The sequence below is a fragment of the Anabrus simplex genome, chromosome 5 (assembly GCF_040414725.1).
Source record: "Anabrus simplex isolate iqAnaSimp1 chromosome 5, ASM4041472v1, whole genome shotgun sequence".
Taxonomy (NCBI): Eukaryota; Metazoa; Arthropoda; class Insecta; order Orthoptera; family Tettigoniidae; genus Anabrus; species Anabrus simplex.
Genome location: NC_090269.1, coordinates 125055083 through 125127171, shown reverse-complemented (window position 1 = coordinate 125127171; position 72089 = coordinate 125055083).

Sequence of the window (72089 nt, the reverse complement as noted above, 5' to 3'; positions counted from 1 at the left end):
ACCACAAAATATATTAAAAACATTGTACATTAAGCCCTATCCCATAAATGTAATTATAAGTGTTAGAACTAGAAGAAAATAGTAGTATGAAATTACGATTTTTATTTTTTATTTTACTCTTTCATGTAAAGGTTAAATTAGATTAGATGTGAACTTCTGTTCCTTTCTCATTGTAAATATAATATTAGAATAGTTTTGGTATTAGGTTATTAGACTAGTTTAGATACGAAATTATGTTTTTATCTACTTGTTTCTTGTAAGGATTAGATATGTAATATTATTTATTTCTCAACGTAAATATAATATTAGAATAGTTTAGATAGTAAGTTATTAGACTGACTGAAACATTAAAAAGAAACACGTGTGAACATCTGCCACTGTAATGGGTATTAGATATCCTGTAGTGCGAAGTAAATAAATAAATAAATAAATAAATACGCGTTTAAATTCTGCAAGGGTGATATTGAACTAGTGACGCGGTAATTATCACACTTTTCAGCACCTGCTTCCTTGAAAGTCAGTTTAACAACATTCTATGTAAACTCGGATGGTAGTTCTCCTACACACTAAATGGAATAGCCCCGCCATGCTGATTTCTCCTAAGGCAGTCAGCAGTTCTGAGGGTGCATCATAAATTCCAGGTACCTTGTTCCTATTTACGTGTCTCTAAGCTCTGTCGAATTCTGACCTCAAAATTGCGTCTCCCATTTCATTAGCATCAACAGCCACTTCTTGTTTCAGAACATTGTTACCAAATTCTTCCCCCTGGTAAAGTTATTGGATATGTAACTGCCATCTTCCTTCAATGTCTTCCCTACAAGTGATCTTCTATCTGTTACCTTATTATCCACAAACGTAGCTTTCATTTCTCCAAACGATTCATTGATTATCCTGTATGTAACATCTTCAATACAACCGTACAACCTTCAACATCCTTGCACTTCTCTTTCGGCCATTCTTCCTTAGCGGTCTTGTCCTTTCTCTCTACATCATTCTGTAGATCAGAGGAGGTCAGAGGGATATCAAACCACGGAAGATTTAAAAGTAGGTGCTCAAAATACCTGTACGAAACGAGATCGTAGTGCGACAGTCCTCTTCTTATTCCTCTTCTTCGCCTTCTTCCTCTTCGCTTTATTCTCCTTCTCCTCAGGGTCATCCTTCTTCTTCCTCTTTTATTCTTCTCATTCTTATTCAATGGTGTAAGAGAGTACTCAGCTGTGGTTTCCTGCAGAGTTATCCTTATCCCAATCCCCATTTTGTAATGTTTTCACCCACAGTAAACACACGAAAACTGTAACATTCGTCAATCTTATATATTTCTGGAAGTGAACAAATTAATTGTAAATACTAGTAGGTTTATTATTATTATTATTATTATTATTATTATTATTATTATTATTATTATTATTATTATTATTATTATTATTATTATATGTTGCATGTTAATTTCTTCGTAGGAAGCAAAACGTTAATTTACATTGTGTATTATAATATATATTTTTATGTGCAGTAGGATAGCATAGTACCATAGTAATTTGTTTCAGTCTCTTTTCTCATTTATTCAGTAATTTACATAATTTGTGTGTTATTTATGTATTTCACTGATTAAGTGTAAGACAGGGATACGTGTCCCTAACTTTGCCAGTTAAAATAAACCATATCTATCTATCTATCTATCTATCTATCTATCTATCTATCTATCTATCTATCTATCTATCTAACTATCTGATCGTCTGTATTCTTTTCTGCCTCCCTATTCTTTGCATTCTCGTATTTTTGTCGTTCTTCTGTCAGATACAATACCTTCTTACCTTCCTTCTTAACCTTTCTTCAGCAGCACTACAGGTCTCGTTCTTCACGACAGTCCACTCTTCATCTAACGTGTTTCCGTTACCCTTTCCATTAGTCCTTGTGTAAAATATTCATTGAAACAATCATTTACACTCGTTGCTATCAACTTATCTAGATCCAACCTTCTTGAATTCCTTCCATTCTTCAATTTCTTCACATTCAGTTGACTTTTCACTACCACTAATTTGTGGTCAGAGTCCACGTCTTTTCCTGGGATGGCCTTTCAACCCAACACCTGGTTTCCGATCTCTGCCTAATCACAATGCAGTCTATTTGATACCTTCCAGTGTCTCCAGGTCTCGTCCACACATAGTCATCGTAATTTATGATCGGTGCAGAATTCAACCAACCCAATTCTTCTTACATTTATTTATTCCTCTGCCCCAGTACGAATTCTCTTACCGTATTACCTTCTCTTCCTTGGACTACCACTGAATTCCAGTCTCCAATCACAATTAGATTCTCGTCTCCTTTTACATATCCTATTTCTTCATATATTCTTTGTATTTCTTCTTCACCGACCGAGTTGGCCGTGCAGTTAGGGTCACGCAGCTGTGAGACTGTATTCGGGAGATAGTGAGTTCGAACTCCACTGTCTGCAGCCCTGAAGATGGTTTTTCGTTGTTTCCTGTTTTTACACCAGTCAAATGTTGCAGCTGTACCTTAATAAGACCATGGCGCTTCCTTCCCATTCCTAGCCCTTTCCTACCCCCTACGTCGCAGTATGACCTGTCTTTGTCGGTGCAACGTAAAGCAAGTTGTGAAAAGAAGTCTTTATCATCTGCTGAAATAGTAGGCATATAGACCTGCACTATTGTGATTTGGTGCCTATTTCGCTAACAATTCGTTAATCATGGTGGTCGTAGTAGCTCACCCACTACCCTATTTTCTTATTCATCATTAAACAAACGCGTGCATTACCCCTGTTTGATTTTGTGTCAATAATATTGTAGTCACCTGACTAAAAATTCTCGTCTTCCTGCCAACGTATTTCACTTCAGTCTATTCATTTCCATTTTCAGATTTACTAATCTACCATAACGATTGAAACTTCTACCATTCCACGCTTCGACTCGCAGAATGTCAGTATTCATCTTTCTGATGATTGCCCCATCTCGTGTTGTGCCCACCCAGAGATCTTAATGGGAGACTATTTTACCTACAAAACAGTTTTCCCTGAGGAAGTCATGAAATGTACATCATTCATTCATATGGAGAGAGCTGCATGTCCTCGGGAGTTAGTTACGGCTGTAGTTTCCAGTAGCCTTCAGCCATGCAAAGCCATGTTGAATATTATTATAAGACCACATCAGTCAATCATTCAGACTGCCGCCCTTGCAACTTTCAAAAGTGGGTAACATGGAGACTTATGAACGGCTGAAAGCAAAAGGAAACTGCAGCCAAATCTAACTTCCGAGGACATGCAGCTCTCTCTGCATGAATGAATGATATACTGCTCATGACTTCCACCCGGGTAAAATATTTTGGAGGTAAAATAATCTCCTATTCGTTAACCTGGTCCCTCGTCAGATACCCATCCAAGATGTTTTCACCCACGTCTCGTGCTCCATTGAGAAGCACAAGCCTCCCCACCGCGGCAAGGTCACATGGTTCACAGCGGAGACAGAGTGATTTAGGAAATTCATAATATTTCGACACCATTAACATCTCAAGTCGGGATATAAAATCCGTCAGCTTATAAGTTATTTAAAGATTTGCATCACTATATGCTTAATGGGCTTAGTTCTGAGGCAGAATTTTCTATAATAATAATAATAATAATAATAATAATAAATTTATTCAATAAGTTTTTAAGTCCATGTTACATCCAATGATTCTACGCATTTGTATACACACTTCTTGCACACCATTTACGGTACCAGGACCGCCTCCATCTGGTCCATCATTGTTTGCAAGTCCTCCGTCCACAACTCGTTATCCAAGTTGCCTCGTCTGAAGTCGATTAGCACACTCTCACATGTTCTTTTTAGTACAATGGTCTGTAGGTAGGCCTGTAGCTGTTTGCTCACTTCCAATTTGTCCATGTGCTTCTTGAACAAGTTGGTAACTAGCCCGTCCCATGTTATTACCACAGAGACCATCGTCACCTTGGCCCCATTGTACATAAGTGAGAGTTCGTTGGCTAGCATCTCGTACTTTCTTCCTTTAGTGGTTTCGGTCTGTTTCAGGATATTTTTGTTTGTGATTCCAACTTCAATTAATAGGATTTCATTCTTTACAAGGTCATGTATCATCAGATCCGGTTTATTGTGTTCAATGCGAAGCTCAGTCTGTATGATGACGTCTGACTTTATTCTAATTCGCTGATTGGATATGACATTTTCAACTTTATAGTTCTTTATTTTCTTAGAATTATTCAGCCCATACTTTTTGGTGAACATGAAATGCAAGCATCTGACAACATCATTGTGGCGTTTCTTGTAGTCCAAATTAAGCATTCGTCCACATTGTGTTGCCAGGTGATCTAGTGTCTTATTGCCCTGGTTGCAGTGTGGGCACCTCTGGAATATACTCCCATGACTAAAGAAGATGTTTCTGTCTTGTATCTTACAGAACATTCCTTCTTCCTGTGGAGATATATTCCCCCTCATTAGCCATAACGATGACTGTTTTACGTCAACAAATTTCTCCTGTTGTTCACGGAACAATGTGGAATGCATTGACTTAGCCATGATTCGATCCATTCGCATCTGTTTTTGTTTCTGTTTAACTACTTTTACCGTGACATCGTTTCCTTCCTCAATTAGGTACTTCCGTTTCAAATGTTCTTCAATCAGTCCAAGATGGGTTGCATTTCTTCTTTCACTTTCTGCGATAAACTTCGTTCTTGTGTTTGTTGTCAAATATTTACATAGTTCTAGTAAAATCAATTCGGCCTTCTCAGAAATATTTTGTAGTCCTCTTCCTAACTCATGTCTTTTCAGGTACAGTCGTTCCATATTACCTGCTGTTCTGACGATATTATGCTCTCTCAAGATTCCTCTCACCTTCAGATCAATGTTGTTAAATTCTTCGTGCTCGTACGGGATCAGGCCAATATAATAGTTAATAGTTGATAACGCGTACTCATTTATTGCTGCAAACAGGTTTCTCGCGTTCAACTTTGTTTGGCATACATTTGTTACCCGTGATTCGATCTTGTTGGCTATGATAACTTTATTCTCGGGTTTAATTACATTTCTCGAGTCTTCTAATATTCCTAGGTATTTGTATCCTTCCACGTCATTTACCTTCTCTCCAAAGATATGGTTCGAATTGATATTGTTCGCTGACTTTTGCTGATTGATTGTAAAACCCATGTTGTTGAGACATTGATTCGTCCACTGGCTCAGCTCGTTCAATGTCTGCACATCTTTGGCGAACAATTTAATGTCATCGATGAAAATGAGGTGGTTGCACTCAATTCTTCCATGTTCATCTGCTTGGATCTTCTCGCAGTTCTTATTTAGAATTCTGCTTAATGATTCCATAGCAATTACGAACAACTTGGGTGATAGAGCATCTCCTTGTAATATTCCTCTATTTATTTTCACGTCACCGACCACTTTATTTCCACATATTAATGTTGTTCTCTGTTTGTCAAGTGTTCTATTGACAAATTTAATGATGTTTTCTGGCATATGTATCTTCCGTAGGCATTCAATTAGGTATTCATGTGACAACGAATCATATGCTTTCTGAATGTCCACCCAAGCAGTACACAATTTATAATAATAATAATAATAATAATAATAATAATAATAATAATAATAATAATAATAATAATAATAATAATAATAATAATTACTGGTCATGACTTCCACCCGGGTAAAATATTTTGGAGGTAAAATAATCTCCTATTCGTTAACCTGGTCACCCACGTCTCGTGCTCCATTGAGAAACACAAGCCTCCCCACCGCGGCATGGTCACATGGTTCACAGCGGAGACAGAGTGATTTAGGAAATTCATAATATTTATTATTATTATTATTATTATTATTATTATTATTATTATTATTATTATTATTATTATTATTATTATTATTGTTACGGGGATACCCATGGAGCAGAAGGAGGGTAAAGAAGATGCCGGGGTGAATGGGTCTATCTACAATATCAAAATGAATTATGATTTTAAAACTTGAACTGAAGGTTATATTTTTTTCAGAAAACAACAACTTAACAACATTCACTTGCTGAACATAAAAACATATCAGTTACAATGCCAATATTCAAACAAGATTAGGAAAAATCCAAGATTCAGAACCTTAACAATTTTGGGGTTCAAGCACCTAGTTTTACTATTTTAAAAATGGAAATGGAAATGTTATTACTTAGTTAAGGGCAGAAAACCCCTAATTCAAGTGCATCAGCTCCCTAAATCACAATCTCAAGCCTCCCAGAGGCATTCATTAATCTTACAAAAACTTTGAAAAAGAGCGAACAGGCTCTTAGTATCGTCTAGCCTCTTCATGGCAATATCGGAAAATTACAGTCACTGGCCCCTCAAGGCACAACTTACAACTTGAAAGATAATGTAATACAGGGGTATCTAGTACTCAACTTACAGGGGCCTTTGTGGAAAAAGATTAGGTTAGATAACTGGCCCAAACACGAAATGAAGGCGCACACTGCGTTCCAAGATAATGAACACCTAAAATACTAAAGGGCTCTAGGCCGTTGAAACAGGGGCTATTCCCGAACTACTGAGGTGACTCGTATAGAAATTACTTTAACACATTACAGAAGGAAAAGCAGTTACAAAACGTAGTCACCTTAAACCAAGATGAAGGGGAGCTCGAGAGGGTACATCACTCTCTATCCCTGATTTACAGTTAAAGATTTTATGAAATTTTAACATTAGCCGGAAGAAAGTTACATTTTAGAAAGGTAGGTTACATAGTTAAAGATTTGGACCTTTCCCACGGATTAAACTGCGGAGGTAGCTACTACAAGAAAGATTTAATTTATGTGGCCATTACCTTGTACATGTTCTAGCTGCCGACGAAGTAGGCCGCCTGCCTCCTGCTTTGACATATGCACTCAGAAAGATGACGATCAATTGGCCAAGAAACGAGAAAAGCCACAGTTTATAAACCCTCAGGGAAGGTCCGAGATCATTCAAGACTATAAACTAGCCATACCCTCTCAATTTTAATGGTTAATTTCAAAAGTAACAATCAGAATTGAACAAGAAGCGTATGATAGGTTGAAAATTAATTACAGAAAGTAGTGATTCGCTAGATTCAAGACTGGCGGAAATAAAAAGGAAATATTGCCAACCCAGAAATAAATGAACATCAATCAGTTGCAAAAACCTAGAAATACAACACTTCCTTAAATTATAAGTTCTTTCACTTTGCACCAGGCTGCATGATCATAGTTTTTTGGTAGTGTCACCTGTGGAGAAATGTCCAAACTTCTTGATGTATAGCAAGCAAAACTAGGAGAAATTCAGTCAGTTTCATAATAACAAATTTACTCAATATTTTAGTGGTGACATCTTCTGATTAAAGTTCTAAGTTGGTGTAGTTTCAATTTCACTGTTTTACCAATAGAGGAGTTCATTTAGGCGCAAATTTTGAATGCGCGGCGTTGAGGTGTATTATTATTTTCTTCGTTATGTCCATTCAAAAAGTGGGTTTGAACTCTTTCGTTATCCTGATGGTTTTTTGCCTTCTTTTCCTCCCAAAATCTCTTCATGAAAGCACTGTGTCGCACCTCGCGTTTTGTGGACCACTTCCGACCAGTTTTCCTTTTAGTTTTCTCGACGAATTTCTGCTTGGCTACCTTTGTACTAAAGGCTCCATGATCTTCTATGATGTTGCCCGATATTCATTTCTTGAAGGTCCGCCTTAGTTTCTTCTAGCCAGTTTATTTTGACCTTCCTTGAGCTGATTACCGTAAGTAACTTTTTGTTGAGTCTGTCACTGTCCACTCTATAGATATTGCCATAGAATTTTGGGCGTCTTTTGCGTACGGTATTACTGAATCTCTCAGTTAATGAGTGAGCTTTCGATGTTCTCTTAATCCACGTTCCACTTTCTCTCGTGGTACCATAATTTTTCCGGAGAATTTTCCTTTCTTGCTTTTCAGTTTCTATCATTTTAGAGTGACCTCAAAGGGATATGGTTTCTGAGGCGTATAAATGACAAAACAACTGTCTGGTAGTGTCGTAATTTTGCATTACGTGATATGACTTTTGTTATAGTACTGTAAATAAACGTTAGTATGCACGCCTTATGGAGTTAGATGGCTCTTTCTATTAGTATTAGTATTAGTATTAGTATTAGTATTAGTATTAGTATTAGTATTAGTATTAGTATTAAGAAAGATGAAGTAAAATACTGAGCACAGAAGGTAATCGTCGTATTTAAAAATTAAAAATGAATAATTAAACTGAATCTTGGATAGTGAAGAGCTAGTGGTATATCCCGATAAGGAAGCTGTCTTACTCGACCATGGCATGTAGAGTATTGACCAAATGGCGCCGAAGACGAAGAGAATTGCCGCATACCGAAGTCTGGCGATGTATCTCTGTCGCCTGTCGCTACAACGGGGCTGAGCTAAGCAATAAGGGGACTGGCAGACGAATGTTAGCTTCTAATGAAACGGCATGCCTTTCTATTAATCAGCACGGCTGTGGTTTAATGTGATGGCTATGAACATCATGTCGTGTACTGAAGGCAGACCAATACAAGAGCCGACAATTTTCTGAGATTCAAAAAAAAAAGAACTTTATTCGTGTCAAATATATTATTATTATTATTATTATTATTATTATTATTATTATTATTATTATTATTATTATTATTATTAATGTATAGAGACCGCGACCCCATAAACAGTGTCGGATAAGTGGTAGAAGGAAAAGTATTTTAAATACATTCTGTCTTCAATTCTTGAATAACAGCCCGATAATTGGTTTTCATATCGCACAGGCAAAGGAATGGACAATGTCGGATTCAGTTAAATTAACTACCTGTTTCTCGTCTGTTACAACATCATAGGAAAACATTTATGTAGGATTTAATGAAAAATGTTGTTTATCGGCGGTCCTGAGAATTATTTTCCATGGCTTTTAAGTCTCCTGCACTAAGGCGAACGCCGGTACAGTTTGTAGTATGGGCTACGGCCGCGAAACCCTTCACCTTTTCGGGACATTTCCTACACCACTAGAATCAAATATCCCTGACCTAAGAGACGGCGTTACCGTCTAGAAGGTCCTTCATCCCTTCAGGGATGGAATGAAAACTTTTGTGGTGGTGGTAGTAGTAGTAGTAATAGTAGTAGTAGGAGTGTTTAAAGGTTATGTGAACGAATCATATCCACAAAATTTCTTTGTAATTATTGTCCTAAATGGAGAAAAATAGTGGCTTTTACACAAATCGACAGTAAAATTTTCGGTAAATTAATAAATATCATTTTACTAGGGAAATATAGATACGTAACTACGGCGATTACTTCGCTATAGACACGAGATTCTTCTGTGGCATTTCGCTTCATCGTGCTGTCTTTTGTTTCTTTCTAGAGGTCCAGGGCTAGCACCGACAAATGGAAGTGCTGTATCTGTGAATTCTCAATATATTTGTCCACCATGACTAGCGTGGGCAGTTCAAACAGGAAAATGGAGGTGAAAAGTGTACCGTGAATAACACAAAAAATATTTTTGTTGAAATAAAAATAGCACGATCCTTGGACCAATAATTATATTAATTAATGAGTTCTGGGCACAAGTCATCAACTCGCTCCACCAAGTAACATGAAGCAAAGCAAAGCAGTTAAAAGGAAGTTAAATGAGCAAATAATGAACACACAAAAGTGTTACGTGGACAAAAGACGTACTGAAGCGCATTGATGTAGTAGTCGTAATGTAGCGAAGTATGTATGTACATAATTTCTCTAGTAATCATCGTATTTATTAATTTACCACTAATTTTAATCTTTATTTTCTTAAAAGCAATTATTATCTTTTACGATAAAAATTATAATAAAATTTCATGGATACGATTCGTTCACGTAACTGTGTTTAAATTCAAGATAAGGACAATAATGATCTTAGTTACCCATTTTCCCATTAGTGTTAACAAGAAGAGCGGTTTACAGAAAAATATTAACATAAATAGAACAATATTGTTTTCACGTCTTCTTCTTCTCCTTCTTTTCTTCGTATTTACCTGAATTCATGTGTGGTAAGCCCAGTTTTACGGTCGGATGTATTTACTGACGCGAAACCTAGATGTGTTCAACATTGTGTGATTCTGGGGGGAGCGAGTGAATTGGTTCATTCCGCATTTTGACCAGGGGTATGATACAAGCTATCTACTTCAACGCCGCGTGGTTTTAAGGTGATAATTCAAATGTGAGACTCACTGGCATTCGGTTCTCATCAATGCAGGTCAAACTCATGTGGCTAAGCTACTGCTCTGAAATAAGACCGTTAATTAGCAATAAACATAAGAACAAGAAGAATATCATATTGAGTCCGCAGTTGAAACGCAAGTCTCTTGAGCCGACAGCACTCGCACATCTTTTGCATAAATTTTAACGGGTAAGTCTCAATGGACTTACAATACATCAATGGTCCTAACAGTGACATCTACATCTCCATCCTCTTCATGTTAGTGTATAGCCCACCTGTTGGCCATGATCGTTAAGTTACATGGTCTGACACCTTGCTGGCTTGCGTCCCATTGTTGGAAGAAATTTTTACCATGAGAAAAACTGAACTTTGAACAGACCCTTCGGGTGTTATTCGACAGGAGTAGGTCGTGTGCCGACACCGAGTTTGATCCACGCCCTGTCTCATTACCACCATCACCATCAACATCATCAGCGTTGTCATCTCACATATGAACACGCAGGTCGCCCATGGGTGTAAAATAGACATTTCTCCACCAGGTGAGCCGAATATGTCCTCGGACACTACCGGCACTAAAAGCCACAAGCTAAATACATGCATTAATTAAATGTTAGCTTATACAGTAGGTTGGGTTTCCTCTTCGTACCTTAGGAAGTCATATCACCCATTCAAATTCTCCCAAATTCGTCTTCAGCATGTACGCCGACTTGCATGTTTACTGATAGTAACCTGCCATCTCTTTGGTCATCCGCCATTGATTTCCAGGTGGTGAATGGTTTTGACTGTGGTAGATTATACCACTCTGGAAACACATCTACGCCAGCGAAACCGACCTTTCCGTACTTCATGACATATTAGATTGATGTCGTATGATGTTATTTGCGACAGATTCGAGTAGAGAGATAACGGGATAAGACTACAACTTAATATTCATATTTTAATGGTAGAGAGGCGGCTTCTAGCAAACATTATAGCCGCCAAGTATTGAGTGTCCAGCAGTGCAACCACGCAGACTACCGTCTTGTAGATCTTACATTTGAGACGGTTTCATATTAGTCTGTCACATAACACACAATTTATTCCTTCGTACCTCCCACAGGCCTCTAAGTAGACGGATCAGTATGTCGAGAGGTTTTTTCCTGAATGAATGTCTAATACTGTTTTAAAAAGTCTGGTGAGCCGAACTGGGATCGATCCTAGCACACTTATACACAGAATGACAGGAGTCGGCGTCGGAATGCACGTATCGATGGAAAAATGGTTATATCCGTACCATTCTAAATAGAATGTGAACGATTTTCACCTATCCGTAAATGAGAAAGGACAAAATAGAGGCACACCGACATTACTGAAAATATTTACTGGCTTTCGGAGCGCTTAGTTCCTCCCACCATCGCCATTAAATCAGGTAAATGGTTCATAAAGTCTGGCTTCCTGACAGAATGATCAGCAACGGTTCTTTTGGTTCAGGGTTTCGCGTGTTCTAACCCTGACCAGGTCGGGGATTTTAGCCGGTTAAATCGTCTGGCTCAGGAACTAGGGACTTCTTTAAAGACATGCCTCGTCATAAACAGAGAACACACAACATTGACAACTACTACAGTGAATACGTCCCTCTTAACTAGGATGGCGTCGGGAAGGGCACCTCCCGTAAAACAGAACCAAGTCTTATAGGTGACGCAGTTTGCACCCGTGACCCCACCAGGGTGTCGGAGGAGTGGCAGAAGAAGGAATATGAATTTTCAGAAGTTATCTTCATTAAATTATTGTCCGACTCATTGGCTGAATGGTCAGCGTTGTGGCCTTCGGTTCAGAGGGTGCCTGGTTCGATCCCCGGCCGGGTCGGCGATTTTAATCGCCTCTAATTCTTCTGGCCCGAGAACTGGGTATTTGTGTTTGTTCCAACATTTTCCTCTTCGTATTCACACTACACTAACAACCACCATCGAAACACGCACCAACTATCTCCTGAATGCAAGCTGACAGCTAAGTCGCCCCACGCATGCAGCCGCTCGCTCGGTGATTTTCTCTCCTCCTTGGACCTTCATGGCATGTACAGTACTGTTTTTTTTTTTCATTTTTAAAACACAAAATTTCTGACTATCGTTTACATTCATTGTTCTCCTTCGTCACTCGTGACTGCCTCACAACATTCGAATAGTGTTTTAAGTCCTCATCCGAAGAACTCGCGCATGGCCGCGTGGTTTGAATCATGCAGCCGTGATCTTGTGTTCGGCATATAGTAGGTTCGAACACCATTGTCGGCAGTCCTGAAGATGTTTTCCGTGGATTACCATTTTTACGTACATCAGGCAAATGCTGGGGGCTGTACCTATTTAAGGTCACAGCCCCTTCATTCCCAATTCTAGCGCTTTCGTATCCTTTTGTCGCCATAAAATCTGTCTGTACCAGTGCGACGTAAAACAAGTAACCGAAGAAATCAGGCAGACGCTACCCTTCTTCTCGCAACAGTTGTACTGAAATATATATTTTTTCAATATGTTTTGCATCGCACCGACACAGATAGGTCTTATGGCGACGATGGGATAGGAGAGTGCTGGGAGTGGGAAGGAAGAGGCCGTAGCCTTAATTAAGGTACAGCCACAGCATTCGCCTGGTGTGATAATGGGAAACCGCGAAAAACGATCTTCAGGGATGCCGACAGTGGGACGCGAATTCACTATCTCCCGGATGCAAGTTCACAGCTGTGCGCCCCTAACCGCACGGCCAAATCGCCGGGTACAGGAATATCTATTAGCTATTTTTAGCGCTCTGGCATGCCTTCTTTTCATGGTGGTTCATATCGAGGAGCATTCTTCCTTTACCAGAAAGAAGGTGCGGCTCCTTGCCTGAATGGTCAGCGTAGTGGCCTTTGGTTCAGACGATCCCTGTTTCAATTTCCTGTCGGGTTCTGAATTTTAATATTAAAATGGTTAATTCCCTTGGCTTCAGGAATTTGTGTTTGTGTGGTCCCCAACATCCCTGCAAGTCATACACCTGAAGACACTATCTTCAAATACAAAAGCTCTCAGTTTCCCGTACACGAGAGATACCGCTCATGCTCGTCGAGGCATCTGCCTTATAAGTGCTGGATCAGGCTAGCAATAACCACCCGAAAGTATTATTATTATTATTATTATTATTATTATTATTATTATTATTATTATTATTATTATTATTTGCTATTTCGTCCACGACTTACCTAATATCTGCGTAGATTTTATGAAGTCACCCCACGGAAAACCAGTACGGAATCTTCCCCCGTAATAGGATTCTTTAATTCCTGTCGGGCAACATTCCGGTATCTGTGAGAATAGTGAAAATAGTTATTTTAAATACAACTACACCTTTGACAGGATTTACAGGAAGTAGTAGTAGTAATACTTATTCACTCATTACATTGTTTGCACATTTACAGGACTCTGTTTCTTACGTTCATAGATCTTCTAATAAGTGTTACATATTTCACAAATGATTTTATAGATGGATATCAAAAGAAAATTACTCCCAGTACCATTATTACGTCGATAAACATTACAAAACTCTTGGAGAAGCAAAAGATAAGTGTTGTCTCCAAACCAACCAAAGATAGCCTTGGAATAGTCAAACCTAGTTCAGTTGTGAGGAAGTGATCATGTTACCTAAGTTAAAAATCGGACAACTGCTTATTGCGAAACAATAATAGTAACCCGAGTTTGAACGCAGCGTGATAAATGGACAGGATCATTCAATATCTGAAATTGTGGAAGTATTCAACGTATCTCTTTCTACAATGTGACGTGTGTTTCGGAAAAGTCTCACTGAAAATATTAAATGGAGATCTCTGTAGCCGATTATGGTTGCTTAATTGACGTGACCAGTGGCGTATGTATAAAACTGCCGTTGTTAACCAAGCAGCAACGTTGGCTAAAATGACAGGTACCAAATGTCGAAGCAGATCAGTTCAGCGCTCTTCCGCTTCCATGGAACATGGGAGTAGAAGACCCACGGCACAGTTATAGGATGACTCCCAGCACAGCCCGTCATCTGGAATAACTGGACTCAGGAGGATGGAACACATGGTACGGTGCAATGTTCCAAATTAAAATACTTCTGGTTGTTGGCAGGTTTAGGGTTTGGCGCAAACCAAACGAGACAACGGTCCCTATATCTTAACAAGGAAGCGTGCAGGCGGTGGAAACTGTCGTACAGGTGTGAGATGAATTTTCATTTTAGAGTTCGATTACTATCTGATGGCACAAACCTGCGCGAAGCCACAGGCTTAAAGAGAAAAGAAGGATAGGGATATAACTACTGCTATGTTACTGGTTAAGATGGCGACAGTGAATTTAGAGTCCGTTAAGATAGCAGCAGTGAGGTTATCCACGTTCGCTTGTTGAAACTCTGCACCCACGTGGTTAGGACCTGTCATCTTGACAGCAATCAAAATCACGGGAATTTTAAATTTCGTGCCTCTACGTCGTTGAGATGGCAACAGATAGGTTAGGCCCTGTTAAGATGGCCGCAGTGAAGTTAGCTGAGTTCATTTGTTCAACAAGTGCACGTGGCTAGGACCTGTCAAGATGGCAGCTGTCAAAAGCACGTGGATTTTAAATACCGCACCCTCTACGTGGTTAAAATAGCAGTCCCAGTTGCCCTGCTAACAGCAGAAGAAGAGCAGGCAAAGGCATTCAGTTACTAGGAACCGATTTGAACACCTTCGTAACTAGCAGTGTAGTAAACGTTCCTTCCCTTTTGCTCCTCCTGAAGAGCATGGACTCGTCCGCAAATAAATAAATAAATAAATAAGTAAATAAATAAATAAATAAATAAATAAATAAATAAATAAATAAAATACTTAGTGGGCAACTAAGGTTTTCAGCCATTAGATAGTAACCGTGCTCTACGTGTGGAATTACTTGTCAGTCAAACCACGTAATTGAACGACGATCACAAGAAGATCCTCCTGAATATTTTCAGCCCTCCATGAACTTAATTTTCCTGACAACACCAATATATTCCACCAACTTAGTAAAAACGAGGTTGATGGACTGGTTTGAGGGGTGTACTGCAGAGTCTTAACAAGTACTGTAGCCACCATATTTTCCATATATCGATATAATTGAATATTTGAGGAAATTTGTTGATAGATTCATCCGCTCTCAAGAACCTGCCGATACAGATCGCAAGAAATTCTGCAGAGGTACCCAGATAGTATGACTGAAAACCATTATAATGGTCTGTCGTCACTTATGTGATCTATACCACATCGCACTGTGCGTTTCTTTCAGTTAGAGGGGATATCGCTAGTTATTAGCCAGGCATTCCATAACTTATAACATTTCATTGTATGAATTGCCCGTGAACCACTAGTCTCTCCAAAGAAATATTTCAGAGCTAGGTGTAACCCTAAAGTTATAACTGTGTAATCCTGAAATGTTTGTTTACAGTAAAGGCCTCTAGGGAAGAATCTTTTTCTCTCGAGAGACTATGAGTGATGATTAAAACGCAGTGCGTGTTCCATTACGCAGAGAAGAGCAACGCCAGCAATATGTTCCCGTCACGTTACATTCTTCTCTCTGTCCTTAATTTGTGTAATGAAAAGAAATTAAAACAGCAGGGTGCCTCACGTTACCACTTCTAGCAGTATCAGAACAGCAAAGAGGAGGGCTCGCAAATCAAAGTACACACACAAAGGCATCAAGATTGTAGTTAATGGAGAATATGAAACGCGTATGTAATGGAGATACGGCACAATTCAGTACTCCAACTCCGCTATTCTAGAAGTAAGTCTAAGACGCCTCTGAACAAACGGAAACAAGAGAAATACAAATAACATTACGTATCACTTTTGAACACGTTACAGTTAGACATTTCTTCTCCAATTGCTGTCATAGTAAGAGTAGAAATGTAATGCTTATCATGACCTACCTCCACAGACACTGGAAGGTTCTTTGAAACAAGAAACGTACATCATGTTCCTTTCTTTCCTTTACTGCAAAGAAATCATGCCACAGTAATTAGAAAAATACAATAATAATAATAATAATAATAATAATAATAATAATCTCCAAGGTAAAAATTCTTCGGGCATCCGGGACATAGTGCGTTCGAACCCCATTGTCGGCGGCCATGAAGATGGTTTTCCGCGGTTTCCCATTTCACACCAGGCAAATGCTGGGGCTGTACCTTAATTAAGGCCATGGCCGCTTCCTTCCAATTCCCAGGCATTTCCCGTCCCATCGCCGCCATAAGACTATCTCTGTCGGTGCGACGTAAAGCAAAATAGCAAAAAATAAAATTCCTCGGGCATCCCTCTCAATCTTTTGAAATCAAGACAGCTTGAGGCAAGGCTATGGACTATTCCAGATTCTATTCAACTGTGTCCTAGAAAAGATAGTGAGAATATGGAACTCATAACTCGAACATCTAAGGATAATCCCGATCTCTCTAGGGAGAAAATTAGGAGGGATTAATATCAATAGCTTGGCTTTCGCTGACGTCTTTGCTGTACTATCAGAAGTCCAGAGGTCGCTACCATCCAGACTGACCTCTTGGAAAGAATCGCCAGCCAATATACGACTGAGGATCTCAACAGAAAAGTCCAAATTCATGGCGAACATTAAAGATGGACCGAAATTCCTGAAAACAGTGAAAGGACGGATAGAAAGGGCAAGAAGTTCAAGTACCTTGGTGAGGTTATACAGATTAATGGACTATAAATAGCTGTAATGGAAGACGCATCTCAAAAATGGAGAGAGCATACGGCTTGACAAATAAAATCTACAATAAGAAGTGCTTATCCTGGAATTCCAAATTAAAACATTACAACACCGTGGTCAAAATGGAATGCCTGTATGCCAGTGAATGCCTGTCCATGAACTACAAGCTGGAGAAGCTAGAGGTCCTGGAAAGAAGAATCCTCAGACAAATTATGGGAGCTGTCCAAACTGAAAGCGGATGGAAACTTCGGAGCAACGAAGAAGTTTACCAGAAGGTGGAAAGAATGTGAGAGCATGAAGAAAAGGAGACTGGCGTTTCTCGGACATATGTACAGAATGCACGCTAACAGACTTACCAAAAATATATTTTATTACTTCTGGAGGTAAAAGAGCACTACAGCACTTATTAAGGAAACGAAGAAGGATATCGAAAGGTTAGGCATCTCGGAAGTCCAGCTGTTAGAAAGGAATACGTTTAGGAACACAATGAAGAATTTGGAAAATGTTAAAGCCGCAGGAAGTACTAAGAAGACGGGAAGAGCCTGGACAGATGAACAACGGAAGCAGGCCAGCGAACGCATGAAGTATTGGACACAGGAAACTCCGCACGAAGAGAAAGAAATGAATTTGTAGCCTGATCCTTAGTGGTCCATTGGTTTGTAAAAAAAAATATTTAGAGCCCGGAAGTTCAGGCATCTATTTTTGATAAAATAGGCAGGCAAATAAGCACTTAACATTTATGAAATAAGCAGTAAAGTAATTAAAACAGGCATTTATAATGACAAAATGGACATTCAACTAATAAAGATGCTTTAGTGTAAGCTACGTAACACACATCTGCATCACATTTTAGTGCTTAATCTTAGATCTCTCTGTGGGTGGGGATGATATACCAACGTCAACGGTATCCCCTGTCTGTGTAAGACTAAAAGGGGGACCAGGGTCTCACAACTTTGCGGGTGTGGTTTGGCAACCACAGTTCCTCTAGCTAAGTCTTCCTTGTGACAGGTTCCTCGCTCTTAACGTTCCCGCCTGACCTCCCTTGGTCAAATCTTGTTCTTTTCCAACCCCGAGGCCTGGGGAGTCTTTTATTTTCACACTCTTCGTAGTCCTTCCCTTTCTTTAACCGATACCTTCATTTTTCGAAGTAACGGACCTCTTCCATTTCCCTTCTGATTAGTATTAAAAGAGGCTGGTTACCAAGTTGTTATTCCTCTTAAAACAATAATCATCACCAGCACTTACTTCTAAGTTGCAAGGCCGGGAACTGGCAACCCAATCGACCATTTGGCTTGTGATGTTTTCATTAGAGATTTGTGTCATCTGAAAATATTGTTATGTAAATGTTATCTTTTATCTCTTAAGTTAAAATGATTTGTTCTTTATTATAAATACAGTACATTGGATTTTTTTCTTCCTATTACTTAATTTTAATACATAAATAACAGCAGAAAAAGTCCACAACAACTTAAAAAGGGCAAGAAAGGCATTAAACTATCACAAAGGCTGCGGAAGTTAAAAGAGTTAAATAAAGGCAAAATAATAACTGGTCTTACTGTTCCCAAACGTACGGAAACATATTTGTCTATATGTGACACTTCGATATATCCATCCATTTGAAAAAGGCATTTTGCCTAACTTCCGGGCTCTAATAATAATAATAATAATAATAATAATAATAATAATAATAATAATAATAATAATTGTCTCATCGTCGCCATAAGACCTATCTGCGTCGGTGCGACGTAAAGCAACTAGAAAAAAATTATTATTATTATTATTATTATTATTATTATTATTATTATTATTATTATTATTATTATTTTATGTTCAATGTTTTATGTCTCAATGCAAAATACGGACAAATCAACAGAGTCCCTCACATAAAATATCTAGGCGAAATCCTCGACCGGGTGAGTTGGCCGTGCGGTAAAGGGCTTGCAGCTGTGAGCTCGCATCCGGGGGATAGTGGGTTCGAGTTTCACAGTCGGCAGCCTTGAGGATGATTTTCCGCGGTTTTCCCATATATCCATCCATTTGAAAAAGGCATTTTGCCTAACTTCCGGGCTCTAATAATAATAATAATAATAATAATAATAATAATAATAATTGTCTCATCGTCGCCATAAGACCTATCTGTGTCGGTGCGACGTAAAGCAACTAGCAAAAATTTATTATTATTATTATTATTATTATTATTATTATTATTATTATTATTTTATGTTCAATGTTTTATGTCTCAATGCAAAATACGGACAAATCAACAGAGTCCCTCACATAAAATATCTAGGCGAAATCCTCGACCGGGTGAGTTGGCCGTGCGGTAAGGGGCTTGCAGCTGTGAGCTCGCATCCGGGAGATAGTGGGTTCGAATTTCACAGTCGGCAGCCTTGAGGATGATTTTCCGTGGTTTCCCATATATCCATCCATTTGAAAAAGGCATTTTGCCTAACTTCCGTGCTCTAATAATAATAATAATAATAATAATATTAATAATTGTCTCATCGTCGCCATAAGACCTATCTGTGTCGGTGCGACGTAAAGCAACTAGCAAAAATTTATTATTATTATTATTATTATTATTATTATTATTATTATTATTATTATTATTATTATTATTATTATTATTATTATTATTATTATTATTTTATGTTCAATGTTTTATGTCTCAATGTAAAATACGGACAAATCAACAGAGTCCCTCACATAAAATATCTAGGCGAAATTCTCGACCGGGTGAGTTGGCCGTGCGGTAAGGGGCTTGCAGCTGTGAGCTCGCATCCGGGAGATAGTGGGTTCGAATTTCACAGTCGGCAGCCTTGAGGATGATTTTCCGTGGTTTCCCATTTTCACACCACGCAAATGCTGGGACTCTAACTTAATTAATGCCACGTCTACTTCCTTCCCATTTCTAGGCCTTTCCTGTCCCTTCGTCGCCATAAACATCTCGAAATCCTCGAACCAACCAGACAAGAAGAAATAGTCCAAAACCACCGTGTCCAAAAGCTCAGAAGACCAATATAGGAGAACAAGGGAAATTTTTCAACAAAACATGTATGTCTCTCCACGTTAGGATTAAACATTACAAACCGGGCGAGTTGGCCGTGCGTGTAGAGGCGCGCGGCTGTGAGCTTGCATCCGGGAGATAGTAGGTTCGAATCCCACTATCGGCAGCCCTGAAAATGGTTTTCCGTCGTTTCCCATTTTCACACCAGGCAAATGCTGGGGATGTACCTTAATTAAGGCCACGACCGCTTCCTTCCAACTCCTAGGCCTTTCCTATCCCATTGTCGCCATAAGACCTATCTGTGTCGGTGCGACGTAAAGCCCCTAGCAAAAACAAAAAAACAAAACAAAAAAAACACTACAACACTGCAATCAAACCTGAGGCTTTATATGGGAGAAAACTCTAACGCTGCATAAGATGGCGAGCTCGAAAATATCTCAAAAGAAGAGCAAAAAGTCACGAGGAAAATTTTAGGACCAAGACACATGGAAGAAGGGTGCCGCCTCCAATCCCGGAAATCCACAGAAAAATTATCTAATATTTTGGCAGACCTCAGGAAAAAGGCTAGAATTTTATGCGCATGTTAACAGGCTTACAGAAACCAGACTGACCCACCAGACCTCAGGAAAAAGGCTAGAATTTTATGCGCATGTTAACAGGCTTACAGAAACCAGACTGACCCACCAAATTCTTGAAAGAGTTGATAAAGTCTCTTGGACACAGCAAACAAAAGCGAACATGAAGAACGCACAAATTCAACCTGACGAAATTTTGAATCGATATATATATATATAGAAAGAAAATTGACAAGTGGAAAGTTACTTCAGAGAATGAAGTACCAAAGGAGCAGGTACCAACTGGATGAAAGAGTTTAAGGACAGCATAAGATAGTAAGTAAGAAATACTACCAGGAATACTTCATTCGAGAACTGTAAAAAATCCAAAAGAAAACAGCATGATTGTTCTTGGGTGATGTCCGACAGACTAGTTACGAAAATGTAACACTTTAGATGGGAAGACTTGGGAATAATAAGAATACGAGCTACTCGAATAAGCGGTTTCTAGTTGTGATTAGAGAGATGGCGTGGAATGTCATTAGTATACGAATAAGTTTGAGTCGAGTTTTTTAAACAGGAAGGATCATGATATGAATATAAATGTGGTATTCAAAAAGACAGATTGGAACAATGTTTATAGGAAGGGGATTGGAACAATTTACCAAGGGGGATGGTCGATGGATTTCCAACTCCTTAAAATAGATTAGGTAAGCAACTCACAGGAGATTTGCCACCTGGGCGATAATCTTAAAAGCAGTAAAGGAAGAAAGGAACATGAGAATTATTGTGAAGTAAAGCAAGATAATGGTATAGGGAAAAGGAAAAAGTAAGAATGAAAACTGAGTATAAAGACATTGAATTCATGGATAGTTTCAAGTACCAAGAAACCGCATTAAAGGATCATTCAATATTTGACATGATAGCTAGACAATATGACAAATGTTTACTACCATACATTTTGCAAAAGTGTGTAAGAGAAACTTCAACCTGAAGAATGAACTATGTAATATTTCGGTAGATTTCAGGTTCTGGCCCATGTTCAAGTCACACTTTGCTTACGGACATTAATAATAATAATAAGTCCAGAATCGAAATCTTTTAACATACATTATTAGCTGCTGCAATCGAATCATCAACAGGAGCAGCTACCCCCAACTTCCGTATAGTAAAATACAGTTTCTTAATTCTATATTTGAAAAATGGGAGGATTATACTTGAGGCTTCCCTATATGACTTACCTTGCGTTCAGATAATAAGGATTTATTACCGTACAAGGGGAAGTTATGTTCCACTTTGCTCAAAAGTCTTCCCAGCTAAAAATATTGCAAAGTTGTTTATGATGAAAGTTTATAACAGGTTATGTCATCAAACTGCATCATTCTTTTATGTGCACTGCTTTATAGGAGAGCCGAGTTTCTCCGAGGGAGAAAACTTACGGAAGTTTTGTAGCAGTAGATCCTATAGGCGCGAGTCAAGTCAAAGCAGTTTGTAGGGGATATATACACAGATAAAATATCAAAGCACTCGTATACAACATTTAAGTTAAAAGGCTTGTCTGTTCATGAAAGAGCGATCGCCATCTCTCTTTTCACTACAGAGTATATACGAGGAAGTGAGAGAGTGATAGTGAAAGGAACATTTTATTTAAGAATCCGATACGGAGTTTCTTTATAATAAAATGAGAATGGCCAATTCGATTTTAAAGAAAGAGGGACGACACGAACAGTAAGAGTAGACCAGTATTTCAACAGCGTTCGGTCTAATATTTATCAGTTGTCTCAAGATAATTGTTTGATAGTTTAATTATGCAACCTCCCCGTACACAATCCCATTAATAAAAGATTGCAGTATACAGGGTGAAGCGAATTTCGCGCACTCGGGCGTCGCAGCGTGACTCCTAACATGCCAGCAATAAAAAAACATCTCTCACAAAAATTCGTCCTGCGAGTATATCGGGGAGAAAAAGGACGCTGAAGAGTAAGAATCTAGCAACACTGTAACAACATGTACATTAACTATCTCTGTCAGCACGTGTTAGCTGTGATGTATAGTTGGTACAGTGGAGAGAGTTTTGGGTTAGCATGCAGGAGGTCGAGGGTTCGATCCTGGGTTGAAGAGCATTTTTATTTGCTAATTTCCGTCGGACATTACATACTGTAATACAGTAAGGCACCGTTTCTTAGGTCACATGTATCCTACATTTACAAAATTTAGTAACGCTGAACACGTTGTAACGCATCTAGTGGATGAAGTGGTGCGAATAAATTCAAGCCCACGACGTGGAAAGGGCGTCTTTCAAAGCTGACCAATGAAAATGAATGCTCGTCCATTTCTAGGATCGTAGTATGTAAGTGCAAATGATTTCTAGAGGACCCGCTGCAATCACTGTTGACGGTTAAGATGCCAGATACCATACCACCTGGACTATATTCACGAAATAAAAAACATACGCCTCAACCCAGGATCGACCACTCGACCTCCTGCATGCGAACCCAAAACCCTAACCTCTGCACCAACTATACTGCACGACTGATATGTGCTGACAGAGGTTGTTACCCTACATGTGGGTACAGTGTTGCCAGATAGCTACTCTTCAACGTCCTTTTTCTCCCGTATGTACTCTTTCTTTCTTTCTTTCTTTCTTAATCTGTTTATTGTCCAGGGTTGGCTTTTCCCTCGGACTTAGCGAGGGATCCATCCTCTACCGCCTCAAGGGCAGTGTCCTGGAGATTCAGACATCGGATCGGGGGATACAACTGGGGATAATGATCAGTACTTCGCCCAGGCGGCCTCACCTGCTATACTGAACAGGGGCCTTGGTGGGGGATGGGAAGATTGGAAGGGATAGACAAGGAAGAGGGAAGGAAGCGGCCGTGGCCTTAAGTTTGGTACCGTCCCGGCATTTTCCTGGAGGAGAAGGGGGAAGCCACGGAAAACCACTTCCAGGATGGCTGAGGTGGGAATCGAACCCTCCTCTACTCAGTTGACCTCCCGAGGCTGAGTGGACCCCGTTCCAGCCCTCGTTCCACTTTTCAAATTTCGTGGCAGAGCCGGGAATCGAACCCGGGCCTCCGGGGGTGGCAGCTAATCACACTAACCACTACACCACAGAGGCGGACCATATTAAAAGATAACAAAATTTTTAAAAAAATTAAAAATTTCAAAAACTGTCAATGACTTCGAACTTATTTCTACGAGGCTTACGAACTTCAGTTTTTTATTTTATTAGTGACTAACAAGTTGTCAATCTTGTACTAATTATATATTCAAACCTGAACATTTAAGATAAATATGCTTTATATTTTAACTTGTTATAGATAATTTTGACCGCCTCTGTGGTGTAGTGGTTAGCGTGATTAGCTGCCACCCACGGAGGTCCGGGTTCGATTCCCGGCTCTGCCACGAAATTTGAAAAGTGGTACGAGGGCTGGAACGGGGTCCACTCAGCCTCGGGAGGTCAACTGAGTAGAGGTGGGTTCGATTCCCACCTCAGCCATCCTGGAAGTGGTTTTCCGTGGTTTCCCACTTCTCCTCCAGGCGAATGCCGGGATGGTACCTAACTTAAGGCCACGGCCGCTTCCTTCCCTCTTCCTTGCCTGTCCCATCCAATCTTCCCATCCCTCCACAAGGCCCCTGTTCAGCATAGCAGGTGAGGCCGCCTGGGCGAGGTACTGGTCATACTCCCCAGTTGTATCCCTCGACCAAGAGTCTGAAGCTCCAGGACACTGCCCTTGAGGCGGTAGAGGTGGAATCCCTCGCTAAGTCCGAGGGAAAAACCGAACCTGGAGGGTAAACAGATGATGATGATGATAGACAATTTTAATTATGAGGGTCAATTTTGTGTGTTTTAATTTTAATGTGTATCTTTGTATATGACCCTATTTGGCTGGTGATAACATCCGTGGATGTTGAAAGCGGTACCATTTAATAAATTTTGTTGTAATTTTAATCAACAACATATCGTCGTTGCCGGGACAAAACCTCCCATGTGGTAATATTTTTAGAGATATACTGACCCGCAGCACAAACTTTATGAGAGCGAGAATGCCTTGACAATATGCACAAATATTACACCTTAGATGACAGAACCTTACCAGTCAAAGTTCTAGGATAAAATATTTCACATAGGAGGTTTTTGTCCCGGCTGCGACGATATATTGAAAAGGTGGATCTTGTACAATTTAACTTATTGTGTTGTTATTATTTCTCATATCACAAACCCTTATTACACCGAGTTATTACCCACATTCAAAGTGTACCACGTTCCAATGAATAAAATTTTTGTCCACATAATATTTCTCTGTAATTTTTAATAAGTTCGTTCGTAATCTGTTTTCCCTCCAGGGTCGGTTTTTCCCTCGGACTCAGCGAGGGATCCCACCTCTACCGCCTCAAGAGCAGTGTCCTGGAGCTTCAGACTTTGGGTCTGGGGATACAACTGGGGAGGATTACCAGTACCTCGCCTAGGTGGCCTCACCTGCTATCATGAACAGGGGCCTTGTGTGGGGATGGGAAGTTTGGAAGGGATAGACAAGGAAGAGGGAAGGAAGCGGCCGTGGCCTTAAGTTAGGTACCATCCCGGCATTTGCCTGGAGGAGAAGTGGGAAACCATGGAAAACCACTTCTAGGATGGCTGAGGAGGGAATCGAACACCCCTCTACTCAGTTGACCTCCCCAGGCTGAGTGGAACCCGTTCCAGCCCTCGTACCACTTTTCAAATTTTGATGGCAGCGCCGGGAATCGAACCCGCGCCTCTGGGGTGGCAGCTAATCACAGTAACCACTACACCACAGAGGCGGACTTTTAATAAGTCTACAAAACCACAAAAACTTTGCGGCAGTTATGCTAGTGATAACCTACCGCCAATTTTTTGACATTAGTACATGAGCTGTGTGTGTTCTAAAACAATGTATGCTGTGTCAGCATTTTCCCACGCTTTTGGCGGGAAATTTGAATTTTCCTGGGGCAGCAATTTTTTTTGTCGGAGGCGTGCTCAGTGATCCATAGTCAATGACGACATTGTGACGTCAAACCTTCCCTACGTGAGCTGGCCTAACTTCACGTACGTAAGCTTACGACGTCACGATGATGTTTAAGGTAACCTGCAACCACAGACACTAACCTAACGTCTCGCCCTCGCCAAGAAATTTTGCTGACTCAGCAATAATTCAAATTTCCCACCAAATGCGTGGGAAAATGCTGACGCAGCACCCAATGTTTTAGGACATACACAGATGTTCTACTTACATAGCTTGAATATTATCATCCACCAAACTGCAACTGAGGCCTCGTTTTGTAGTAATACAATAATAATTAACGCTGAATAAACCATGTCACATTATCTATATCAATGAACTCATAATTTTGTCTGTTCACTGAAGAGTTTTGCTCGAACATTTTATCATGGTAATGGTTCTGGGGCTGACGGTCTATCTGCAATAATTAGAGTCTTAGATTTTGCTTGGAAGGAAAAACCACACCGTGGTAGCGAGGCAACTTCTTTTCGTCATCTATCCATAGTAAGTCTTCATCGTAATCTTCCTTGCGTTATTACTGTGAGCAAGAACTCTGCTTTCTATAAATGGTAGGTACAAATGAAAAGAGTTTTCACTCTCTTTGACTGGAGTTTCATCTAGGTTACAGCGAACGGTAACGTCGTCGAAGGCAGCAGAATATTTCTCCTAACACGTCTCTTGCGAATATTTATGGCCACAAAATTGTGTTCCAATCGGTGAACATTTTGTTAGACGTAGATCTTGATAAGTGGGGCTATCTTGCGACATGGGACGGGAATGCTGTGTACTGGATCAGCTGCCATATTGTTGGATGTAGATCATGATTTGTCGGAGCTCTTCGTCCCCCCTGTGGGTTGAGTGAAAGGATGCATTATCTGCACCACCTGCATGTCATAGGAGCCTACTAAGAGGGAAAACAAACTAAGAATCTGTACTTGATCTCCCGTCTTCTAAGCTCAAAAACATATCTATGATTCTTTGCTTTCCTGTCTAGCGGAGAAATTTACATATTATTTATTTATGTAATACCACTTAGCAAATGCCCATCACAATTTTATTTCTTCCTGCAGCAATTATTGAACATGCTTCATCTGCATATAGGCTTCAGATACCTCCTAATATTTGTATTTGAAGTGAGTACTTTTTCATTTTAATTTTGTTTACTGAAGATAGATCTCCCTTACTTGCGCTAGTTCTCCACTATTGGATATTATACTGTGCTTTCTTCAAGATACCATCTTCTAGTATGATATTTTCTGCACCATCTTTAAGTCTTTCAAATGTCATCAATTACTTTTGTTTTTATCTAGGATTAGTTATACAAAATTAGAAGGTAGATTCAGTTCAATTTGTGTCTGTCTGTTTGTTTGTTTGTTTGTTTGTTTGTTTGTTTGTTTGTTTGTTTGTTTGCTTGTTTGTTTGCTACGACATCATGGCAAAACGATCAAGTTTAATAACACCGTGTTGCTCGGAAGCTAAATATTATTTGATTATTATACAGTGGCATAGGAATACAACTAGGACCACAACAAATAATGTCAAGTTTTCGTGTTAGTATTTCCTGTATTGAAACTTTATTATATAATAAAAGTCATCTCCGTCCAGGCCTCAAAGGCCGCTGGAGTGGTGAAAGATATCTATCTACTAGGTGTGGTAGAGTGGTTAACCCTACAGCCGGCCGCCTTTGCCTCAAGGAATTAACCTGGTAATAAATTATGGTGTAGGTTGAGTGAACTTCAGGGCTACGTGCAGCTCCAGTAGTGAAAATTTCGTTTGTTAAGTGTTTTGACTTCCTGACAGCGAATGTAACCTACATCATTCCGGGTGAACCGACCACGCCTTTTCCACCACAAGGCAGCCCCTAAACACAGTAAAATTCTCATGCGTTCCTACCGAACGGCAAATAATAATGGAGATATTCGCGGTTATAACATTTTCCACAAAATTTCAAAATATGTACGGAAATATTAGTTCCATTTAGGCGTTCACACAACAGTGGTAGAAAATACAATTATTGATCTTTTATTTTCCATATACTTATCATACGAGTAAGTATAACGAAGATACTAACGATGATATATTTTTATTATTAACTAGTATAAGTCTTACTCCTTCGCTAAATGATCAGCTTTGAGGCCTTCCGTTCAGAAAGCATCGGGTTCAATTCCAGGTCGGGTAAAGACTTGCTGGTAAATAGTTGCATTGAGGACGATTGTCTCACCATTATCAGTTTCAATGAAAAACGGACTTCTGACGCCATAACTAGATATTGCTGCCCGTATGGTGACTTTATCTCTGTAGGTACTCGTCAAGATGCTCCCATCCAGGAATATGACGTTCTGTTTGGAGCATTTGGAACTCATCTGAACACCACCAATAGTCAAGGCTGTAGCCATCCTTATAGAGGCTGGCCAGTAAGTTACATGGGCAAAATGTTGCAAGCGGGTGGGAGAATGTAGAGACGTTAACTCATATAACACCCGGATCCAATATAAACAGGCACCGTATTCCTTAAACATGCACTACACATCTGTGGTTTGCAAATGCATTTCCTTTGACTTATAGCCTAAAACTCTTCCTCACTGATTGCAGAACTTCCTCCAACATGCGGCCAACATTCTCATCGTTCCTGGCGGTGCGGAGTCTTATGGGATATCCCTCATTATGACTCCTCGTGGACGCTGTTTGCCGGAACATTTCCACCCAACACAGGGTAGTTTACTTTGGTAATGGAAATGGTTCTGGACAGTGATTGCCACGAATCGGAGGGAAAAGCACCATTGCGTTCTGCCCAATAACTTCGGAAATAATTTTCTACTAACCATACATGTTCCATAACGGCGTACTGTGACATGCCGGCTGTCATTGACAATATCATCTCTCCAATTAAATAAATAAATAAATAAATAAATAAATAAATAAATAAATAAATAAATAAATAAATAAATAAATAAATAAATAAATAAATAGGATACTCCATCAACCAGTTCCGGATCGCCAGGAACTGGAGAGAGAGTAATCATTTATTGCAATTGATACATGCATGGTTTCATTACAATACATTTATGTATTACTACCTGAAATATAACAATTTTCACCTTAAAAATTAAAGTCACGAAGACCAAGGTATTAGTTGTGAGTAAACATCCTGAACGAATTCACACCAACATCAGCCTTACTGACAAGATAGTGGAACAAGTCACGAGTTTCCCTTATCTAGGAAGCCTAATCACCAATGACAACAAGTGCAGCAAAAAAGGCGAATAGCACTTGCCAAACAGGCGTTTAGTAATAACGTAGAGCCCGGATTTGTTTGCGAACTTACTGGAACGAGTCGCAAGTATAGTCCAACTCCACAACGACTGTGCTATGAGATTTGCATACACCAAAGGCGTATGGCCCCATCAGAAGTGCTAGGATTTATGCTACTCTTGCTAAAATATGGAAGAGCGAGTAGACGACACCTCCCACTTACCACATTAGTTTGCTTTCTAAGCTGTTACTGCATAAAGGTACGGGCTTTAGTAATAAGATAAATCTTTTAATCAGTTAAAATTTAGATTTTGGAATTAGAAGAAATTTGTGGTTTCTTTTGTACCGAGTATGGCTGTAAATCTTTGACAATCAGAGATCAGGATTGGAAACGACTGGAAGCGTTTAAGACGTGGGTCTGGAGACGAATGTTAAGGATTAAGAGAACAAAACAAAAGCGTTCTAGCAGAAATTCAAGAGAAGGGAGAACGATACAACGATACAAAGAAGAAGAGCTAAAATCACTGGCCACATCTTGCTACAAATTACGTTTCTTACCAATCTGCTGGAAGGAAAAATTATGGGGAAATAAGGCCGAGGACGACAGAGGAAAAAATTCCTTCAAGACTTGGCACAGAGTCTCCATTATGGTTCTTATTATCAAAAATGAAACGAGAAGCTGAGGACAGGAAAGACAAGTCATTGCCTTTAGACACTGATGATAGTGATGGTGTTGATAATGATGATGATGATGATATTATAATTATGCCTACTCACTAATTACACACGATCTCTAAATTGTAGTTTGTAAGGTTATTTTATTTACTATTTTTTTATTTTTGCCTTGACGTTAACATTGTTATATAGTCTGGGACAACATCTATCTTAACCTTATTCATTCTTGTTAGAGCAAGTACTCATTTGTGTCACTAGTCTGAACAATGTTATCCTTATCTCACAATAGGGGTTGTATGGCTTAACTGAATGACTGTATGAAGGAATAAATGAATGAATGAATTAAGGAATGGATGAGTTCTCTGATAGGATTATATGGGAACCCTGCATTAATTAATTAATTAATAATTGATTGAATGATTGAATGCTTTCCGGCTACATATACGGAACTGCACAAGGTACAGTGAGAACATTCCATGTGGATGAATGAATGAATGAATGAATGAATGAATGAATGAATGAATGAATGAATGAATGAATGAATGAATGAATATGGTTCATGCATGCATGCATGCATGCATGAAAATAGGTCTCTCTTCCAGTCACGTGTAACCACCAATGGGCGGACAGATCTTTTATTATTAAATGAGTGAATGATGGATAGGTCGTTGGCTGAATAAATTGCCTGATTGTACAGTATTGTATTTCATGAGCTGATGAAATTCTTCTCTCCCTGTCACGGATGTAAATAAATCTTACTATATATAAAAAAGGATGTATGTATGTGTGTATGTAAATAACACATCTCCTTCTAAACCAATCGAGCAATTTCAACCAAACTTGGTACGCTTATGATTTACTATCCGAGGACGAGCACTGTGGCGGTAAGCCATCCGTAGCTCCCTTAGGAGTGGGGGGTCAGGGGGGCAAGCTATAAAAAAATTGAAAAAGGTGTCGAATCCACAGTTTTCGGGGTCACTGAGATAAATTCTGACATTCCCGATTTTTTAAAAGTCCAAGTTCAGCTCTCTTTTGGGTAGGAGGCGAGGGGGGGAGTATATATAAAATTAAACGAAAATAGTGTCGAATACATAGTTTTCGGGCCGCCTAGGTGAATTGTACACTCCGGATTTTTAGTATCACGAGACAAACCACGAGGGGATAAGACAGCCCAGGAACCCTTTAGGACAGGGGGGCGAGGGAGTGAGATATTAAAATAATCGAGAGTAGTGTCGAATTCATACTTTCCGGGCTCGCTGAAATAAATAGTGACACTCCGGAATTTTTTAATTTCCATGTTCAGCCCCCTTCGGGGAGGGGGCGATGGGGATAATATATAACAATAATAGAAAATAGTGTCGAGTCCATAGTTTTCGGGGTCACTGCGATGAATAGTGACACAACCGATTTTTAGTATCAGGAGGCAAACTACGTGGGGTAATACACCCCAGGAATCCTTAGAGTCAGGGGGCGAGGAGGCTGATATATAAAAAAATCATCGAAAGTAGTGTCGAATCCATACTTTTCGGGGTCGCTGAGATGAATAATGATACTCCGGAATTTTTTTCAAGTTCAGTTCCCTTCGTGATGGGGGGACGATGGGAGAGTGGTATATAAAAATAATAAAAAATAGTGTCAACTCCATAGTTGTCGGGGTCGCTGAGATGAATAGTGAGACTCGGGATGTTTTATAAGTCTAAGTTCATCCCCCTTTGTGGTTGGGGCGGGGGAGTTTAACTTAAAAATAATCGAAAATAGTGTCGCTGAGATGAATACTAACACACCCGATTTTTTAAAAATCCATTTTTATCCCTATTTAGGGTGGGGGTAGGGGGGAGTGAGATGTAAAAATAATCGAATATACTGTCGAGTCCATAGTTTTCCGGGTGGTTGAGATGAATAGTAACATTCCGGATTTTTAAAGTCCAACTTCAGCCACCTTCGGCACAGGGGGTGAGAAGGTTAGAAAATAAATTGTCAAAAATGACCGAGATAGTGGACGTGTGTATGTTCCAGCGTGACTTTCAAGTATGACTTACTACCTGGAAAACGTACTTTGGGAGTAAGACGCCCCTAGAATCACTAGGGAAGCGAGTGAAATATAATCAGTATTAATGAATGGAAGTCACTTTGGAGCGATCTAAATATACTGTACTACATATATATATTGTACCAGGAAAAGTGCTTGGGTAAAGGGCATGAGTAGGACCTCAGGGAGTGGAACTTGGTTTTGGAGCCGATACAGAGTAGGATAGACTCGCAGAGCGAATAATAGATGGTTATAAATTTTTTAAACAATTTATTGATTCTTCACCCCGCAATATGATTATTGGACTCTAATCTGGCATTAAAATTAAAAGTTTAAACGTAATCTTCTTGAATTCTGTTCATGAAAATTAAATGAATGTCACTGATTCCAAAGTCTTTCATATGTGAGAATACGAGGTATTAGATTTCCACCTAAAGTCTTTCTAAATATGAGCACACACTTGTAATTGCAAATTTACATAAGAATTGAAATTTCTGTTGAAAGTTTTTCAGTTTTTCAGTTTGTAAACCTTAATGTATAGCACACTTGAAAAGCCTAAAGTTCTTCTATGAGATAAGAAAATTAAATTTGAAAATAAATTAATCACAAAATATGAACTTCTGAAAATTATGAGAAATCTGAAATATTTGTTCACACGCGGCACTGAAGTTTCCACTGTTCAAAATTAATGAGAAAATTTTAGTCAGTTTGTTACTACTCACTTAATGAAAAGAATGTTGCTACAAATGTTGAAGGACGGATGTCTGGAATGTTCCGTGGAGAATCAGGATCGGCGATGTTCCATTAACACACCATGTTGACGTCCCTCGATGAGGTGATGATTGCTGGAATTGGATCGTGTAGAATTGCAGCTCGTTAAGGTGATTTTTCGTACACGGAAAATTCACTTAGTGCGAGTAGTTATCACTGACACTGTCATTCACTGTCGAACACAGTTTATGGCGTAATTGAACTTTAAGACGTTAAATGAATAATCACAGTCCTTTCTGTATGAAATACTATTTAAAGTCGTTACTAAGAACGTCCATAATTACACAGTCCACACTTGAAAAAGGCATATCAAAGTCTATAATCACAGTCTTTGAACACGGTCATTAAGTCACTAAGGATTATTTTCTGATTATCTGGTTATTATAACGTCATATTACCTCAGAAAAAGTTCTTAGTATTCACCCAGTTTACTACTGTAAGTCGTATACTAATATGATATGAACACTACGTGAATAAAGAAACACAGTTCAATGCTCGAAAAGAAATGAGTCCTGGTAATTCTGCACATTAATTTCTGTTCATTGTAGAAGTTCAATATTATGTGAGGTAAACTAAGTCTACACGTAATGATATACTCTGTGAACGTTAAATATTTGGTATTTGCACTTCAATAAGTTCACTCGTATTATATTCTCAAATGTCTTTAGAATTAGACCGTAGTCGCGACGCGATATACTAAATACAGTGCGACGTCTTTTATAATTTTGTCGGCGATATTACTTCGTATTCCGGAAACGCGACGGCAAGTACTCTCACCGTGACTGCGCGGACATACTGTACGAGGGTCGGTCTCCCCTCTGTCTCACTCACACACACATCTGTGTACTCGTCCTTGTACTGCTCTGGTCTGCTTGTTAGCCTTGACATATATACCGGCGCTGGGAGGGGTGGTTCTCTTGGTCATGTGACCGTGAGTGCATAATCTTCTTAGACTTTAAATTATTTTAACTCAACAACCATAGGATGGATTAATTCGAAATTCACAGGGATTGACTTTTATGACGTCCGCTACAATTCAGCGTTTGTCCCGTTGAAATTGGTTAAGGCGTTCAAAAGCTTGCGAAAAGAAAATTCTTTTCGAGAAATATCTCTAGGGGAGGTGAGCTTCGAGCGACAGGTTGCGTCACTTGACTTCGCCTAGTGCACTCGTGGAGTCTGGCACATGCTGGAACATTCCTTTGCTCAGTTGTTCGTACGTCGGACGGATATTTTATGCTGGAATAACGTTTCTTTTGATTGATATGGGCCAGGATCTAGGCTTTCCTGGTACAATATATATAAATTAAGGCATTAAAATGAAAACAGACATGATTTAATGAGACCATTCTAGGCATCTTAGAAACTTAAAACTTGGTACCAGACAAGCTGATGACTTCGGGATCCCTAGAAAAATCTAAAATTCTCATAATTCGCAGGGAGTTTCAAATCTGCTTAAGAACACAGTCGGTGATATTTATCCAGAACGATAACTTATAGATTTCATGGGATTAAAAGTTTCCTGAAAGTTCTCATTTTTAACCCCTCGTCCATATGAAGATGGCGGCACAATCTCCCCGACAAGTTAGAAAATTGAAATTTGGCAAAATTATAGCTTTTTTGTACGTTAAATTTGGCTGTATTTCTGGATTTACCTAAATTTTCCACTTTGTACACGTGTAACTGATGGTTTGATTCGCTTATAGGAAAGACGGGATCATCAACTTCTACAGGAAAATTGGCCCACCCAGTAGCCATATGTGAGCCAATTTCTATGTTTGAAGCTGTAAGAAAAGTAATTCACTGTGTGAAAATCTTACACAAATTTCACCCTATTCAACATTTCTGCTCAATCACACCTTTAAATAGATGAGATACGAAGAAATATGAGGCCAGAGGTGTCTTAACGTACAATCCGTTTTTCGATATCATGCACCGTTTAGCAGCAGATATTCTTTAAATGTAGGTGAACATGCATACACTTCCGTATGTCGATCTACGTTTATTCATTGAAGTCGATTTTTAGCGATCTAGAAGAGGGTATGTCTGACATTTTAATTAATACTTTACAAATCAATAGTGAATGTCAGCTGGAGGGCGTCTGCTGTTGTAATCAGTACTCCCCACATCGACTTAAACTGGCAGTAGGAATGGGGACCTCCTCAAACGCCTGTGTACAATTATAATGTATAATTCTCTTCTCGATTTGACTAGCAGCCAGCAAGGGAGCGTGCATTTTTCAAAACTCTTTTAGTTGATTCTCTTTATCGTTAGGAATAGGTGCCCCCTTGCAAGGGTGCCACTGATTATAAAAAAATTTACCCATCAAAATGTGACTGATGTTACGCATAGTGAATTGCGGTAGACAAGTGGACCTGGCATCATCATCACAACTCCTCAACTCGCACTTTACATTGGAAATAACGTCTGCGCACTTTCCTATGCTGTTTCTCGGATAACGTCAAGAGACATGCAGTTTAAAAATTTTTATTCACTTCATGTACAGTAATTTACTTCGATATCCGTATACAATGTAGAATACCGTAGCGAAGCACGGGTACATTTGCTAGTAAATAAATAAATAAATAAATAAATAAATAAATAAATAAATAAATAAATAAATAAATAAATAAATAAATAAATATAGAGATCGTAAATTACCTTATTACATAATATTTATAATTTCTGGACGTTTACTAGTAGTAAAAGAGAAACGTGAATAGGTAATAATGCCTATTTCTATAACGACAACAGGTATGAAACTGGAAATATTGCGCAAGGATTTGCGGAATATTTCTCATCGGTGTATACTATCCCGGACTTTATTTATAATACCGATAACATGGACTTGGATGAGATTCCTGTATTACCAACTATGGATGTGCTCAATATTACTTCTATATCAGAAGAGGTGGTAAAAAGAGTCATTAATGGAAAACTAAAACCTAAAAAGGCAAGCGGTCGAGATAATATCACACCTTATATAATTAAAGGAATGCAAAAGTACTGGTTCCACAGCTAACCTTCATTTTCAACCTTTCATTAAAAATGTCTTGCTTCCCTGAAAGGTGGAAATATCAAAACATACACCAGTTGCGAAGGCAGGCGTTCTTGAAAGTATATCTAACTACCGCCCTGTTTCCATTATTGACGCCTTTGCAAAGGTATACGAACATATACTATATTTTAAGATCTATAATCACATTAAGGCAGGTATTTCAGAATTTCAGCATGGATTTTTTTTGCTAGTTGCTTTACGTCGCACCGACACAGATAGGTCTTATGACGACGATGGGACAGGAAAGGGCTAGGAGTAGGAACGAAGCGGCCGTGGCCTTAATTAAGGTACAGCCTGGTGTGAAAATAGGAAACCACGGAAGCATGGACTTTTGCCTAATAAATCTGTTATTACAAATCTTATAGGATTTACTCAGACACTGTATGATGTATTGGATAACAATGGAAGAACGGATGTTCTCTATACAGACTTCGAAAAAGCATTCGACAAGGTAGATCATAAAATTCTTGTCCAAAAAATGCACCAGCTTGGGTTCTCGAAACCACTACTTCGAATGTTATGTACTTACCTGAAAGATCGACGTCAGTTTGTGTCTTTTAAAGGCGAAATCTCTGACAACTTCATTAGTTACTCCGGTGTTCCTCAAGGATCTAATTTGGGTCCCCTTCTATTTTTAATTTTGATTAATGACTTGCCGAATAATCTTCGTCATGCCAGTTGTTTGCTGTTTGCTGGCGATGTAAAACTATTTAAAGTTATACATCACAAGAAGGATGAGGATGAGCTATAGCAGGACATTGATCGTGTTGTACAATGGTGCGATATGAATCAAATGTCTCTTAATGTAAAGGAATGTAAATCAGTAACTTTTACCAGGAAAAAGAAAGGTACGATTGCGTCGTACTATATAAAAGATACCAAACTAGAAACAGTTTCGGCAATAAGAGACTTAGGAGTAATATTTGATGAAAAATTAACATTCAACGCCCATATTACAAAAATAGCGAACGATGCCAACCGTATGCTCGGGTTTATAATAAGGAGTTCTAAATTATTTACTTAATCATCGATTGTTATTCAGTTATTTACTAGCCTTGTTAGGAGTAAATTAGAAAATGGATCTGTAATTTGGGACCCGTGTTCTAATGAAAAAATACATACTATTGAAGTTGTTCAAAACAAGTTTTTTGAGATATCTGTATTATAAAACAAGTAAGACATTTTGCTCTTTTGATACATCAACACGCTGTTTAAGAAGTAACTTTAACCTCACGTCGTTGCGCAACAAAAGAATCATTATTTCTCTGAAAACGTTAAACAAAATCGTAAATAAATTTAATTCCATAGGACTGCTCAATTTTATCTCCTTTCATGTTTCACGAGCTGGAGCTCGCATGAACACAGTATTTCAAGTTCCAAGATCTAGAAAATCTTATCCCATGAACTCGCCATTTATTAAAATGCTACGGTTTTACAACACATTTGCTGCAGGAATAGATTTATTTTCAGAATCACACACTGTCATTAATACACATTTAAAGGCCTGTGTTTCTAATTTATAAATTCAGACTCCTTTTCGATATAATAGGTGCTCTTTAACTTATTCATTAATATAGTCACTTACGACTTTATTTATATCCTTGTTTCAATTCCTGTATTTTTATAGTGTAGAAATAATCATTGTTGTACTCTGGATTGTCATTTTCTCTGTATATGTGTTTTCCATTCATTCTTCTTCCTTGTCTTTATTATCTTTAGCATTATTATAATGCATTTATCTTTACTTACATGTATGCATTATAAGTAGTGTTGTGTTAAGAAGGTACTGTATTGGGCTTACTGCCTGTGCACTTCAAAAAGACAAATAAATAAATAAATAAAAAATAAATAAATAAATAAATAAATAAATAAATAAATAAATAAATAAATAAATAAATAAATAAATGGCATAAACTCTGTTTCGGTTACCTATTTTGATGTACCGTATTCTCTTCTTATTATTGTTATTATTATTATTATCGTCCAAGCCTAGCTAGAAAGTATGTTTGGTGTATGAAATATTTCCCCCTTCATCCATAAGTATAAGAGCAGTGTTTCCTTCCGACACAACTCCAGCCAGTAATTGGCAGAGGTTCCGGCGGAAACTTCCTTTGAGCCATACGGAGACGTGTACAATGGAAGGCAGATAAGACGTGGCTGCTCTTCTTCCACGAGGAGACTAATAATGTGCACCCCACTTTCTCCCTGTCCCAATTAGCCAGTGAGACCCTCCAGTACTCGACGCGATGTCGTTAAGGGAGCCGAGCTTCTTCACAAAGGGAAATCACATAGATATGCCCTTTAGGAAACGTGGAAAGTGTTCGTGTTGGGAAGAGAACATGTAACGACCTATATTTCAACTGCACTCTTCTCAAAGGCGAGGCTCGGTCTAAAGCAGTCTAATCCGAAAAGTGGCTTTTCATCTGAGTTCACTGCTAAGAGGACAGTAACATAGAGTGAGCGTGAACCATCACGATGAATACAGTATTGCAACTACTTTTACCACTTCTTCCTTTCCCCATTTATAGGGCGGATGACTTATCTATTACTGAGGTATAAATAAATAAATAAATAAATAAATAAATAAATAAATAAATAAATAAATAAATAAAGAGGAAGTTCACAAACTACTTTTGTCACTTCTTCCTATTCCTATTTCTAGCGCTGATGACTTATCTATTACTGAGGTATGATAAATAAATAAATAAATAAATAAATAAATAAATAAATAAATAAATAAATAAATATAAAGAGGAAGTTAGAGGAAGTTCACAAACTACTTTTGTCACTTCTTCCTTTTCCTATTTCTAGCGCTGATGACTTATCTATTACTGAGGTATGAATAAATAAATACATAAATTAATTAATTAATGAAATAGATAAATACATAAATAAATAAATAAATAAATAAATAAATAAATAAATAAATAAATAAATAAATAAATAAATAATAAAGAGACAAATATCAAGAGCATATTCAAAAAATACTTTTGTTATTTCTTCCTTTCCCCATTTCTAGGAATGATGACATAATTATTAAAACAAACCAAACTAAACCAAACCCCAGGGCACTACAGCCCTTGAAGGGCCTTGGCCTACCAAGTGACCGCTGCTCAGCTCGAAGGCCTGCAGATTACGAGGTGTCGTATGGTCAGCACGACGTATCCTCTCGGCCATTATTCTTGGCTTTCTAGACCTGGGCCGCTATCTCATCGTCAGATAGCTCCTCAATTCTAATCACGTAGGCTGAGTAGACCTCGAACCAGCCCTCAGGTCCAGGTAAAAATCCCTGTCCTGGCCGGGAATCGAACCCGGGGCCAGCGATGGCATAATTATTACTGAGTTATAAATAAATAAATAAATACATAAATAAATAAATAAATAAATAAATAAATAAATAAATAAATAAATAAATAAATAAATAAATAAATAAATAAATAAATAAATAAATAAATAAATAAATAAATAAATAAATAAATAAATAAATAAATATAATGTGGAAGCTCACAAACTACCTTTGCCACTTCTTCCTTTCCCCATTTCTAGCGCTGATGACTTATCTATTACTGAGGTATAAATAAATAAATAAATAAATAAATAAATAAATAAATAAATAAATAAATAATTACTAAGAAGAAATTCACAACGGGTAGCTGCTCTAGAACAGGGGTACCGTACGTTAACAGCAAAGAAGTGATGTACTGTTATGCCATCCAAATTTTCAAACAGATAGGAATTTCCCCTGTTGTACTGCTATATCTGACCAGGATTATTATTATTATTATTATTATTATTATTATTATTATTATTATTATTATTATTATTATTATTATTATTATTATTATTATTATTATTATTATTATTGTTACTATTATTATTATTATTATTATTATTATTATTATTATTATTATTATTATTATTATTATTATTATTATTATTATTATTGCATATACCACCTAAACCGAGATTTACTGTTGAAATATTGTATGTAAAACATCTCAACATATATTTAAACACGAAACAGGAATACTGAAATGAAGGAAGGAGTTAATTGAGATTTTTATCAGATGCTTGAAAAGTATTCCAACCTAGTTTATGTGCTTTCTCTTCTTTTCTGCCTTCAAAATTTCTCGACTTCCTTGGCAAGTATTTGCACCTAAGTTCTTTCTCGTGAATAGCATCGTCCCTTCACTGCCTCAAGTGGGTATAAGCAATACAACATTGTCGCGCTTTTGTTTCGGATAATAAGACTTCAAGCAGGGCATTCAAGATTATGCCTGTCACAAACAGATGTTGTTTTTCTTTGACAACCTGCTTTACGCCTCACCGACACAGGTAGGTCTTTGTCAACGATGGAAAAGGGCTATGGATTGGATCGAAGTGACCGTGGTCTTATTTGACGTACAGGCCCAGCATGTGCCTGGTGTGAAAATGGGAAAATACGGAAAAACATCTACAGGTTTACTGACCATGGGGTTCGAACCCACTATCTCTGAATGCAAGCTGACAGCTACACGATCCAAATCGCACAGCCACTCGCTCGGTAATAATAATAATAATAATAATAATAATAATAATAATAATAATAATAATATGTTATCCCCTTGTACCCCTTATCCCTACGAAAGTAACGTTCTTGCCACTTTATCTCAGGCATCGGAACTGATGATGACATTTTTCTCACCTGATGCTGGCTCCCCAAAAAATGTAAAGTTAGAAACTAGAACCAAACTTGTCTGCCCGCTAGCAAGCGTGTATGTGTAGAGTGACTATCATGAGCTGAGGTTGACGTAGACGGTCATGCTATTGGCCCTGGCGCGCAGATTAAGATCGAAGAAAACGGAAAGCTGAGTGATGATGATTGTTGTTTAAAAGGGCCTAAAATCCAGGTCATCGGCCTAAATGTGTCATACACTCTTGTCTCATTCCTCTCTCCTCGAAATACAGTATTGTACCCTTCATGATTATCGCAGAAAGTTATTTTTCTTTAGATTTAATACACTGACTGACAGAGCAAATGCAACACCAAGAAGGAGTGGTCAGAACTTTATGCCAATTGAAGGGTAGACTGACGTCACTGAGGTATGCTCATGATGTGAAATGCGCCGCTGTGCTGCGCACGTAGCGAACGATAAATGGGACACGGCGTTGGCGAATAGCCCACTTCGTACCGTGATTTCTCAGCGGACAGTCATTGTAGAACGTGTTGTCGTGTGCCACAGGACACGTGTATAGCTAAGAATGCCAGGCCGCCGTCAACGGAGGCATTTCCAGCAGACAGACGACTTTACGAGGGGTATGGTGATCGGGCTGAGAAGGGTAGTTTGGTCGCTTCGTCAAATTGCAGCCGATACCCATAGGGATGTGTCCACGGTGCAGCGCCTGTGGCGAAGATGGTTGGCGCAGGGACATGTAGCACGTGCGAGGGGTCCAGGCGCAGCCCGAGTGACGTCAGCACGCGAGGATCGGCGCATCCGCCACCAAGCGGTGGCAGCCCCGCACGCCACGTCAACCGCCATTCTTCAGCATGTGCAAGACACCCTGGCTGTTCCAATATCGACCAGAACAATTTCCCGTCGATTGGTTGAAGGAGGCCTGCACTCCCGGCGTCCGCTCAGAAGACTACCATTGACTCCACAGCATAGACGTGCACGCCTGGCATGGTGCCGGGCTAGAGCGACTTGGATGAGGGAATGGCGGAACGTCGTGTTCTCCGATGAGTCACGCTTCTGTTCTGTCAGTGATAGTCACCGCAGACGAGTGTGGCGTCGGCGTGGAGAAAGGTCAAATCCGGCAGTAACTGTGGAGCGCCCTACCGTTAGACAACGCGGCATCATGGCTTGGGGCGCTATTGCGTATGGTTCCACGTCACCTCTAGTGCGTATTCAAGGCACGTTAAATGCCCACCGCTACGTGCAGCATGTGCTGCGGCCGGTGGCACTCCCGTACCTTCAGGGGCTGCCCAATGCTCTGTTTCAGCAGGATAATGCCCGCCCACACACTGCTCGCATCTCCCAACAGCTCTACGAGGTGTGCAGATGCTTCCATGGCCAGCGTACTCTCCGGATCTCTCACCAATCGAACACGTGTGGGATCTCATTGGACGCCGTTTGCAAACTCTGCCTCAGCCTCGTACGGACGACCAACTGTGGCAAATGGTTGACAGAGAATGGAGAACCATCCCTCAGGACACCATCCGCACTCTTATTGACTCTGTACCTCGACGTGTTTCTGCGTGCATCGCCGCTCGCGGTGGTCCTACATCCTATTGAGTCGATGCCGTGCGCATTGTGTAACCTGCATATCGGATTGAAATAAACATCAATTATTCTTCCGTGCCGACTCTGTTTTTTCCCCAACTTTCATCCCTTTCGAACCACTGCTCCTTGGTGTTGCATTTGCTCTGTCAGTCAGTGTATATTTGAAGGATATACAATAATTTTGAAATGTTTCACGGCTTTTGATATGGCCGATTAGACTTTGAATGGGACGAATGAGGTAGGATGTTCTCCAGCTTGTAATATGGTTCCAAAGTTGTTTCTCTCGGAATCCTCTTTCTTTATTTGACGGCGACTTTCTCGAATTGATTTATCTCGCGCCTCGCCTTTCTCAAATGGTTGTTTTCTTAAATATTCTCTATTTTCAGTCACTTGGTAGTGTGGGACTAGCTCGTGAGTAAGTAGGCATTTACAGTTGACCTTCCGAGACTGAGTGGTCGCCGTTCCTGCCCTCGCGTACCACTTTTCAAATTTAGTGTCAGAGCCGGGAATCGAACCCGGCCTCCGGAGATGGCAGCTAATCACACTAACCACTACACCACAGAGGCGGACAAAATTAAATTTACACAAACTCATTTGTTGCTTCTTCGGCACGACAATGGAATACACTACCCGTCTCTGTCAGAAGAGCCTTACCTGCTAGTTTTAGGCAACTTGTCACCGCTACCGACTAAGCAATACGTAGTTCTAAATTTTTCTTCGTATGTTATGGAAATATTGTAGATTTAGCCTTCCTCAAACTATAGACTTTATATAATCTCCCTGTTATTACCAAGGTTAATAGAAATTAGCTAATCATGTCATAATTGTGTAAATAATAATAATAATAATAATAATAATTGTACCGGGCGGTACACCTCTACTCTGTTTATTTAAAAGTTGCGCCAGTTGAAACTCCTCTTCTGGAGGAAGGTTGAACTTTATCTATTCTATTAATTCTCTACTTTCTCAGAAGATGTCACCACGTGGAAAATTTTGAGTTTTTGAACTGTGTCACTTTTGATGTGTTTTGTTTCGCTTGGAGTAAGAAGTGTGAACTTTCTCTTCTAGAGGACACTACTGAAGAATTACTATAGTGCAACCTAGTGCGAAATCAAAGAACTATTTTGTTGGAGAAATTTTTATTTCAAGAGTTTGTTCTTTGTTAAATTTCTTTCTGTCATGGTTTAAGTTGGCTGTATACCCCTCTTTTTCCCCTTATTTTGGATCTAGCCAATCCCGAATTTCTTTAATTAATTTTCCACCAATAATGTGTTTCTTCTTCCTCTATGTAGGGGTTTCTTTTCCCGAACCAATAAAGATTTTGTGGGAGGGTGTTTTCTTTCCCCTAACGCCTAGAATCTTCCGCGAGAGGATATAAACTGCTGATTTTGGGGTCTCCGGGCCACTTCTGTTCCATCTTTCAGTGTATTAAGTACATAGCAGGAGGCGGGAAGCGCCTCCTTCCTCGGCAGCGATCTACTACCAGGTAATGGCCTATTAATATCTTCTTTTCTTGCTCGGTCGGCAGTTTAACTCTCGCGGCGGGTTCGAAGCGTTTTCCATCATGTAACCTTTTCCTAAAATGTAACTACTCTTTTCTTCTTTTTCTTGTAAAGCTACATATTGGGATAGAGAGTGCTATCCCTCTCGAGCTCCCACTCACATTTGTTTTGAGGTGAACTTATTTTCTCAAACTTTTCTTCGTTTATGTAATGTAAAGTGTTCTTCTCTAAGTCACCTCTGCAGTATGGGATTAGCCCTTGCGTTAGTGGCCCAGAGCCAGATTAGGTTTTAAAAGCAAAGTGTATTAGGAGTGCAAGTTCGCCTCCTCTCAAGTTGTATTTTAGAGGTCACGTATTAATCTTTTCTCACCTAATAGACCTCAGTAGGTTGGGTATTTTACCCCTGTGTATATGTCCTTTGAGGACAACTTGAAAGTTGAGTTTGGTGTGGCCTGGGAGAGGCTTAACTTTAAGAGCGAGTGGCTCTTTTCTAAAACTGAGAGTTGTATGCCTCGAGGAGGCTTTACTGTGTAATTTGGAGCAAGGGCTCCAGGGTTTGAGTGGGGTCTTCTGCCCCTTTTGTTGAAATTGGTATATCGTAAAGTTGAGCTAGTTGCTCAAGAATTGTGTTTTCAGGGCTCGAAGCCCAAATTCTTTAATCCCTGTAATTGTACATTTCAAGTTGTATTTCGGCTACTAAGTACCTGTTCTATTTGTTGTTACCTAATTTTGAAAAGAAAATATAACCTTGTTAAATTTTAAAATTTAATTTCTCTTTAGTAGCTTGAGACCTATTCACCACCCAGCACCTTCTTTCATGCTTAACTACCACAAAAACTCGGTAACAAGTGGTAGCAGAGCGTGGTTGAATGGGTCTCAATTTAGCCCCTTTTGACGGCTAAACATTGCTTTGATTCGAACTCTAACAATTTTCTCAGTTGCTGGAATTTGTTGAGTTTTTCAAAATTGTTCTGTCATCATGCCCGGCCCTCGCGATGTTCTCCTCCTTAACTACTTGCGCAAAGAGGAGTTGATATATGAGTTAACTATCAGAAACGTTCAATCTGGAGGCACGGTTGCAATAGACACTAACAAGCTTAGAGAGTCCCTTGATTTGCCCATTTCCATCCCCAATTTGGGAGAGAAAGAAATTGACGACTCTCTTTCCACGATTGTCGAGAATATTACTGGGCTAGCATCGGTAGTCAGCTTTTTTGATGAAAACGATCCATCTCCTAATCAAATTAAGCGTGTGCAAGGCAGGCTGTATCACTTTGCAAATAGAGTTAATGATCTATTGTCTCTAAAGGTGAATGACGTTCAGAGGAAGCAAGCTAATACGCTCCTTGAAACTATTTCTGAATTGTCTAATAAGGTCACTCAATTGCTAACCGGCGAAGCTCCTCCCAAAACTGATCAACCCGCCACGGTGAATGTAGGTAACGAGGAAGAGCCTCCTCAGGGAGAAGTCAATAGGATAACCGTTGCTGCTCAAACTATCTCTGCCCCATCGAACAACGAATCTGAACGCCGTGCGTCATTGAGTAACATCCGCTCTGAATTAACTTCCTTGCCCTTGAAACCTTTAACGACTATGTCACCTGGGTTCAGCAGCCTGCCTCATCCATTGGCAATGTTGCTTAGAGGTATCTCTAAGTTTTCCGTCAACACCACCAGTGACGTAATTTCATTTTTAAGATTTCTAGTGGAATTTCAGGATCATGCCCTTGTGTTTTCTCTTTCCCCATGTCAAATTTTGCAAATTATCTATCCTTATGCTATTGGTGTTCTATCTGACAAGATAGTTAGAGCCATTGCCGAGCAATCTTCTATTGAGGATTTCCATGCCCATTTGCTAGCTAACTTCATCCCGGCTAGGGCCAGGTCCTCCCTTATTCAGAAATACTATTATCGGGTACAGCGCTTGGATGAAAACCTGGCAGACTTCATCCAAGATATTAAGTTTTATACTAGGGTGTTTGCTCTCCACTTCCCTGAGGATCAGATCGTGCAAGCTATTGTGGAAGGTATTTCACCATCCTATAGGTCATATTTGTGTTTCGCGGCGTGCCCGCAAACCTTCTCTGAACTGGAAGCATTAGCCGTCTCTGCGGAAGGAGTTATGTATGCCGATTCCTTGCGTGTGGCGAAAGAACCCCCGCCTTCCTTCAGTAACACTCGGCCTCCACCTCGCCGACCAGTCAATCCCCGTAAATGTTATGCTTGTGGGTCGCCTGACCATCTGCGGAATAAGTGTCCTCTGATCAAGTCAAGTGGGACAAGGAATGGAGCAGGGTCATCACAAGGCTGTTTTAAGTGTGGGGCCTTCTCACATATCGCCAAGAATTGCCCAAACTCAAATAGCACCCCCTCCTGCTCAACTTCTGGTGCAAATTCCAGCTATGCCAATAATAAAAAGTGACTAGTGGCGTCGGCTGAGCCGACTAATCCATATTCCCGAGACTCAGCCCCTAGTAAACAGGTTGTAAATGCAGAGAACGACCAGCCTTCAAATTCATCTTTTGAATGCCCTAAAGAGTGTCTTAGGATTGCGGCGGATACCCCCGCACCTGTTCCTTTTCTTAAGATTGAGTTAAATAACGAGCCTGTAACAGCTCTCTTAGATTCAGGCAGTGTTTGTTCCATTATTTCGGCTGATTGGTATTCTAAATTGAAATCTGTTTGTAAACTCCCTGACTATGTCTCTTCTCCTGTTCAATACGTTTCGGCTAATTCATCTCCATTAGAAATTCTAGGTTCCTTACTGGTCAAAATTCGTGTTTTTAAGTTTACATGGAAAGTTAAATTGTTTGTGGCCAAGCAATTGTCTTGCCCCATTATATTGGGAGCTGACTTTATTTCTCACACTGGTCTTGTGCTCGATCTGCAGTCTAGGTCGTGCACATTCAAATTTGCTTCTAGTTATAAAATCCCACTCTTAAAGTGTAATTCTGTATCATGTTCATCTATTTCGCCTACCCAGGATGAGATGTTGTTAGACCTTAGACATCTACCTGAGGAGCAGGCTGATAGTATTCGCAAACTGTGTCAGTCGTTTCCCGAGGTGTTCTCTGATACTCTTGGTGTTACTGACCTTATTGAATACAAAATTGAGGTCACGGACTCGATTCCTGTCCGTTTTCCACCGTATAGGCTATCTCCACCTAAAATGAAGGCTCTGAAAGAAATCATCGATCAGATGTTGAAGGATGGTATTATTAGGCCCTCTAAGTCAGCGTATTCTTCGCCTATTTTTCTAGTCCCGAAACCCCAAGGAGGCTTCAGGCCTGTCATTGATTACAGGGCTCTCAATCGGAAGGTGGTGTTGCAATCTGTGCCCCTTCCCGACCTTCATTCTTGCTTTTCATGGTTTCGTAAGGCCAAGTTCTTCACCATCTTGGACTTGAATCAGGCCTATAATCAAATTCCCCTTGCCGAAGAGTCTAAACATCTTACAGCGTTTGCCACGGACTGGAACTTATACGAATACAACCGCGTGCCCTTCGGACTCCCCACGGGGGAGCTGTGCTCACTAGGCTACTAGATAGGGTCTTTTCCGACATCAAATTTGAGTACTTATATCACTACTTGGATGATGTCGTCGTATTTTCCGAGACTTTTGAAGAACATTTAGATCATCTGCGAGAAGTTCTCGATCGCCTTCGTAAGGCTGGGTTAACTGTTAAGTTGTCCAAGGTTGCCTTTGCTAAGCCCTCAATGTCATTCCTAGGGCATATTGTGTCACCTGATGGTGTAGCAGTCGATCATTCTAGAACACAGGCCATCCGTGATTTTAAACCTCCCAAGGACATTAAAGGTATCGCCAGGTTCATTGGCATGGTGAATTTCTTCAGGAAGTTCATTCCTAATTTTGCTAATAGAGCGGCGCCCTTAAACCTTCTTCGTAGGAAAGGCATCAAATTCGAGTGGGGACCTTCTCAACAAGCCGCTTTTGAAGATCTGAAATTAGCTCTCTGTAATGCCCCTGTACTTGCTATGCCTGATTTCTCGAAGAAATTCATCGTCCAAACGGACGCGTCGTCGTCAGCTGTAGCTGCAGTCCTTCTTCAAGAGACTGAACTAGGGAGGCGTCCCATCGCCTATGCATCTAGGACTCTATCGGTTCAAGAAGCCAAGTATTCCATCTATGAGCTCGAAGGGTTGGCAGTCTTATTCGCCTTAGAAAAGTTCCGTCTCTATCTGGAACATGTCAAATTCGACCTGGAGACAGATAATCAAGCCTTAAGCTGGGTCTTAGGTAGGCCGCGTCGTACTGGTCGTATAGCCCGTTGGGCCATCCGTATTTCTGCCTTCCAATTTGATGTACGACATATCAGAGGTACTGAAAATGTTGTTGCCGATGGACTCAGCCGTATGTTTCATAACGACGTAGAGACCCACGAACCGGTCGACAGTTCATCACCTTCGGAGTCCATACTATCTGGTGTTAATGCCATCTTAACAGATGCTCCCATGCTTTTTAGGGATATTGAGAAATACCAACGTGAAGATCCGACGCTGGCTCCGATAATGGAAACCCTTTCTTCTGGGGAACATGCTGTCCCTTATGTTCTAAGGAATGGTGTTCTATGTTGCCCTTCGAGGCATGATAAGTTGATGAAAGTTGTTGTTCCAGCGGTTCTTGTACCTATGATCTTCAAATACTATCATGAGACCCCCTTGGGGGGGCATCTTGGAATCTTTAAAACTCGTGAAAAGATTCGTGAAATGTTCATATGGAAAGGTATGGACGGTGAAATTCGAGAACTTGTAAAAGCTTGTAAATCTTGTTTGATCAGTAAACCCACCATGTCCACTAAAGTAGGCCTTTTGTCTTCTCATCAAGCGTCGCGCCCCATGGAACGCCTGTATATCGATTATGTGGGACCCTTCCCCCAGTCAAAGGGTAATGCCAACAAGTTCATCTTTGTGTGTGTAGATGGTTTTACAAGATTTTCCTGGTTATTCCCGACTAAGCTGGCTACCGCTCAGTCTACAATTACTTGCTTAAATTCTATTTTTGCTTCTTTTGGTCCGTGTCAATATATTGTATCTGATAATGCTAAGGCTTTTACATCAAATTTATTTCGTAAATTCTGTTTTGACTTGTCCATCTCTCATGTAACTACTTCTGCTTATTACCCTCAACCTTCTCTGGCTGAACGGGTTAACCGTAATCTCAGGTCCGCACTCATTGCCTATCATCATGAAGATCCTTCCAGGTGGGACACGTCCCTGCATTGGATAGCTTTTGCTTTGAATTCGGCGGTTCATGAATCTCACAAGTTTACTCCAGCTTCTTTGATGTTCAAGTTTGTTCCCAACTCGCCGCTCTCTAACCTCTGGTCTTTGAATGACATTCTACCCGAGACAATAGATCCGGACAACATTAAAGATCTTTGGAAGAAGGCTAAAGCTAATCTTAAAGTATCTCATGAAAAGGTTAGGGAAAGGTATGATCGTGGACGGAGACCCACCACCTTGAAGGTAGGTGACCAGGTTATGGTCAAAAATTTTGTTCCCGCGGGCAAGCTTGCCCCCAGATTTCATGGGCCTTGTATCATTCTCGATTTTCTTACGCCGGTTACCTTATTGCTAAGTAATCCAGCCACCGAGAGGATATTTAGAGTTCACCTGTCCCAGGTGAAACCGGTGTAATTTCTGTGTTAACTTGCTCCATATTATTTTGGAAAGGATATGAAGGTTATATTTTTTTTTGAGTTTCACTTTTAAGGCATTCTGCCCCTTCTGTAATATTTTGGTTTTAGATGTAAGCCTTATGTAAAACCTGCCCCGACCCGTTAAACTGCCATCCTGTTCTTGCCACGGCCATTACCACGCTCCCGTCTCCTGCTCCACCTTACACTGTGGCTTCATAATAGTAAATGCCATTTATATCTACACGCCGCTGGCCCCTCAACCTCTCCACTAGCCTGTACCCTCAAAGAAAATAATTGTCCAACACAATTCTGCCGCCTAGCTTTAATGTTTCAGCGCCCCCGCAGCCACGCAGCGCCGTGCAGCGACTGGGGAGGGGGATGGGCCCCCTCCTCTCCAGCGAGGACGACATGTGCACGGCGAGCCGGAGCTCACCTCCCGGCCAAGGCTGATGTGCGGCGCACGACCTGCTACATGCCCGCAGCCGGTATCTGTTCACCGCGGGCGCGGCGTACTTCAACACCTCTGCTCCCCTCATAGTGCGGGCGAGCGGTATCTCAGGGTACTTGAGGGGTCCGAGCGGCCTCCGTTGGACGCAAGCTGCTACGGCCGGTCTGGCCATCCGACTCAATCTACATCAACTACATGGACAGTCACCATAAGCAATAATTACATTTGGGAAGTTAACAACAATATTTGGTGGACATTGCAAAACTTTTCTTCACCTTTTAAGCATTAAAGGTTTATCTTCAGAAATTCAACTTCTACAAACATAAAAACTTTACTGCACCGGCAACAACAAAATTTTGAAATTGCAACCAACCAAATTACTAAAATCTTATAAATGCTTCCGCAATTAATCTTAATATCAACATCAAAACTTGGACCTTATTTTGGAAACAAAGCTTATGTTCTTCTGTGTTACCCCTTGGAGGAACTTTTGGGGGGGGAGGTCTGTACCGGGCGGTACACCTCTACTCTGTTTATTTAAAAGTTGCGCCAGTTGAAACTCCTCTTCTGGAGGAAGGTTGAACTTTATCTATTCTATTAATTCTCTACTTTCTCAGAAGATGTCACCACGTGGAAAATTTTGAGTTTTTGAACTGTGTCACTTTTGATGTGTTTTGTTTCGCTTGGAGTAAGAAGTGTGAACTTTCTCTTCTAGAGGACACTACTGAAGAATTACTATAGTGCAACCTAGTGCGAAATCAAAGAACTATTTTGTTGGAGAAATTTTTATTTCAAGAGTTTGTTCTTTGTTAAATTTCTTTCTGTCATGGTTTAAGTTGGCTGTATACCCCTCTTTTTCCCCTTATTTTGGATCTAGCCAATCCCGAATTTCTTTAATTAATTTTCCACCAATAATGTGTTTCTTCTTCCTCTATGTAGGGGTTTCTTTTCCCGAACCAATAAAGATTTTGTGGGAGGGTGTTTTCTTTCCCCTAACGCCTAGAATCTTCCGCGAGAGGATATAAACTGCTGATTTTGGGGTCTCCGGGCCACTTCTGTTCCATCTTTCAGTGTATTAAGTACATAGCAGGAGGCGGGAAGCGCCTCTTTCCTCGGCAGCGATCTACTACCAGGTAATGGCCTATTAATATCTTCTTTTCTTGCTCGGTCGGCAGTTTAACTCTCGCGGCGGGTTCGAAGCGTTTTCCATCATGTAACCTTTTCCTAAAATGTAACTACTCTTTTCTTCTTTTTCTTGTAAAGCTACATATTGGGATAGAGAGTGCTATCCCTCTCGAGCTCCCACTCACATTTGTTTTGAGGTGAACTTATTTTCTCAAACTTTTCTTCGTTTATGTAATGTAAAGTGTTCTTCTCTAAGTCACCTCTGTAGTATGGGATTAGCCCTTGCGTTAGTGGCCCAGAGCCAGATTAGGTTTTAAAAGCAAAGTGTATTAGGAGTGCAAGTTCGCCTCCTCTCAAGTTGTATTTTAGAGGTCACGTATTAATCTTTTCTCACCTAATAGACCTCAGTAGGTTGGGTATTTTACCCCTGTGTATATGTCCTTTGAGGACAACTTGAAAGTTGAGTTTGGTGTGGCCTGGGAGAGGCTTAACTTTAAGAGCGAGTGGCTCTTTTCTAAAACTGAGAGTTGTATGCCTCGAGGAGGCTTTACTGTGTAATTTGGAGCAAGGGCTCCAGGGTTTGAGTGGGGTCTTCTGCCCCTTTTGTTGAAATTGGTATATCGTAAAGTTGAGCTAGTTGCTCAAGAATTGTGTTTTCAGGGCTCGAAGCCCAAATTCTTTAATCCCTGTAATTGTACATTTCAAGTTGTATTTCGGCTACTAAGTACCTGTTCTATTTGTTGTTACCTAATTTTGAAAAGAAAATATAACCTTGTTAAATTTTAAAATTTAATTTCTCTTTAGTAGCTTGAGACCTATTCACCACCCAGCACCTTCTTTCATGCTTAACTACCACAAAAACTCGGTAACAATAATAATAATAATAATAATAATAATAATAATAATAATAATAATAATAATAATAATAATAATAATAATAATCATCATCATCATCATCATCATCATCAACAACAACATCATCATTCTCCTATTTTTTCCTATTTTTCCTTTTTATTTTTTATCATAATATTGTAGTATTTAGTAGTTGTAATATGTTTCAATTGTAAGTGTATTTATTTTAATTTTGCACATGTAGATACTGAATTTTCTAGTTAGATGGAAGGGAGGGCCTAATAGCCTTAATCTTGCCAGAAAAAATAAATCCATTGTATTGTATTGTATTGTATATTGACTGTTCTCGTCTACTACTGTAAGCGAACTGGTCGATAGAGATGGTTGATAAATCACAGCCTGCTACTTTGTCACCGATATATCAGATACGCTGTCACGGAAGTATCTGGGACAAAATACCGTTTAAGTTGTGTACTTGGATCAGGCTCATGGGTCTTTGTTATCCTCTGTAGCTCAAGGTCTATAACCGTTCTTCATTTACCAGGGACCTACGGCGATATGAAAGGTGTTAAATCATACATTTTATCATAGTTTATTTATGAGCGCAATAGAGAGAATACCTATCTAGCAACTCTAACTAGCTCATGTTTCATACGTAGCGGAAATCGAACAGATCAGTCCTCAGCTGACAAATGAGGCATGTTTGAATACATAATATTTTTTCGAGAAGTACTTACCCGATATTTAAAATAATCACGGTGCTGAATTTGTATTTTGTTTATTTAAGGCTATGCGTTCAAAGTAGTGTGGTACCGTCTTAAAAAAGCGAAGTTTGTACCATGATCTCAGAAAATATTAACGTCGTGACACAGTACGTTACGTCCCATTATTAGCCCTTTGGTACCAATACTGAAAGTGAAAACAACAATGTCAATATATTTAACCGTTCACAAGTATTTGAGGTGGACAACAATGCTGAATAACTCTGTGTATGGGAGGTATCTTTTTATTAAGTCCATGAATGTATTATTTTTTGTCATTTTTTTTTTGCTACTCGCTTCGGTGGTAGATATACTAAAACTGAAACAATGCAGATAAGATTAGCATTTTATTTTTATTTTATTTTTAAATATATTAAGAACTATAAACAGTTGGTATCCCGGAGAAACGACACGGGTGATCACATTCCGCTTGCGCATCATGTTAAAAATATTTTTCCCTATGCATTATTAAAACTCCAAATTATAAATGGCAATATTATTTTTCCCACTTCTAGTGCCCCAAATCTTAAAAACGAATACTGCCCGACACTGTCATAATAATGACCATATCAACTGTAGAAGTATTTCCATACCGGCCGCCCGCGACCAAAGAGTGACCGTGCCTGAATCACAGATAAAAGTCACAGATATTTTTGTGTCACAGATACGCCATTCACAGATATTCTGAAATATCGTGTAAGCTCATCTCTACTGGTGGAGCTCGTGCTCTTTCAACCCAGCCGTATTAGTCAGTAGAGCGTTATTTAGTACAACTTCTTTCAACACTGATAACAAGCGACGTAGATACTACTTAATATTTTAACACTATAATTTAAAGGCTGCTTCGGATCATGTCAGCACTTTAACAGCGTCAGAGAGGGCCGTAACTGAGAATAAAAAAGGTTTACTGTCATTTTTGGAGAATAGAAGCCTCTCGAGTATGAATATTGAAGTATCGTAAGGAAAACTCTAAGCGGCTGTGAGAGAAACTTTTTAAGAGGCTGGAAGAGGAAGAGATTTATCACGACTTAGCTGTGCGATGATGTGCCCTTTGCATGCTTATCTCTCTATTGCTACTGCGCATCACGTAGTGCTAAACGGGTTTTATAGGCACGTCTCCTTTTAAAACCTCTTATATCACTAAAGAGAAAGAATGGCCCGTTACGGTTTACGCCATGCAAACACCAATGTATCATTGTTAAACCGTTCACACGCTCCAGGTTCATCTTGTACTGGAAGACATCCACAGCGTGGCGTCTATATAATCCTGAGATTAGATACCGTAAGAAAAGTGTGCTTCTTTTAGGTAAAAAGTGGGTTATCATGTGGCGAATAAATATACTCTCTAGGTGGTCAAGTCTCAGGAAAAGTTGCCTAAATCGAGCCTTTCTCTTGCCAAAACTAAGGTCCGAAAACCGTAAAATTAGTTAATTGGACGTAAAGCAAATAATATTAAACAAAACGTAGGAATTAATAATATGTGTATCATTAGATTATGACAATATTCTTCCTCATTTAAAAGTGTCAAAATAAGATTAAGTAACGTCAAAAAATTTGGAATTCATCCTGTAGAGTTATACTAAAATACAATTTCGATTTTAATTCACACGATTAAATGATTTTTCCTGCCATTAGATGTCCAAACTCATTCTGCTGTTTGGGAGAAAAGCCTGACGCAATCATAATATCACGTTCTTAATTTGATATTCCAATTTTTTGTTGAGATGCGTATTACAGTACTTGAATTATTATCAGATGATGCAGTGATCTAAAACTGTTCTGAAACGGCTTTCACTACAGGACTAGTCAAAAGTTTAGTGCCACATAAAGAAATCATGAAATGTCATCTAGAACCTAAAATTGTACCACTAGACCTCTGTAATTTCCTCTCTGAGCTCTCACATCTAATACAATAAATGTCGCCTGATTTAAGCGAGTTAATCCAAATACTGTAGAAATTATGAATTTTTAACTCTTGGAAAGTCACACACAAAAAATCAAAAATTTTGGTAGTATAATGCACTGTACTCTCTAATTGGTTGCAACTATCACAACCAAGATTTTTTTGTAGACTTAACAATAAATGGTGGCAATTTTAGTATCAATATTAAAATTCCAATGATATGCGGCACCGTTTACTGCGTGTTTTATTTTTTCGAAGCAGGGCTCAAATGGTTGCTTTTTCTTTGCTTTTGTCTTGTATCGTCCAAGGTGTCACGACGAGCTATCGGCGTCAAACTTATCTGTCCTGATAGTTTCATCTGCACTCTGCAGATGGCATCCAAGAACACATTTCTGATGCCGATAGCTCACACTGAGACCTATGCCGAGGACAAGGAGAAATTGACTACTTTAGCGCTGGCTTGAAAAAAATAATAAACGCACAAAAATCAGTGCCGCATTTTTTACGAACATTTTTATTTATACTAAAATTACCCAACCCCCCCCCCCGCCCCGTTCGACTCGTTGGCTGAACGGTCAGCGTACTGGTCTTCGGTTCAGAGGATCCCGGGTTCGATTCCCGGCCGGGACGGGGATTTTAACCTTAATTGGTTAATTTCATTGGCACGGGTGCTGGGTGTATGTGTGTCTTCATCATCATTTCATCCTCATCACGACGCATAGGTCGCCTACGGGAGTCAAATAGAACGACCTGCACCTGGCGAGCCGAATCCGTCATGGGATATCCCGGCAGTAAAAGCCATACGACATTTCACTACGCCCCCCCCCCCCCCCGCGCCAATTATTGATAAGTCTATAAACGAACTTTGATGGTGATATTTGAAACCAATTTGAGCATATAGTACATAATATTTCCAAAAATGTTGACTTTCTGATGTGACCTTCCCACAGTTAAAAATGTATAACTTATAAAATACCTGGCATAAATCACTGAAATCAGGTGACGTGTATCATATCAGAAGCGAGAGCTCAGGAAAAGAAATACAGAGATCTATTAGCACAATTTTAGGTTCTGGACTGATTGTAATAGCAACTTCTGCCTCGGTGAGGAAAGCAACGGGAAACTACCTCACTACTCATTTCCCTAGTACGCCGCTTCAGTGATGCCTAGGCCATCTATGACAGCTGATGGCAGAGCTGTTGAGGATCCAACCCGCCTTAGGGGTGAAGACTGAACATACATAGGGCCTACGGATGGAACTTCATGATTTTATAATGTGGCCCTAAACTTTTGGCCGGTACTGTAATATGCCATTATATGTACTGTAGCGGGTTTCTTGTATTTAAGCTGGCCACACCTAGATACCGCCTTCCTACAATGGTATTTAGTGTTGTAATTGGAAAAACAACATAGGGGTAACTGTTCAAATCAAAGGAGGCTCCAGAGATGAGATCACCGAACAAGTGGCTCCGCGGATTGTGTCACGTAACTATCAGCATGCATCTGGGAGATTGTGGGTTCGAATACTACTGTCGGCAGCGCTGAATTTTTTTGTGATTTCCCATTTTTCACACAGGACAATTAATTAAGGCCACGGTCGCTTCCTGCCCACTCCTAGGCCTTTCCTCACCCATCGTCGCAGTAATACCTATGATTTACCTGCGTCAGTGGGACGCAAAAGAAATTGAAAATAAAATAGAGGTCTCTTATTTTATTGGCCCAACGAGCATTTGAGTATGCTTAAGCAATACATTCCCAATTCAGAGCTAAAGAATTCAATGGCTAAATAATTTATTATTATAATCACTGTCCACTTCCGTGGTATAGTAGTTAGTGTGTTTAGCTGCCACCCCCGGAGGCCCCTGATCGGTTCCCGGCTCTGCCAAGAAATTTGAAAAGTGGTACGAGGGCTGGAACGGAGTTCACTCAGCCTCGGGAGGTCAACTGAGTAGGGTTGGGCTCGAATCCCACCTCAGCTATCCTGGAAGTGGTTTTCCGTGGCTTCCCACTTCTCCTCCAGGCAAATGCCGGGATGGTGCCTAACCTAAGGCCACGGCCGCTTCCTTCCCTCTTCCTTGTCTATCCCTTCCAATCTTCCCATTCCTCGCAAGGCCCCCGTTCAGCATAGCAGGTGAAGCCGCCTGGGCGAGGTACTGGTCATCCTCCCCTGTTGTATCCACGACCAAAAGTCTAAAGCTCGAGATCACTGCCCTCGAGGCGGTAGAGTTGGGATCCCTTGCTGAGTCTGAGAGAAAAACCAACCCTGGAGAGTAAACAGGTAAAGAAGAAGAAGAAAAAAAAAATAAAGGTCCCTTCTTTTATTGGCCAAACGAGCACTTGAGCATGGTTAAGCAATACATTCTGAATTCAAAGCTAAAGAATTCACTGGCTAAATAATTATTTAGTATTATAATTAGTATTATAAATACTGAGTAGGGTTAGATTCACCTTGAAGTGGTTACATAGGGATTCATTCCTCCTCTAGCAACCTGACAGCAGGTCGCCCTCGGGATTTTCGGAATATGCGAATCGCTGCAGCGGAATTCTTGAGGCTCCACGCCGTAAGTTTAACCAATCTAGCCAATTATAGAATGGCGTATCTACGGAAATTTGAAATCAGTGAGTCACATCACTACTACACTTGAAGTGGGTATTCATATTTTTCAAGAAAAGCCATGTGTTTCAACAAGGGAAAGAAACTGGATTTAAAAAATAACTCTAGCCTAATTATAAAGACCTGAGACAGTTAAAAACAATCTCAACGTTTAAGAAATATGAAAGTAGTAGTTTCAAATCCTCTGCCTTTTGGGGGTGTATTAAACTGATGTCTTCTATTTGTGTCGGTTCGGCGTACCGGACCAACTAGTTCTGGTATTCTGTGCTGAAGCCCTCAGCTCTGGAGGAGACGGACTGACCAGGAGAGCTATTCAACATGACTTTTTTTATTCGAATTCTCTCAATGAATTGCCTAACGCTACAATACAAGTGTTAGATTCATCATTAAAATTGTAGTGAAGTATACAGCCATAGTATTCACTTAGCGAACAACAAGAACGAATACCTGTTGGAAGAAAAGGCAGCCTAGCCTAGAACTAATCACTCCATCACACTTATTACCAAAGTTATGGATAGTGGACGCTTTTAAATTCCACGCTCCTCCATGATCTGCATGGAGATGAATTTGAATTCCCTTGGTCCTTTAACACAAATACATATTCTGAAGATTACATTTGAAGGAAAATCATCTTGTTGCTTTAAAAATATTCCATTATTTTGGATTGTTGTTCTCACTGTGGTATATTCAATGATATGTCCCTAAACTTGTAATATGTATATTTATATCATGTTAAAATATTTAAATCAAAACATTTATTGGACAGAGAGAACGAAGAAAATGATCCAGAGCCTAAAAAGTAACCAGAAATACATACAACAAGAAGTGTTTGTCAATAAATACAAAATTGAAACATTATATCACTGTTGCCCAACCTGAAATAACTTATGGAAGTGAAACATTATTTAAACTAAATCAAAAGAATAACATAGACACAGTTTTAAAAATAGAGAGAAGAATAGTAAGAACATGCATTAATAAGAACGAGAATGGCCTATCACCCCAAATGCAGCATTGTATCAGGAAATAGAACCTATAACGGATTTCATGAGAAATAATAATATAATTCTTTGGTCATGTTGAGAACACTTCAAGACAGATTAATACGCAAAATTTTAGAGAAGCTTTGGAAATAAAAACAACAACCTGTCTGGATAAAAGAAATAGAAGAAGACGTGAATGAATTTGAGAAAACACTGGAGGATTTAAACAATAAATCAAAGTAAAGAAGTTGAAGGATAGTAAAATTAGATTCGTACCAAACATTGATGAAAGAGAAATAACTAAAGGGATATTTTCACAAGAAAAAAGACAGCGAAGACCATATATAATAAAGAAATAGCGGAAGAACAGAAAGTAAAATCCATAAAACACCATAGAAGACCGGACAGAAATTGACTACAGTGATCCAATGAGGCCGTAAAAGCACAATAATAAAAAATCATGTTATGCAACTCTCTCTTCAAATTCAGTACTTTTCAGGTGGAAAATCAAAATTTTCAGCGCTGTAATATCTGTTTCAGTATCTTGTTTGCCATAATTTTACACCTGTCTCTTGAGACAGGCTAGACTAAAGTTGAGTTTTCACTATTTTCTCGGTCTCTAGTATGGCTGTGAGAGTATAGTAGTTATTTCGGTATGGAGTGTGCTGAATATTAACATTCAGATCACCACATTAGCATATGGATAAAGACGTTGGTCGTAAGGTCAGTCGTGATGCACAAGCACATTCTGGCTCTGTGAGGAATGCAAAGTCAAACAACAACACTCCTCATCCTGCTTTCTACAGCCCACAATCACCCAGTTATCATATTTTGAGTTTCCCTCTAAATACTTTACTTTCAGTGGTTCTATTTGAGGATCCCATCAGCTCCTGGTCTCATGAATTGATGATGATGATTGTTGTTTAATGGGACCTAACATCTAGGTCATCGGCCTGGTCTGTTGAATTAACAATAAAATTTGCATTAACATATACTGTTTCAGTGCACTACATATTTTTATTTTGAATATAACTAATCGTATTCTTCATCAAACATTCACAGGCTGATGTTCGTTATAAAGTGCATGGGGATTGAGCGATAATACACTCATGTTCATAAGAAATAGAACACTTTGAAAGACTTCGAGGTTTCGTCGACGACAAAGCTCGCCTCCATCGATGTGCATCAGTCAATTCTAATTGTATGTATGTATCTATACATACATACACACATACATACATACATACATACATACATACATACATACATACATACATACATACATACATACATACATACATACATACATACATACAATTAAAATTGACTGCATCATGATCAAATATAGAATGAATGTTTCAAGAGGTTTGCGGTGTGGTTTCTTGAATGCACCTCAAACAAGTTTGGAATATTGTGGAATTGGTTACGTTATTTGGTAGAGCGTGCGTATTCCTGTTGTAAGAAGCAGAGCAAGGTGTACACAAACGTGAATAATAATAATAATGTTATTGGCATTACGTCCCACTAACTACTTTTACTCTTTTCGGAGACGCCGAGGTAACGGAATTTAGTCCCGCAGGAGTTCTTTTGCGTACCACTAAATCTACCGACACGAGGCTGACGTGTTTGAGCCCCTTCAAATACCACCGGACTGAACCTGGATCGAACCTGCCAAGCTCGGGTTAGAAGGCCAGCGCCTCAGCCGTCTGAACCACTCAGCTCGGCACAGAAAAGTGATTCAATAGCTTGTTTACAATACAGATGTCGCTACCTACAGTCTTTGTTGAGTCTGCCCTTTCAGGAGAAGACTGGTATTAGTGAATATAGTGCAGTACGAAGTTGAGCTGGTGTTTACGGTTCATGTGCAATGCGTACTTCCCAGTTTGATCGAAATAAAATTGTGGCACTTATTCAGGGTTGACGTACACAAGCAGCAGATTCACGCATTGTAAGGGTTACTCGAAGTGCAGTCTGTAAAACGCGGTAGAGCTAGTGATGTGATAATCGAATACAAAATAATCGCTTATTCGATTTCATTTCATTCGATTATTCAGCTGCCACAACACCTTAACAATCTCCAAAGAGTCTGTCAGTTTCCTTATCTTGGTTCAATAATCGAGGATAAAAGTAGCTGGGAAAAAGAAATCAAACGTCGCATCATTCTAGGACGTACAGCTATGGCTAAATTAAAGAAAATCTGGCAAGATAGAGCAATATCTATGAATACGAAGAAAAGATTAGTCCATTCGCTTGTGTTCTCGATCTTCCTGTATGGATGCGAAACTTGGACCATAAAAGCTAAAGACAGGAACCGAATCAACGCATTTGAAATGTGGTGTTGGAGAAGGATGTTGCGAATACCGTGGACAGCCAGGCGAACAAATAATTCTATCATCCGGGAAATTGGAATACAAGAAAGTTTATGCCAAGTTGTGTACCGGAGAATCCTGCAATTCTTTGGTCACATTATGAGAAGAGAGGATGACAACCTGGAAAAATTAATTGTCCAAGGAAAAGTTTCTGGTACAAGGACACGAGGACGGGTCGCTAAAAGATGTGTTGATCAAGTAAGAGATATCATGGGCTCACCATGGAGAGTTACTGTCCGTAAAACGTAAGTACGTACAGAATGGTATCAGCTCATAAAAGAAACCACAAAGTCCTTGGGTCACGATACTCAGTCATGAGTGGAACGACTGGAGAGAGAGATTAGATTATTACTCCGAATGAATGAGGCAATCATATAGTGAATATCTTTTTCCATCCGATTATTTTTTCGATTATTAATTCGAAACTCCATTCAGATGAATGGGGCAATCGAATAGTGAATATCTTTTTCATCCTGATACTTTTTTTTTCGATTATTGATTCGAAACTCCATTCGAATGAATGGGGCAATCGAATAGTGAATAACGTTTCCCATCCGATTATTTTTTCGATTATTAATTTGGAACTCCATTCGAATGAATGAGGCAATCGAATAGTTAATATCTTTTCCATCCGATTATTTTTTCGATTATTAATTCGAAACTCCATTAGAATGAATGGGGCAATCGAATAGTGAATATCTTTTTCATCAGGTTACTTTTTTTCGATTATTCATTCGAATCTTAATTCGGACGAAATCGAATATTGAATTTCACCATTGGACTATTTTTTCGATTATTTATTTGGAACTGCTTTTGAATAAATGAGGCAATTGAACAGTGAATGCTTTCGAAATTATCGAATGAAAAGTGTTATCAAGAGAGTTAATTCACTCATTTAGTTTCAACATTTGAGAAAACATTCGAAAAAAATACTTCTATTTTTCATTAGAGTTCATCTAATCGCTTAAATCAATCGATTGTCCATCCGACGCATTTCAACCAAAAAATTAATTCATGACGCATCCGAATATTATTCGATTATCCCATCACTAGGTAGAGCTATCGTTGAGACCAATGATGTGACTGAGAGACCGAGGGAAGGTCGACCAAATTTGAAAACGCCACGCCAAAATCTCCAAGTAACAGCGCAGAGGAGATCACTTCTACTGCTCAACAATTACGAAATGACTTCTTGAGTACAACTTGGCTCCATGTATCTGCAGACAGGTGCGTAATGCCCAGTTGACGCCATTTCGATCGATTCGAAGTGTTCCGCAAGAGATCCAACGTCTTAATTGATCTTTTTTTTTTTTTCTTTGCTAGTTGCTTTACGTCACACCGACACAGATCTTATGGCAACGATGGGACAGGAAAGGACTAAGAGTTTGCAGGAAGTGTCCGTGGCCTTAATTAAGGTACAGTCCCAGAATTTGCCTGGTGTGAAAATGGGAAACCACGGAAAACCATTTTCAGGACTGCCGACAGCGGGGTTCAAACCCACTATCAGCGGATGCGAGGTCACAGCTGCACGCTCCTCAACGCACGGCCAACTCGCCCAGTCATCTTAATTGAGGGTTGCATGAATGGCGTAATGTCATGTTTGCAAATGAAACTCAAATATCACCTAGGCCAGATACATAACTACAAAGGGTGTGGAGACGTGAAGGACGCGATGGAAAATACCAGCATATTTAAGAGATGCATGCATTTGGAGTTGGTGGTGGTGTAATGTTTTGGGCTGTGATTATCGATGGCTCTCGTACCTTTGAGACCAATTCGAAGGACTTTAACTGCCTAGTGGTACACCACTTCCACCATTTATTCAACCTTTTAGAGATTAATTTTCGTCGGCCACAAAGCTCGCCTTCATCGAGGTGCATCAGTGGGGAACTCTGTGAGAGAGGGGCGTATTAGTCACATGAATTGGCCACCTAATTCACCGGACTTTAACGGCATTGGGTTTGCATGGGATAGGCTGAATATGCTGATTTTGATCGTCTATAACCTTCACAGACACTCCCAGATCCCATTAGAGTTGTCCAGATGGAGCGGGAACTTTTCTTCAAGTTGACGTCGATGTACTGATCGCAAGCATGAAACAGCGTATCAAGGACCTGAAAATGTCAGAGGCCATAAACGCTACTACTACTACTACTACTACTACTACTACTACTACTAATAATAATAATAATAATAATAATAATAATTGTTACGGAGTATAGTGGTTGTGCAGAGGTGAAAGAAGGTGCGGGGGTGAACAGGTCTCAAAAAATACGAAATAAAAGTTAAGATAAAATTTAACAAGGTTGTATTTTCTTTGCAAAATCAAGAAATAACAAGAATGGCAGGTACAGAGTAGCAAGGCAAACAATCGGGAATGTACAATTACAGAGGTACAGGATTTGGGCTCCGAGAGCCAGACACATAATTCTTGAGCAATAAGCTCAACCTTACGCTATACAAGATTCAACCAAGGGGCAGAAGACCCCAATCATGCCCAGGAGCTCTTGCTCCCAATTACACAGTAAAGCCTCCTCGAGGCACGCAGAAACAAATTTTAAGAAAGAGCGACCCGCTCTTAAGTTCAAGCCTATCAAAGGCCACACCAAACTCCACTTTCAAGCTGTCCTCCAAGGACACATACACTGGGGTAAAAATACCCACCCTACTGAGGCCTATTCAGAGAAGAAACAGAAATATTACATGGCCTCTAAAATACCAACTTGAGAGGAGGCGTTTTTGCACTCCTAATATACTTTATTTAAAACCTACTTGGCGCTAGGCCTCTAATGCAAGGGCTAATCCCATACTAAAGAAGTGACTTATAGAAGGAGACAATTTACATTACGTTAAGGAAGAAACGGTTGTGAAAATAAGTTCACCTCAACGCAATATGAGTGGGAGCTCGAGAGGGTTAAGCACTCTCTATCCCAATATGTAGTTTAAAAAAGATGGAATTATTGATACCAAGTGTCTTTACATTTTAAAGGAAAGTTACATGGTAGAAAGGCATCGGCTCTGCCCCGAGAGTTAAACTGCTGAGCTAGCAAGAAAAGAAGTTATTAAACGGCCATTACCTGGTGGTTGAACTGCTGCCCGAAGAAAGAGGCGCTTCCCGCCCCCTGCTACGTACTTTACACACTGATAGATGTTACTGAAGTGGCGCGGAGACCCGAAAATCAGCAGTTTATATACCCTCGTGGAAAGTTCGAGGCGTCTCAGGAATGAGAACACCCTCCCACAAGAATTTTATTTGCTAACAACGAAAACCCCTACACTAGATGAAGAAGAAACACATTATTGGTGGAAAATTAATTACAGAAATTCCTTATTGGTCAAATTCAAAACTGGCGGAAAGAAAGGGTTAATATTGCCAACTTAAACAATAACTGAAAGAAATTTAACAAAGAACAAACTTATGAATTCAAAATTTCTCCAAAAAACACAGTTCTTTCACTTCGCACTAGGGTGCATAATTGTAGTTCTTCAGTAGTGCCATCTGGAAGAGAATGTCCACACTTCTTACTACAGGCAAAACAAAATACATCGAAAACGACCCAGTTCAGAAACTTCAAAATTTACAAGTAGTGACATCTTCTGAGAAACTTGAAAATTAACACAGTAGATAAAGTTCAGACTTCCTCCAGTAGAGGAGTTTCAACTGGCGAAAAGTTTGAATTAGCGGCGTGGAGGTGTACCACCCGGTACAATAATAATTCCGGCTCCATGGCTAAATGTTTAGCGTGCTGGCTTTTGGTCGCAGGGGTCCCGGGTTCGATTCTCGGTAGGGTAGGGAATTTTAACCACAATTGGTTAATTTCGCTGGCACGGGAGCCGAGTGCATGTGTCATCTTCCGCACCACTCCATCCTCATCACGACGAGCAGGTCGCATACGGATATCAAATCAAAAGACCTGCATCTGGCGAGCCGAACTTGTCCTCGGACATTTCCGGCACTAAAAGCTATACGCCATTTCATTTCAATAATAATAATAATAATCATAATAATAATAATAATAATAATAATAATAATAATAATAATAATAATAATAATAATAATTGGCGGATCTTTAACCAAAGACATTAAGAAACAAGAAAGGAAAATTTTACGAAACATTTTTAGCCCAGTTTGTATAGATGGAATATGGAGGAAAAAATCATCCCAGGAGATATATTGTTATTCTGAAAAAAAATTTCACACTTTTCGGAAAAGACGATTGAAATTTTGTGGACACATTATCAGAATGAACACTATCAGGCTAACTAAAAGATTTCTCTACCTGGCCCTTTCATTAAAAACCAAGAACAGCTCGCTTCGTGAAATTGAAACAGATCTCCAGGAAATCAACATATCAGAAGACATTGTATAGGACAGATGTAAATTCAGAACCAAAATCTACAATCACCTCTTAGAAGACAAACCCAACACCAGAGCTACTATAACTTGGACAGAAGAACGAAGGAAGAAGCTTAGCGAGAGGATGAAGAGATTTTGGGAGGAAAAGAAGACCAACACATCAGCTAAGCAATTTCAACCGTGCTCCTGAGTAGGGCATAACGATGTAGAAATAATTAAATTAATAATATTATATAAAATCAACAATAATAACACCGGGCGAGTTGGCGGTACGGTTAGGTGCGCGCAGCTGTGAGCTCGCATCCGGGAGATAGTGGGTTCGAATCCCACTATCGGCAGCCCTGAAGATGGTTTTCCGTGGTTTCCCATTTTCACACCAGGTAAATGCTGGGGCTGTACCTTAATTAAGGCCACGGCCACTTCCTTCCCATTCCCGGGCCTTTCCTGTCCCATAGTCGTCATAAGACCTATCTGTGTCGGTGCGACGTACAAGCAAATAGCAAAAAATAATGAATACAATAATAAAACCATTCTGGGAAACTGAAGGAAGTTTGGAAAGGAAGAAATGTAAATGCAAATAAAGTAACCAAAGTTGATATGTCGTACCCTCAAAAGGGTTATTCTAAAACGAAAGAAGAAAGAAATAATAATAATAATAATAATAATAATAATAATAATAATAATAATAATAATAATAATAATAATAATGTTACTTGCATTACGTCCCTCTAATTACTTTTATGGTTTTCGGACATGCCGAGGTGCCGGAATTTAGTCCCACAGGAGTTCCTTTACGTTCCAGTAAATTTACCGACACGAGGCTGACGTATTTGAGCACTTTCAAATACCACCAGATTGAGCCAAGTTCTAACCTGCCAAGTTCGGTTCAGAAAGCCAGCCAGCGCCTCAACCATCTCCGCTACTCAGCTCGGCATATGAACGGTACCAAGGCAGAGCGCAAAAGGGACAACCTTCAGTAAAAGGAAAGAAATAGTAACCTTGAGTTTCATAAAATTTGCATTCTCAAGCTGTGTGCAATCAGAATCATTATTATTTTATTGCATCATTGATATTTCAAACTTAATTTTTACGATGTACCACGAACGTGCTCCTGTAAGTGATCGTGAGGGATGGAATTCCATAAAATAATTTTTCTATAGACAGCACTTTAATATTGATTACCAGGTAATACTGAAACATTTAGTAAGTCAAGGACCCTTGAAATAAAAATTTCTGCGGGTATTCATCATCATACTGTTAGATGTTAAGAGACAAGCTGCACGCTGTATCAGACTGAAAATATACGCGAATGAAATATCTTCAAAGAGAGAGACTAAACTCATCGAGTAATGTAATATGAATCAGTAAAAATATGGTTGCTATTAGTAAAGCTTTTGATGTGACAATTAGATCTGGTCCACACAAAATGTAATTTCATCAATTCATTATGGATGTCGAAATCAAATGGAGTGTTGTGTTCAGTGGAATAAATTCAATGAATGTTATACGTAGGTTTAATTTCACACCAGCACCATCACACAGGTGACTAGTCTTGTTTTATAATTAGTTTGGCTTCAAAAGCTCTGATTATAGATTTGAAACATGATTGTTTGAGCATACAGCCCAGCAAATTGGGATATAATTACTGCTACATGAGTTCAATGAAAATACGAGATTCTTTATTGTTTATTCCACATAACTTTCATAGATTCGGATTTCAAAAGTGCACACTTTAAAATAAATGCGGAGAAAGTTACAATTGTGAAAACCGCACCCACTGCTGACCATTAAAATTGCTACACCAGAAAGGTAAGCGCTAAGCATAATCGTATTTATTGTACACATAGAGTGTAATGGGTGGAGACATGATTCAGTTTACAAGTAATTTTGAGATACAGAGCATGCACAAATTAGTAACCAGAGCTGCCACCACTGGAAGCAATAACAGCTGTAGTCCTGCTGGGAACCCAGTCTTGGATGAAGGCACGGGCACATCATTCCATGTTGCTTCACCTCTATGTGAAACTTTATCACTTGTAGTCAGGGGTGTAAGCAGAGATTATTTTTGAACTCACACGGCTTACCAATAAAATTTAAAATCGAAACATTAGCAAAATGTTAATATTTGAGGACTTCCATAAAATAATGTTACGTGCATATTGTGAAATTAGAAACACTACATTAAATCTTTCAAAATAATTTATTTAGTTAATTACGGCACATTTGTATTTATGTGTATTATTACATTAGGAGAAGTCTCCGTTTTTTTTTTTGGCCAGCTCATTGATTATAATATCTACTGTCACCAGTTCTTCTTTGTGTATATACAAAAAAGCTAACCCATTTCATCTTTCCTCTGCAGTCGTATTTCGTAAGTAACATTTTAAATACTTCAGGGATGAAAACACGTGCGTTCTGGTGTGACGGTGATTTAAGATTTTGAGTTCACTGGAAAATACAATTTTATCCACGTTGATATCATCTGGCCATTGAGTAATAATGGCGTCAACGGCGATATGTATTTCATCATCCGATGCCTTAACAATTATTGACCGGGCGAATTGGCCATGCGGTTTGGGGCGTGCAGCTGTGATCTTGCATCCGGGAGATAGTGGGTTCGAACTCCAGTGTCGGCAGCCTTGAAAGTGATTTTCTGTGGTTTCCCATTTTCACACCAGGCAAATGTTGGAGATGTACCTTAAATAAGGTGAAGGCCGCTTCCTTCCTACTCCTTAGCCTTTCCCCTGCCATCGTCACCATATATCCTATCTGTGTCGGTGCGACGTATAGCCAATTGTAAAAAAATAGACAACTGAATGAAGGAGAATTGTTTACATGGTCTTCAGGATATATTTCTGTTGCTGACTCAACATGTAATCAATGAAGGGAAAATTGTTATCCTGTAATACTCCCCTATGTCATTAGTATTTGTCTACCTACTTTCCGAGGAATCTCCAGTTTATAAAGTACAATTTGTTTTGTAAAATCTTCCTATGTCAAGAAAATTAAATTGAACTCGGATTTTACGTCTATCAGATCATTTTCAAGATCTTAGCACAGATTAACACAAGTGTTAATGTCTACGTGCATTGATTGAAGAGCTTTGGAATGTCCAAGGGACACACTGACAATGTGATTCACAATAACCATTGATACCACACACTGAGTGGCCAAAAGCCATGGGAAGACATTGAATGTGACTTTAATAACGAGTTGCATCTCCGCGAGCCCTCAAAATGGCGGCAATACAGCGAGGCATCGATTCTACAAGGTTTTGGGATCGTTCTGGAGGGACGGGACCCACGCATCTTGCACTGCTACCCACAAATGCTCTTGTGTAGTTGGTGCGAGTTCATGGAGCGCACAATAGCATCGACAGCATCCCGTAAATGCTCGAGTGGATTAAGATCGGGAGATCTGGAGGGACAATCTGTGGTCGTAACTTCACTGGAGTGCTCCTCCAACCCCCTGCATGCCGGCACAGAGCGGTGTCATGGCGCACTGTCCTGTTGAAACATAGCATCTGCATCAGGGCCAGAAAGGGATGCAGATGGTCTGAAGGAATATCCACATTACGTGCACCTGTCAGTGCCCCCTGTAGCTGGACAACGGGACATAATTGCGAACATCATAACGCCGCCCAGACCAGAAATGTGCCACCTCCCATCTGGACACACCCTTGTTGGCACGCAGGATTCGTAGCTTCTTGGGGCATACGTCACACTCTAAGCGTCCATCAGCTCGATCTCCATGGCTAAATGGTTAGCGTGCTGGCCTCTGGTCACAGGAGTCCCGGGTTCGATTCCCGACAGGGTCGGAACTTTAACCATCATTGGTTAATTTCTCTGGCACGGGGGTTGGGTGTATGTGTCGTCTGCATCATCATTTCATCCTCATTACGACGTGCAGGTCGCCTACGGGAGTCAACTCAAAGACCTGCACCTGGCGAGCCGAACATGTCCTCGGACACTCCCGGCACTAAAAGCCATACGCCATTTCATCAGCTCGATACAACCGGGATTACAGCCTTTCGACCTATTGATGCCTCGAGTGTTATATATAAGCTAAAACTGCCTTAATGTTGGTAGTTCGTGGAACTTAAATTTTAATCACACTGACTATGATGTGGTATGCATTCCTGAGGAGGTTGGGTTACGAAATAATGTCCCTATGTTTCCGGTACCGAATACCTGCGCTTTCATAGTTACCTATGATGCTAATCGGTGGAATTTAAGCCTTAGTGAAAGCGCCATAAAACATAGTAGCTATGCTATTTATGCGGAAATTAATTTGAGGTGCTGGTACAGTTCACGCAGTTCATCTTTCCTTTCGTACCACTGTGCATCCGTTAAGCGACGCAACACAAGGTTCTGAACGCGCTGGAACTTTAACACGTGCGATTTAGCTGCATTATCCCAAATAGGGCTAGCATATTCGAATATATGCACAATTGTAGTCTTATAGAGCAGGTGGAGGTTTACCATGTTAGCCCACTGCCGGCTCTTATCATGGGTATTAATTTAATTTAATTAAGCGAGCATTTGACTGCGTTATTATGCAAGTTATATGTTCACTGGACGTGAATCCTAAATATTTGACTTGTTTCTGTTCAGCTGGTGACTTCGTCGAAAACATCAGGGGTGTTGGGTCAGCATGGCTACGTTTCGTAACGTTGATGTTGAATCTCCATTTCTTTAACCAGGATTCGATATTAAAGATGGCTTTAGTCTTAATCGCATATTCCAGTGTGTTGCGTTTTCCTTGCAAATTTGACTTTTTCTTCACGGTGCAGTAATTGGAATGGCCAGCGGTGTATTTGACGAGTGTTACTCCCTTCACAACCTCCGGTAGAATAACCATAGTCTGCCATAAAACAATAAACTGACAATATCTACTTCCTTCGAAACAGTCACATGATCTACATTCACAGAAGCAACAGGTGATACACTTCGGTTCCATAATAATTTTGGCTTCAGAAGCACTGTATCTGACATCCACCACTGCGGGTGGGGAGAGGTAGACTTGTAGGTAGTACTATAGCTTGCATGTCGTAAGAGGTGACAAAAGGGGGCCCCAGGGGCTCTCAAATTGGATTGTGACCACGGGAACATATCTGAATCTTTCATTACTTACTTGTGCCAGCCTCCTCACTTTAATATATCCTATCCAATATCTTGTTTTCTTCCAACCCCGACAGTCTTACGTATACGGGAGTCTCTCATTTTTGTATCCTTACCTTTCTTTGCCGACACCATCATTTTTCGAAGCGTCGGACCTCTTCGTTTTTCTCTTCCAACTATTCAATCATCAGTTATCAATGATCTATATTTAGGGGTGTCGCCAAGGTGGCAGATTCCCTATTTTTTTGCTAGGGGCTTTACGTCGCACCGACGCAGATAGGTCTTATGCGACGATGGGATAGAAAAGGCCTAGGAGTTGGAAGGAAGCGGCCGTGGCCTTAATTAAGGTACAGCCCCAGCATTTTCCTGTTGTGAAAATGGGAAACCACGGAAAACCATCTTCAGGGCTGCCGATAGTGGGATTCGAACCTACTATCTCCCGGACGCAAGCTCACAGCCGCGCGCCTCTACGCGCACGGCCAACTCGCCCGGTGATTCCCTATTCATTATTTAGTTTTTTCTCAAATGTTGTCAAAGTACTTGGAAATTTATTGAACATTTTCCTTGATACATTATTCCTAATTTCTCGTCCAACAAATGAATATCTGCCCCAATTTGTCCTCCTGAATTCCAAGTTTATCTTCATATTATGACCGTTTTCTAATTTTAAAAGCTCCACTCAAGCTGTCAATCCACTCCATTTCCCCACTCACGGCTGGGAACATACCACTTATTCGAGCAGCTCGTCTCCTTATTTCCTTGTCTTCACAGCCCGAAGTTTGGAACAATTTCGTAACACAACTCTTTTACCAGAGATCACGCAGAACAAATCGTGCTGCTGTCCTTTGGATCTGCTCCAGTTCTCGTGTCAAGTAATCCTGGTGTGGGTCCCATATACTAGGTCTTACCAGAGACTTATGAGCAGACTCCTTCATACCAACACTAAAACCCTTACATACCCCCATAACCATGTGGGGGGATCTGTATTCTTTATTTACAATCTCGTAACAACCCATCAGCGCCCACGTACGAGGGTGGCCCATAAAATAATGCACCCCAATTTTTTTCTCAGCCCGCAACAATGGTACGAATGCGAAATTTTAGATGTGAATTCTTTGTAGTTTTAGGGGTGCGCGTGCAAAGTTCCGCTTCTTCCGACAGACAGCGTAATTGCAGCACTGGTTCAGCATGTCGTCTGTAAGTGATGTATGTTACAAGCAGCGTATCGTCAATGAATTTCTCACTGCTGAGCAAGAAAAGCGTTGGAATCATTCACAAACGTTTATGTGCAGTTTATGGAGCATCAGCAGTCGACAGAAGTGCGCTGGACACAGAGGTTGAGACCATCTGAAAGCGGTTCGGCAGAGCTTCAAGATTTGCAGCGATCGGGGCAGCACCTTATGGCTGTCACACCTGACAAGATGCAGCGTGCTGATGTGCTGATTCGCGAGGAGCGACGCAGAACGACTCGGCAGCTGGTGCGGGATCGGTCAATCAGCAAAGCAAGTGTAGGTGTAATCATCAGTGCTCTTGATTGCGCAAAAAATTGGTTCACTGTATGTTCTGCGCCATCTTACAGAGAAACACAAAACTCTCAGAGAAAAAGCATTCCTTCAAAGTTGCTGCAACGTTTTGAAGCTGAGGGGGAAGCCTTCTTGCCCCGGATTGTGACAGGTGATGGAACCTGTGTCCACCATTTTGAGCCCGAAACAAAACTGCAGTCGATGGAATGGCACCATGCTGACTCTTCACAGAAGAAAAAATTCAAAGCAACTGCTTCCGCTGGTAAGTACGTGATGACGAAAAGGCTGGTAAGGCCATGTTGAAGAAGATGTGATTCACACAGTGAAGAAATGTCTGCATGAACAGATCAAGGAGGACAGGGCTTACACGCCCTTGTGTCCCGCTGGAGGAAGGCCATATGACGGAAAGGAAACATTATTCTTTCTTGTGAAGTTTTACTGTGTTCATTAAATAATTGTTGAAGAAAAATGTGGTGCATTAGTTTCTGGGCTACCCTCGTATACCACATAGTATCAGAAAGTAGTGGAAGTTTAAATGAGGTGGTACTCACTTGTATTGCAGTAGGGGTTTACTTGGAAGTTGACACGTGCTTTGGCCTGAAGGGACGCATTCGCCTGAAGAAGCTTCCAACACTTACGAAAGGTTTGTTGGATGGAACAGTCGTGAGAATTCAGATGTGATTCTCAGGAATTAAAATCATGGACGTTCGGTACATGTAAGTATAAAACTGCCCATATTACCTGCTTTCTTTTTCTAATCAGAATATTGTAACTGTCAACAGTGAATCAGAGAAACTTTGTGTTTCAATTTGAATGTCAACAACATCATTTGTGGCAGTCCAACAACGTAAGCAAGCTTGTAGAATTACGTGACAATTGGAATCGAGATAATAGCCACAGAACCTACGATTTTACGAGGAATCTTAACCACAAATATGTGACTTTACATTCCAAAACTCCACACCTCTCCCGCATTGAACAGGATCCCAACAGCGGCTGCCTTGCTGAGAAGTAGGCGACAGTGTCATTGGGCTATCCTTCCCCGGCTCTCTTCCTAGGCATTGAGCGCCTGAGAGAATAACTTTGTACTAGTTACTTAACTCCATAACTGTTTGATATAAAGAAAGGGAATAAAACTGGCCGCTCTATCGCATTATGTATTGGTCTGACATGCTTCTTCTCCATTCATCAGCCCAATCTTCTTTGAGTAGCTTGACCTGAATGCTTGACCACATGATCTATGATGATGCGTCCTGGTAATACAGCTAGACTTGGGACCAGTAATGACTAAACGTGAGCAATCTCCCCCCGCCCCCACATGCACAGAGAGAGAGAGA